The sequence below is a fragment of the Jaculus jaculus genome, chromosome 9 (genome assembly GCF_020740685.1).
Source record: "Jaculus jaculus isolate mJacJac1 chromosome 9, mJacJac1.mat.Y.cur, whole genome shotgun sequence".
In the NCBI taxonomy this organism is placed as follows: domain Eukaryota; kingdom Metazoa; phylum Chordata; class Mammalia; order Rodentia; family Dipodidae; genus Jaculus; species Jaculus jaculus.
In genome coordinates this window covers 112,340,675-112,403,672 of record NC_059110.1, presented here as the reverse complement: position 1 = coordinate 112,403,672, position 62,998 = coordinate 112,340,675, and the positions used below count along the sequence as shown (strand labels likewise).

Here is a 62,998-nt window from a genome sequence, read left to right as displayed (position 1 = left end):
GGGGACTATTGGGGCAAAGAGTTCCGCAGGAGCGGAAGGAGCAGATACTAAGTGATGAATATTCAAAACACATTAGCTATACGTATGAAATTGTCAAAATGGAGTTATCTACTTAAAGAGAAAAAAAGTGATAGGCCAGGCATGGTGGTGCACACCTTTAATCCCAGCACTTGGAAGGCAAAGGTAGGAGGAGTGCCATGAGTTCAGGGCCAGCCTGAGACTACGTAATGAATTCCAGGTCAGCCTGGGCTAGAGCAAGACCCTGTCTCAACAACCCAAAAAGGAAAAAAGCATTATACATGAATATCAACAAGAGCAGAAGACTGGCCGGGCGTGGTGGCGCACGCCTTTAATCCCAGCACTCGGGAGGCAGAGGTAGGAGGATCACCGTGAGTTCAAGGCCACCCTGAGACTACAGAGTTAATTCCAGGTCAGCCTGGACCAAAGTGAGACCCTACCTCGAAAAACCAAAAAAAAAAAAGAGCAGAAGACTGGCCAAGCGTTCAGCGGGAGACAGGCAGAGGTGGCACTGGTATGGGACATGCCATACTCATATCTTTGCTTTCCAGCCCCTTCGGCATTGATCTGGACTATCCCTTGTGCCTACACTGCTCCCGTCCACGTCGACTTGTGTCCAGGTCCTGACAGGGCATTCCCACAGTTGCCAGATGTGTGAAGTAAGCAGTAGCATAGCAAGTGTCTTCCTGACCACCAGGCCTCCATACTTGCAGAGACTCAATCGGGGTCTCCATAGAGACCTCACGGTGCAGAGTGTAGGTCTGTTCTAGCCCGGCTCCAGAATATAAAACCTAGGCCCTGGGCTGAAGAGATGGCTCAGCGGTTAAGATGCTTGCCTGTAAAGCCTAACGACCCTGGTTTGATTCTCCAGTGCCCATGTAAAACCAGATGCACAAAAGTGGTCCATGCATTTGGAGTTCGTCTGCAGAAGCTAGATGCCTGGTGCTCCCATTCTTCTCTGTCTGTCTCTTTTCTCTCTCTCACTCTCTCTGCTTGGACCTTCTTGAGGTCCAAGGTTTCCTAATGGCATGGCTTTCAACCCTCCAAGTTAAAAAAAAAAAAGAATAAGATAAAAAAAAAAAAAACCAAAGTGGAGAGCAATTGAAGGTGGCGCCCATTAACCTCTGGTCTCCACATGCACACACATATGTGCACCTGTATATACATTTGTGCCCACACACATACATACATGCACACCATACATGTATATACAAATCTATAAAAACTATCAGGTTTGACTTCCGGTTAAGATGGCGGCGTAGGTACCACGCCAAAGCTGCCTAGGGGGGAAAAAGACCAAAAAAATTCAGCAAAATACACACTTTTACTACAAAGTGAGGTGTATAGGAAATTGAGGCAGCAGCGGAGAAGTAGAAGAGTTATAGAGCATCCAGAGCCTGCACAGGCGGGAAAAGTGGCTCCGGCAGCTCGGCCAACCGCCACAGCCGCGGCGCAGCAGAAAGCCGCCAGACTCGGCTCCAGCCGCAGGACAAGCCAGGTGCGGGATTTTCCCCTCACACCGCGCTCTCCGCAACTCGGGAAACGTGAGGGGAGAGCGGCAGCGAGCAGCGGAGGAGCAGACCGCGAGTTAGAACACGTGGAGCAGCGAGACAACCAGAGCAGCCGCGGCTCCCTCCCCTCCCCCACCGCCTGAACCCAGCTCCAGCGAACACAGCAGCGGCCCGGGACCCGGCCACGCCAACTTGGGCTGACAGCGGGACCCAAGCAGGAGCAGAGTTCAGCAGCAACTTCAGCAGCTCCAGCACCGGTACCAGCGGCCCCAGCAGCAGCAGACCCAGGAGCGGCAGCGGCGGCAGATCCCGGAGCAGCGGCTTCGGGGGGAGCAGCGGCGGTGGACACGGCAGCGGTAGCTTCAGCAGCGGTGGTGGCTCCGGTGGTGGCAGCTACGGCAGCAGCAGAGGCAGCAGCAGCAGCTCGGTTTGCCCCGTAGGAAAAGCAAGTGCCCAGCTCCAGAAATCAGAACAGCAGCCCGACGACCCAGGCAGCAACTTGACTGAGACCAAAATCACCCAAGGTAACTGGGATTGCACCAGGGAAGGGTCTCACTTGGTCACAAGCTGACTTGGATCCCTCAACAGACCAGAAATCTAAACCTCTTTGTTGATAGAGGATCTGGTCATCATAATAACTACTCTTGCATACATACTCGGGCTGTTTTTGATTGAATGTGTACAGTGTTTAGTTAAATTTTAGAATCTACCTATATTTTATTCCACTCAGCCTGCTTGAATACTCCTATAGCAGGGAAACTCAACCCATAAGAACATCTTTGTAGATACTCTGAGAGTCTTAAGAGCCACACCTAATACCTTAAGGTCCTATCCTGAAAATATATTACATCAAATCAATTGATACAGCTAAGAATACACAGCTAGCTAGAAAATCCAAGCATTAACTTAATCCAAGATGCAAAAATATATACATTATAACACAAGAAACACTAAAAAGCAAGACGATATAAATCCACCTAAAAGTATTAATGCATCAGAAATGTCCTCCAGTGAGAAAGAGTTAGAGGAAATGCCTGAGAAAGAGTTCAAAAGAATAATTATAAATATGTTCAAAGAGGTCAAAGAACACATGAAAACAATCAAAGAGGAAATCAAAGAGGAAATCAAAGGAATCAAAGAAGAGGCAGGACACCAATTTAATGAAATAAAGAAGGCAATACAAGACATAAATAGGGAAATAGAAATAATAAAGAAAAACCAGTCAGAATTACTAGCAATGAAGAACACAGTTAATGAAATAAAAAACTCTGTAGAAAATCTCACCAGTAGGATGGATGAGGGAGAGGACAGAATATCTAAGCTAGAAGACCAGGTGGCAGACCTAATGCAGTCCAACAAAGAGAAAGACAAACTTATAGAAAAGTATGAGTGGGAATTTCAAGATATTCGGGACACTATGAAAAGATCCAATATAAGAATTCAGGGCATAGTAGAAGGAGAAGAACTCCACTCCAGAGGCATAGTAGGCATCTTCAACAAAATCATAGAGGAAAATTTCCCCCAAATTGGGAAAGAGGTGCCAATACAGTTACAGGAAGCCTTTAGAACCCCAGCCAGACAAAACCCAGAAAGAACCTCTCCTCGCCATATTATAATCAAACTTCCAAACACACAAACCAAAGAAAAAATATTGAAAGCAGTTAGAGAGAAAAATCAAGTTACCTACAAAAGCAAGCCCATCAGGATTACAGCAGATTATTCAACACAAACTTTTAAAGCCAGAAGGGCTTGGAGTGATATATTCCAAGTTCTGAAAGATAACAACTGTCAACCAAGGTTACTTTATCCTGCAAAATTATCCATTCAAATAGATGGAAAATAAAGACATTCCATGACAAAAGCAGGTTAAAGGAGTATTTGAAGACAAAACCAGCTCTACAGAAAATACTTGATAGAATCCTCCATGCTGAACAAAAGGAAAAGCACACATATAAGGAACCTAGAAAAAACAAGCTATACTCAAATACCAGTTAACAGAAGAGAGCACAGGTAGAACCAGTAACACACACACACACACAAAAATGGCAAACATAAATACACACCTTTCAATAATATCTCTTAATATCAACGGTCTCAATGCCCCAACCAACGAAAAGACATAGATTTGCAGACTGGGTTAAAAAGCAGGATCCTACAAATTGTTGTCTCCAAGAAACTCACCTTTCTACAAAGGATAGACATTATCTTAGGGTGAAAGGTTGGAAGACGGTGTTTCAAGCAAATGGGCCTAGAAAACAAGCAGGGGTTGCTATCCTAATATCAGACAGGGTAGACTTTAGTCCGACGTTAGTCAAGAAAGATAAGGAAGGTCACTTTATATTGATTAGGGGCACAATCCAACAGGAGGACATTACAATCCTAAACATATATGCACCTAACATGGGGGCTCCCAAATTCGTCAAACAAACACTATTAGAACTAAGGTCACAGATAACACCAAACACAGTGGTGGTGGGTGACTTTAACACCCCACTCTCATCAATTGACAGGTCATCCAGGGAAAGAATAAACAGAGAGGCATCTGGACTAAATGAGGTCATAGAAGGAATGGACCTAACAGATATATACAGGACATTTCATCCAAAAGCTGCAGAATATACATTCTTTTCAGCAGCACATGGAACATTCTCTAAGATAGACCATATATTAGGACACAAAGCAAATCTTAACAAATTCAGGAAAATTGAAATAATTCCTTGCATTCTATCTGACCACAATGGAATTAAACTACAAATCAGTAGCAAGAAAGGCTATAGAGCATACACAAAATCATGGAAACTAAACAATACACTACTAAATGATGAGTGGGTCAATGAAGAAATCAAAAAGGAAATCAAAAAATTTATAGAGTCAAATGATAATGAGAACACAACATACCCAAATCTCTGGGACACAATGAAGGCAGTTCTAAGAGGTAAATTTATAGCCTTAAGTGCCTATATTAAGAAATTAGAAAGGTCGCAAGTAAACGACCTAATGCTTCGCCTTAAAGCCTTGGAAAAAGAAGAACAAGGCAAACCAAAAATTAGTAGACGGGAAGAAATAATAAAGATTAGGGCAGAAATTAATGAAATAGAAACAAAAAGAACAATCCAAAGAATTAATGAAACAAAGAGTTGGTTCTTTGAAAGGATAAACAAGATTGATAAACCCTTAGCAAATCTGACCAAAAGAAAGAGAGAAGAGACACAAATTAATAAAATCAGAGATGAACAAGGTAACATCACAACAGATTCCAGAGAAATTCAAAAAATCATAGGGACATACAATAAAAGCATATACTCCACAAAGTATGAAAATCTGAAAGAAATGGATGATTTCCTTGATCTATATGGCCTACCTAAATTAAATCAACATGAGATTAATCACTTAAATAGACCTATAACAAACATGGAGATCCGAACAGTTATCAATAATCTCCCAACTAAAAAAAGCCCAGGCCCGGATGGATTCACTGCTGAATTTTACCAGACTTTTAAGGAAGAGCTAACACCATTGCTTCTTAAGCTTTTCCAGGAAATAGAAAAAGAAGGAATTCTACCAAACTTCTTCTATGAGGCCAGCATCACCCTGATACCAAAACCAGGCAAAGATAGAACAAAAAATGAAAATTACAGACCAATCTCCCTCATGAACATAGAAGCAAAAATTCTCAACAAAATATTGGCAAACAGAATACAAGAGTATATCAAAAAGATCATTCACCCTGACCAAGTAGGCTTTATCCCAGAGATGCAGGGATGGTTCAACATACGCAAATCTATAAATGTAATACATTACATAAACGGGTTGAAGGACAAAAATCACATGATCATCTCATTAGATGCAGAGAAAGCATTTGACAAAATCCAACATCCCTTCATGATAAAAGTCCTACAGAGACTGGGAATAGAAGGAACATATCTCAATCTAATAAAGGCTATTTATGACAAGCCTACAGCCAACATGTTACTAAATGGGGAAAAACTGGAAGCTTTTCCACTAAAATCAGGAACAAGACAAGGGTGTCCACTGTCCCCACTTTTATTTAATATAGTTTTGGAAGTCTTAGCCATAGCAATAAGGCAAGAGACACACATAAAAGGGATACAAATTGGAAAGGAAGAAATCAAGTTATCATTATTTGCAGATGACATGATTCTATACATAAAGGACCCTAGAGACTCTACTAGTAAGCTGTTAGAGCTGATCAAAACCTACAGCAATGTAGCAGGATACAAAATAAATACACAGAAATCAGTAGCCTTCATATATGCTAACAACAAACACACAGAGGATGAAATCAGACAATCACTCCCATTCACAATTGCATCAAAAAAAAAATAAAATACCTTGGAATAAACCTAACCAAGGAAGTAAAGAATCTATACAATGAGAACTTTAAAACACTCAAGCGAGAAATTGCAGAAGACACTAGAAAGTGGAGAAACATCCCTTGTTCCTGGATTGGAAGAATCAATATCGTGAAAATGGCAATCTTACCTAAAGCAATCTACACATTTAATGCAATCCCTATCAAAATTCCAAAGGCTTTCTTCATGGAAATAGAAAAAACAATCCAAAAATTCATTTGGAATCACAAAAAACCTCGAATATCTAAAATAATACTGAGCAACAAAAAAGAGACTGGTGGTATCACCATACCTGATTTTAACCTATACTACAGAGCCATAGTAACAAAAACAGCATGGTACTGGCACAAAAACAGACATGTAGATCAGTGGAACAGAATAGAGGACCCAGATGTAAGCCCAAGTAGCTATAGCCACCTGATATTCGATAAAAATGCCAAAAATACTCATTGGAGAAGAGACAGCCTCTTCAGCAAATGGTGTTTTGAAAACTGGATAAATATCTGCAGAAGGATGAAAATAGATTCTTCTCTCTCGCCATGCACAAGAATTAAGTCCAAATGGATTAAAGACCTTAACATCAGACCGGAAACTTTGAAACTGCTAGAGGAAAAAGTAGGGGAAACCCTTCAACATATTGGTCTTGGCAAAGACTTTCTGAATAAAACTCCAATTGCTCAGGCAATAAAACCACAGATTAACCACTGGGACCTAATGAAATTACAAAGATTTTGCACCGTAAAGGACACAGTGAAAAAAGCAAAGAGGCAACCACAGAATGGGAAAAAATCTTCGCCAGCTATATATCTGATAGAGGATTAATATCTAGGATATACAAAGAACTCAAAAAGTTAAATAATAAGGAATCAAACAAGCCAATCAAAAAATGGGCTATGGAGCTAAATAGAGAGTTCTCAAAGGAAGAAATACGAATGGCATATAAGCATCTAAAAAAATGTTCTACGTCACTAGTCATCAGGGAAATGCAGATTAAAACTACATTGAGATTCCATCTCACTCCTGTCAGATTGGCCACCATCATGAAAACAAATGATCATAAATGTTGGCGGGGATGTGGAAAAAAAGGAACCCTTCTGCACTGCTGGTGGGAATGCAATTTGGTCCAGCCATTGTGGAAAACAGTGTGGAGGTTCCTAAAGCAGCTAGAGATTGATCTACCATATGACCCAGCTATAGCGCTCCTAGGCATATATCCAAAGGACTCATCTCATTTCCTTAGAAGTACATGCTCAACCATGTTTATTGCTGCTCAATTTATAATAGCTGGGAAATGGAACCAGCCTAGATGTCCCTCAACAGATGAGTGGATAATGAAGATGTGGTACATTTATACAATGGAGTTCTACTCAGCGGTAAAGAAAAATGAAGTTATGAAATTTGCAGAAAAATGGATGGACCTGGAAAGTATTATACTAAGTCAGGTAACCCAGGCCCAGAAAGCCAAGCACCACATGTTCTCTCTCATATGTGGATCCTAGCTACAGATGACTGGGCTTCTGCGTGAGAATGAAAATACTTAGTAGCAGAGGCCAGAAATTGAAAAGGAGACATAAAGGGTGGAGAAAGGAAGGGAGGAGGATACTTAATAGGTTGATATTGTATATATGTAATTACAATGATTGTAATGGGGAGGTAATATGATGGAGAATGGAATTTCAAACGGTAAAGTGTGGGGGTGGGGAGGGAGGGAATTACCATGGGATATATTTTATAATCATGGAAAATGTTAATAAAAATTAAAAAAAAAACTATCAGGTTAGTTTTGACTTTTTTAATTTTAAGCCTTTTGATTAGGATATGATTCATGCATATTTTTGGACACAATAATAACATTTGAATATAGTTTATGAGTCGGAGAAATGGCTTAGTGGTTAAGGTGCTTGCCTGCAAAGCCTAAGGACCCAGGTTTCATTCCCCAGTACCCATGTAAGCCAGATGAGTAAGGTGGTGCATGTGTCTGGAGTTTTTTTGCAGTGGCTAGAGTCCCTAATGCACCCATTTTCTCTCTCTCAAATAAATAAAAAATGAAAATAAATGTAGCTTAGTATTTCACTACTGGCTATTTAAAATATGTTTTTTGAAACAGGGCCTCATTGGTGTCCAAAGCTGGCCTAGAACTTGCTATATAGTCAAGGATGACCTTAACCTTCTGACCCTCCTGCCTCTCCTTCCTGAGTGCTGGGAATACAGGCATGTGCCACTATGCCTGGTTTATGCAGTACTGAGACTAGAACCCAAGGTTTCATACATACTTTATTTATTTATTCATTTGCAAGCAGAGAAATAGAATGGGCACATCAGGGCCTCCAGCCACTGCAAACAGACTCCAAATGCATGCACCACCTTATACATCTGGCTTTATATAGGTACTGGGGAATTGAACTTGGGTCCTTAGGCTTTCCAGGCAAATGCCTTAACCACTGAGCAATCTCCCCAGTCCCATCTTATTCTTTCAGACAGAATCTCTCACTGAACCTAGAGCTCACCAATTTGGCCAGACTAGTAAATCCTAGGGATCCTTCTGCCTCTGTCTCCCAGGCGCTGTGTTTACAGGCACTCACTTCTATACCTGTCTTGTTTTTTTGTTTTGTTTTGTTTTTGTTTTTCAAGGTAGGGTCTCACTCTAGCCCAGGCTGACCTGGAATTCACTATGTAATCTCAGGGTGGCCTCGAATTCATGGAGATCCTCCTACCTCTGCTTTCCCAGTACTGGGATTAAAGGTGTGCGCCACCACGCCCAGCTCTTCATACCTGTCTTTTACATGTGTGCTGAGGATGTGAATCCAGGTCCTCATGCTTGCGGGTCAAGTACTGTACTGACTGAGCCATCTCCCTACCTCCTTCCCCAATGCAGTTGTTATGATGTTTTTGTTTTGTTATTTGGATTTTGTTTGTTTGTTTTGTTTTGTTTTGTGGTATTGTTGTTTTTTTTTAATTTTTCCTTCTTTACTTGACTGTTTTGTTTTGTTTTGGTTTTGTCTTTCTGAGGTAGGATCTCACTTTTGCCCAGGCTGACCTAGAATTCACTATGTAGTCTCAGGGTGGCCTCGAACCCACAGCAATTTTCCTACCTCTGCCTCCCAACAGCTGGGATTAGAAGCATGTGCTATCATACCTGGCCAGTTTTTATGTATTGTTTTGTTTTTTGTTTTGTTGGTGGTGGTGGTGGTAGTGGTGGTGGTTTATTTGTTTGGGGTTTTTTCAAGATAGGATCTCACTGTAGCCCAGGCTGAGCTGGAACTCACTTTGTAGTCCCAGGCTGGCTTCGAACTCATAGCTGGCCTCAGATTGAAGGCAGTCCTCCTACCTCTGCCTCCCAAGTGCTGAGATTAAAGGCATGTGCCACGACACCCAGCCCTTAAGATATTTTATTTATTTTATATTTATTTATTTATTAGAAAATGAGAATGAGTGCACCAGGGCCTCCAGTCACTGAAAACAAACTTCAGATGCATGCACCACCTTGTGCATCTGGCTTACATGGGTACTGATGAGTTGAACCTGGGTCCTTGGGCTTTGCAGGCAAGTGCCATCTTTTCCAGCCCAGTATGTACATTTTTGATAGATACAGGCCTGCCAGGCTGCCAAAAGACACTTCTCAGTAGATTTAAGGGCTAATCTCTCGTTTTGATTTGCTCCCTGTTGACTCTCCCTTACTCTCTTCCCAGGCCTGTGGCCTTCTACCTGCCTTTCCCACAGGCCACCCAGAGGCTAAAACTCTGTGGGAGATTCTGAGTTTTCTTGGCCTTGTCCAACCCAAGGCTGGTACCCTGGGTTAAAAAAAAAAAAAAAAAAAGTACTGGCTACCCTGCCAAGGGTCAGCCTCAAAACAAACAAGAGCCTCTCATCCCTGCCCTAACCACTTGAGTACTGTGGCGCCGGCCCAGCAACAACCAGGAATTTCCAGTGGGCTCCAGCTTGGCCACCTCCAAACCCCGAGAGATGTCCACCCCTTTCCATCGGTCAGTCGATAGGAGGGACCCTGCTTCTTCTCCAGGAGCTTTGCAGTGTGGGACGGTGAAAGAAAGTTGCGTGACCGGGCCAGGCATGCTAACAGCAGCCTAGGGTCTGGTTTGTGTGGCATAGTGCCGTGCCACCCACCGCTCCCATGCCATCTCGCGTCTCTTGGAGAGCCTTTTCCTCGTACCCTGTCCCGCTGCCTGCGCCACCACCTAGGCGGGCGCCCATTCTTCACCGGGACACAAACCGGCCACCCTTTCTTCCCATTCTTCACCGGGGGAGGGGAGGGCGGCTGGGGTTACATGATCATCCATCAGATACTTCACAGATGCCCTGGCCCTCAGGACTTCCCCATCCCTGCACTGAAACAGTGAGACCAGAAACACACAACACCCAGGAGAAACTATCCAAAGAGCCTTATAAAAGAAGCTCACGGAGGCCCGGCGTGGTGGCGCACGCCTTCAATCCCAGCATTCAGGAGGCAGAGGTACAAGGATCGCTGTGAGTTCGAGGCCACCATGAGCCTATAGTGAATTTCAGGTCAGCCTGGTGAGGCCGTACCTTGGGAAAAAAAAAAAAGAAAGAAAGAAAGAAAGAAAGAAAGAAAGAAAGAAAGAAAGAAAGAAAGAAAGAAAGAAAGAAAGAAAGAAAGAAAAAGCTAATGGGCCAGAGAGATGACTCAGAGGTTAAGGCACTTGCCTGCAAAGCCTAATGTTCTACTAGGGTTCAATTCCCCAGTACTCATGTAAAAGCCAGATGCACAAATATAGCACATGAATCTGGAGTTCATTTGCTAGAGGCTCTGGCAAAGCCCATTCTTATTCTCTCTTCCTCTCTCTCTCTCTCTTGTCTCTCTCTTTTTAATTTTTTTCATGTTTTTATTTGCAAGCAGAGAAAGAAAAGGAGAGAGTACGCAGCCAGGGCCTCTAGCAGCTGCAAATGAACTCCAGATGCATGTTCCACTTTGTGGTTTGGCTTTATGTTGGTACTGAAGAATTGAACCTGGATCCTTAGGCGAGCACCTTAACAGCGGAGCCATCCCCTTCTTTGTTGTTGTTGTTGTTGTTTTTGTTTTGTTTTTCAAAGTAGGGTCTCACTCTAGCCCAGGCTGACCTGGAATTCACTATGTAGTCTCAGGGTGGCCTCGAACTCACAGCAGGCCTCCTACCTCTGCCTCCCGAGTGCTGGGATTAAAAGCATGTGATCACGCCCGGCTCTCTCCAGCCCTTCAGTCTCTCTCCTTGCAAATAAATAAGTAAATAAATCAAGATTTTTTTTAAAAGAAGCTCATATACATATGCAAATATACTGCAAAAGAATTGAGTGGGCGTCAATCAAAAAGACTATCAGAGGGCTGGAAAGATTGCTCGGTGGTTAAGGCGCTTGCCTGCAAAGCCTAAAGTTCTGTGTTCAACACTCCAGAACACATGTTAGCCAGCTGCACAAAGGTGAGGGAAGCACATGATTGCACATGCTCACTAGGTTGTGCAAGTGTCTGGAGTTCGATTGTAGGGGGTAAGGCCCTGAAGCACCAATTCTCTCTCTCTCTCTCTCTCTCTCTCTCTCTCTCTCTCTCTCTCATTAAAAAAAAAAAAAAAAATCCAAAGCAGGGCTGGAGAGATGGCTTAGCGGTTAAGTGCTTCCCTGTGAAGCCTAAGGACCCTGGTTCAAGGCTTGATTCCTCAGGACCCATGTTACCAGATGCACAAGGGCGCACACGAGTCTGGAGCTCCTTTGCAGTGGCTGGAAGCCCTGGAGTGCCCATTCTCATTCTCTCTCTCTCCCTCTTTCTCTGTTTGTCGCTCTCAAACAAATAAAGAAAAATAAAGAAAAAAATTATTTAAAAAAATCCCAAAGCAAAAGTAATCATTGAAAAAGTGTTTTCAGCTCTTTTTCTTTTGAAGTAGGATCTCACTCTTTAGTCCAGGCTGCCATCATAGTCCTACCTCAGCCTCCCAGGTGCTGGGATTCCGCCCATACTCAGCACGTTATCTGTTGTTGTTACCCTGGGAGGAGGAGGAGGAGCTCTCATTACCCCTTCTTCAGAGGAATGTATGAAGCCATGGTAAGACTGACTGCCCAAGTTCACATACTAAGCAAGTAGTCAGCCGCATCTCTGCAGGTGGGGCAAGTTTGGGGGTAAAGTCCAGAAGCTAGTTTGAACCCCTGCAGCGTAGGGGGTTGGGAAGGATGGAAGCTTCCCCCTCCCCCATCACCACAGCCCCTCAGAGCTGAGTCCCAACTCCTGGCCTCCCCGGATTAGTATGCAGCAGGTCCTTGGAGTTTTTGTTTTGTGCACGATGTCTTCCGGTCCCAAAAGCCACAGGACACCCCCACTACCTAGTTCCTTCTTCACTGGAGCCCACAGATTTCACAGAATACCCTAAGATGGGCTCTAGGAGGGAAGAAGGGCTGACAGAGAAGGTTAATGCCCAGAAGAGAAAAGGGGGCCAGATCAAGAGCAAAATAAGGGCTGAAGAGATGTCTTGGTGGTTAAGGCACTTGCCTACAAAGCCTAAGGACCCAGGTTCAATTCCCCAGTACCCATGAAAGCCAGATGCACATGGTAGCATATGCACCTGGAGTTTGCAATGGCTGGAGGCCCTGGCATGCCTATTCTCTTTCTCTATCTACTTTTCTCTCTCTCTCTCTCTCAAATAAATAAATAAATAAATAAATAATTTTTTTAAAAAAGAGTAAGATGACTCTGTGCTAGAGGATAGGAAGATTGTCCTAAGATCTCCATATTTCATGTGTCCCTTTAACAAAGAATAATGACTTGGGGAAACAACTTGAAGCTTTGAGAGGATTCTAACTCAGGTATGTGTGACACAAGTTATTTTGACTCCATAGTTTGGCATTTAGGGTCTTAGAACAGATATTCAAAGGGTCAGGATCACATTAAACTGTGGAGAAGATTTTAAAGTTGGGTCCCAGACAAGGCCAGCCTGAGATGACAGAGTGAATTCCAGGTCAGCCTGGAGTTGAGCAAGACCCTACCTCAAAAACAAATTCCTGTTGTGGGGCTGGAGAGATGGCTCATGGGTTAAAAGGAGCTTGCTAGTGTAGGAAAAAACCCCCGCAGGGGGCCCCCACGCTCTGCCCGGATAAGGCGACACCCCAAATCACTCACGAGAAGCGGTCTTGATGCAAACTGCAAGAGGATTTTATTCCAAGCGCGCTGGGGCCCACAGTCGTACACCGCACAGGGGTAGAGGACTGCAGAGCCCCGAATGCAGGAACGGGACAGTTTTTATAGGGTTTCTAACAAAGCCTGTGCATTAGACCAATCATTTTCTAATATTAGGAGCCCCGCAGGGTGTTAGCCAGTCAGTTTGTGCCACCCCATAGTTTCTAAGCCAATTAGTTTATGACCTTGGTGGTCAGCATTTGCGCAGGTCCTTGGGTGGGGGTAGCAGAGTATGGTATCAGCCTCCTGTGACCTTGGTGGTCTGAGGCAGGCTGTTATAGCTTATGGTGCGAGCTACTAAGGCTAACAGTGTGGGCTATTAAGGCTTATAGTGTAAGGCTTATAGTGCAGGCTATTTACAGAAACCAAATAAGTGGTTCACTTCATTACTTATTTCCCATCCTCGAGGGCTATCTCATGCCCTTTTACCTAGTTTTATATTAGGAGCGGGCTCTGATATAATGAGAAGAGGGATTCTTTACTTGCTTCCAACAGAGAGTAAAGCCTGGAGTTTGAGGTATGCAGGGAGCCCGCTTAAGCTCCCCTTAGAGCGTGATAGTATTTCTGAGCTTCTGAATTCTTGGGCCTTTCACTAGCAAAGCCTGAAGGCCCAGGTTTGAGTCACTAATATCTGCATAAAGCCAAATGTACGAAGTAACACATGCCTGGGGAGTGTGTTTGCTATGGCAGGAGGATTTGGAGCACCCATATTCACTCATTCTCTGTTATTCTCTCTCAAATTAATTATTTAACTAACTAATTCATTCTTGTTGCCTCATCTCCGAGTGGATCTTGCAAGTTCTGTGGGATGAAATGAACTACAGAGAGGAGGGCAGGAGCAGATTTGCCATCCATGGGGTGACATGCCCACCCACCCCTACCACCCTGGGGTTGCCTCTGTGCTCCAAAGGGGAGAAGACAGTGCAGCTGCTTTTTGATCCACAGGGGAAGCCGCAGTGAAACACTGGCTGGGAGGCAGCCCACAGCCTGGGACAGAAGTCATAACCACTCTGTGAATCTGAACCCTAGGGGTCCTGTGCTCTGATGTTGTACTCTTTTTTGTCAACACACGGCAAGCAGAGGACCCCTGAAACACCTGAGGACAAGGGACCAGGGGACAAGGAAGGAGCAGAACATCCCCAAAGCTTTTCCACCCTAGGCTGTAGGATAGATACTTTCATCCTTGACTTTCTGCCACATCACATTTCTTCCCCCCTGGTCTGCATTTTGGCTTTGCCAGCAGGATGGACATTAAATATTTAGGATTGGGGGAGTTGTTTTGTTTTTCTTTTTAATATCTCTCTTTTTGTTATTATTTTTATTTATTTATTTATTGGTTTTTCGAGGTAGAGTTTCACTCTAGGCTGACCTGGAATTCACTGTGTAGTCTCAGGGTGACCTAGAACTTTCGGCTATCCTCCTACCTCTGCCTCCCCAGTGCTGGGATTAAAGGTGTGTGCCACCACCACGCCCAGCTATTATTTTTATTTTGAGAGAGAATGGGTGTGCCAGGACCTTCAGCCTGCTGCAAACAAACTCCAAATGTGTGCGCCGCTGTGTGCATGTGTGACATTGCATGCTTGTATCACTGTGCATCTGGCTATGTGGGACCTGGAGATTTGAACATAAGTTCTTAGGCTTCACAAGCAAGTGCCTTAACCACTAAGCCATCTCACCAGCCCTGTTTTTTTTTTTTTTTTTTTTTTTGGTAGGGTCTCACTCTAGCCCAGGCTGACCTGGAATCCACTATGAAGTCTTGGTGGCCTCAAACTCAGTGCTCCTCCTACCTCTGTCTCCCTAGTACTGAGATTAAAGGTGTTGAGCCGAGCGTGGTGGCGCACGCCTTTAATCCCAGCACTTGGGAGGCAGAGGTTGGAGGATCTCCAAGAGTTCGAAGCCACCCTGAGACTACATAGTGAATTCCAGGTCAGCCTGAGCCAGAGTGAGACCCTACCTCGAAAAACCAAAAAAAAAAGGTGTGTGCCACCATGCCTGGCTCTATTTAACATTTTAACAATGATTAACCTCAAGTTCCTTTTAGAAGAAAAAATAGTATATTCACAAAATTCCTGTTTCCTGGTAGACTCCTTTTGTTGTTTTTTCAAGATAGGGTCTCACTCTAGACCAGGTTGATATGGAACTCACTCTGTAGCCCCAGGCTGGCCTCAAACTCAAAATGACCCTCCTACCTCTGCCTCCTAAGACTCCTTTTTTATGGGGGTGAGGCAGAATTGGTGCACCAGGGCCTTAGCAACTGCCATCCAACTCCAGACGCATGTACCTCCTTGTGACCATGTGCATCTGGGTTTGGTGAATTTTGGGGAGTCAAACCTGGATCCTTAGGCTTCGGGTAAGGCCTTAACCCCTAAACCATCTCTCCAGCCCTCCTTTTAAAAAGTAAATACATTTGTTTATTTGCAAGAAGAGAGAGTATGGGCACACCAGGGCCTCCTGCCACTGCATACAAACTCTCAAGGCATGCGTCACTTTGTGCATCTAGCTTTATGTGGCTACTGGGGAATCAAACCCAGACCATCAAGCTTCGCAAGCAAGCACTAACTACTACTGAGCAATCTCTCCTGCCATCCTATTTTTCCCCTGGAATCCAGCGTCTCATGCTTACTAGGAAAGAACTCTTCCTCACCCATGACACCTCACACTTATTTCATGTAATCCTCAGACAATACTATTATTTTCATATTTTTATTATTTATTCATTAGAGAGAGAGAGAGAGAGAATGGGTGTGCCAGGGCCTCTAGCCGCGGCAAAGTCCAGACTCATTTGCCACCTTGTGCATCTGGCTTATGTGGGTCCTAGGGAATCGAACCTAGGTCCTTTGGCAAGTGCCTTAACCGCTAAGCCATCTCTTCAGCCTTTCTTTCTTTCTTTTTTTTTTTTCTTTTTTGATTTTTCAAGGTAGGGTCTCGCTCTAGTTCAAGCTGACCTCAAACTCATTGCGATCCTCCTACCTGTGCCTCCCTAGTGCGGGCACCAGCCTTTTTTTTAAATTTTTAATTAATTAATTAATTATTTTGATACAGAGGCTTACTCTGTAGTCTAGTCTAGCCTGGAACTCAAAGCAATCTTCCTGCCTCACCCTCTCAAGTTCTGGAATTACAGGCGTGAGCCAAATCCAGCTTTCGCGTCAAAATGGAACCAAGGGCTGGGAGAGATGCCTGCGAAGCCTTAAGGATCGGGTTTGATTCCCCACGACCCGCGTAAAGCCGGATGCACACGGTGGCGCATGCGCCTGGAGTTCGTTTGCAGAGGCCCTGGGGTCTGAAAGCAGAACCTGTCGGCTTAGCAGCCCCGCCGCCTCTACAGAAAGTAGCGCTGTTTCCTCAGAAGCATGGGGGAATCTCCCAGTCCTCTCTCTAATAACATCAAGTCTGAGAACACTTTTTTTTAATTATTTTATTTCAGGGAGTTCGAGATAACGTAGCAATTGTCGAGGGATAAACATCCTTTCCTCTCACTTTCAACGCGTGTGCACGCCTCAAGCCGGCCCTTCCCCCTTGCGTAGCTCCGCGTCTCTCCAGCGCATTCCTCACAGAAAGCGAACGGCCCTTCTTCATTGGCCAGACTTCCTGTCAATCTCTCCGCGGGGCCTGCGGAGTGGAGCGTTTCGAAAGCGCTCTGATTCCCGCCTTCCTTCATTTGAACCGGCCGGGTGGTACTAAAAGACCAACTCTGATTGGTTTTTCTGGACAGAGCCGGTGAGAGCGAGTCTGTGATTGGGTTACCCGGTTTGGGCGGGCTAGGTGAAGGTTCAAATGAGACGAGAGACGCGATCCTAACCGACGCACGTCTGTGGAGAAGCGTCCCGTCCCGCTGTGTCCTCGCGGCTCACTCCCGCGGGGCAAATTCGCTTTCGGGATTCTCGAGCAACCTCCCCGCTCACGCCCGTCACCATGGAGGTGTCACCATTGCAGGTACCACTCGCGTAAGGGGCCGCGTGCCTGAGCGCGGCCTTTGCACGTCCGGCTGCGGGTGTGGGCTTGAGGGCCGGTCGGCGACAGTCGGGGACCCGGGCGTTCCGTGTGGACCTCAGCTCCCGGGCCTGGAGGGGGACAGCGGACAGGGTGAAGCCCCGTGGGAGACGCGCAGTGAGAGAGGATGGTCGGATCGGGTGTTGTGTGTTGGGTGCTGTTTTTCTGCTTGTCGTGAGGGACGGGGTTCGATTCCGGCGGCGGTCCGTTTGTATTCCAGTGACCCGTATGTGACCCTGAGGAGGCACGTTGTCGAAGCCTCCCGGCCTTTCTTCCCCTGCGCTCGAATACCTCCTCTTCTTGGAAGGTGCGCAGCGTGGCGGTGTTCCCGTCTGAGGAACGGGGCCGACTTGAGTAGCTTCGAGAAGGTCCTCCCAGGGTTCACGATGATGACGTGTGTCGGTTGGTAGCCCAGGCTGCTGCCGCCGCTGCCGAGCATCATCCCTGCGTGCGCGTGTGCACACCTGGGACTCCATGGGCACTAGACGAATGTTCGTGCAGTAGGTGAAAGGAGTTGGGTGCATTTTTATCCGTGTCGTAAATAATTGTTCAAAGAAGTTAATATGTCAGATACATTTGGTGAGAGCTTAAAAAAAAAAAAATCTCAGGCTGGAGAGATGGCCTTTATGGTTAAGGCGCTTGCCTGCAGTCTAAGGACCCATGTTCTACTCTCCATCCAGATCCCACGTAAGCCAGATGCACAAAAGTGAGGCAAGCGCAAGGTCTCACATGTCCACTAGGTGGCGTCTGACTTTCGATTGCAGTGGCTGAGGCCCTGCCGCACCAATTCTCTGCCTGTCTCTCTTGCTCTCTCTAAAATAAAATTTAAAAATCCTGAGCTGGAGAGATGGCTTAACAGTTAAGGCACTTGCCTGCGCAAAGTCAAAGGACCTAGGTTTGATTTTTTTCAGTACAAACCTAAAGCCAGTCTCACAAGGTGGTGCGTGCATCTGGTGTCCATTTGCAACCACTGGCATGCCCATTCTCTCTCTCTCTCTCTCTCCCCTCATCTCTGCTTGCAAAACTATGTGTGTGTATGTATGTATCTATGTATGTATGTGTGTGTGTGTGTGTGTATATATATATATATATATATATATATATATAAATAGTATATATTAAAAGCATGCATGCTTTTAATTCCTATGTAGCCGTGCAGGTGGCACACACCTTTAATCCCAGCACTCAGAAAGCAGGAGGATTGCTTTGAGTTCAAGGCAACCCTGAGACTACATAGTGAATTCTGGTACAGCCTGGACTAGAGCAAGACCCTACCTTAAAAAACAACGAAAATGGTCACCTGGAGCTCGCGAGGTCCTGCAGGCCTGTCATTGCATCTGCTCAAGAAAACTGAGTCTGAAACATGAGTTCAAAGGAAGAAAACTTAGAAAACTAGTTAGGAGCTGTCTCCAAAAAAAAAAAAGTAGGGGGCTAGAGAGATGGCTTAACGGTTGAAGTGCATACCTGCAAAGCCTATGGACCCAGGTTTGATTCTGAGGTCCCTTGTAAGCCAGATGCACAAGGTGGCGCATGGGTCTGGAGTTCATTTGCAGTGGCTAGAGGCCCTGGTGTGCCCATTCTCTCAATCATTTTCTCCCTTTTGCTGTCTCAAATAAAACTAAATTTAAAAATAGATATTTATTTTTAAAAAAGAAGAAGAAGAAGCTGTGTCCAAAAGGGGGGAGGTCTGAAGAGATGGCTTGGTGGTTAAGGCTCTTGCCTTTGAAGCCTAAGGACCCTAGTTCGATTCCCCAATACCCATGTAAGCCAGGTGTACAAGTCGCACATGCAGAGTTTGTTTGCAGTGGTTGGAGGCCATGGTGTGCCTATGCATTCCTCCCCCCCCTTTTTTTTTTTTTTTTTTTTTTTTTTTTTTTTTTTGATTTTTGAGGTAGGGTCTCACTGTAGTTCAAGCTGACCTGGAATTCACTATGGAGTCTTAGGGTGGCCTTGAACTCACGATGAGCCTCCTACCCCTGCCTTCCGAGTGCTGGGACTAAAGACACGTGCCACCACACCTGGCCTCCATTTTTTTTCTCTCTCCAATAAATAAATTTTAAAGTGTTCAGTCAGTGGTAGAGCACTTGCCTACCATGTGCAAGGTCCTGGGTTCCATTCCTGGGGGGAAAAATAGGTACCTCAGAACCTGCCTGCAGGGAACTTAATTACAGTATTTGTTCAAAACTATCTAAACCCCACCAATACCTAAAACAGATTGCAAATTGTGAAATAGTATGTTAAAGTATATCATTATTGTGGCTAATTTGTTCATGTTTGATAAACTTATGATGATTAAAAATCCATTTTCTTTTTCCCAACTGCTAGCCTATTAATGAAAATATGCAAATGAACAAAAAGAAAAATGAAGATGCTAAGAAAAGATTGTCTATTGAAAGAATCTATCAAAAGAAAACACAATTGGAACATATTTTACTCCGTCCAGATACCTACATTGGCTCTGTGGAATTAGTAACCCAGGTAAAAATCAAGCTAAATGCAGTTAGATGGATTTTTTTTTCAGATTAATTTTCGGTACTATATACTGAAACTGGAATTGGCCTATCTTTCATCTACATACAAACATACATATATGCATATGTACATATTTCACCATTTAATTTATAAGACTTCATAGTAAAGATGACAAACAATAAACAGAATTACCATTTGGGCTAGGGAGATTGATGGTTCAGTAGGTAAAGTACTTACACCACAAGTCTCACAATCTAAGTTCAGATCCTCTAGAACCCAGGTATATTCAAATAGTGTTGTAAGCATCTTTAATCTCAGTGTGCCTACTGCAAGAAGGAAAATAGAAACAGGAGAATCTCAAACTCAGATGCTAGATGACTTGGCATATGCAGGAGTAGATGAGAGACCCTCCCTCAAAACGTAGTGGAAGAGAGCTGGAGAGACGGCTTAGCAGTTAAGGCGCTTGCCTGTGGAGCCTAAGGACCCAGGTGTGATTCTCCAGGTCCAACATTAGCCAGATGTACATTGTGGTGTATGCATCTGGAGTTTGCAGTGGCTAGAGGCCCTAGCTTACCCATTCTCTCTCTTTCTCCCTCCCTCCATCCATCTATCTCAAATAAATAAAACAATTTTTGAAAAAATAGTGGAGGAAAACTGAATGTGGTAGTGCATACCTAATCTCAGCAATCTGGAGTCCCAGGTAGTTGGCCTGTTGTGAGTTTGAGGCCAGCCTGGGACTATAGTGAATTCCAGGTCAGCTTGGTCTAGTGCAAGACCCTAAAAAAAAAAAAAAAAAGTGGAAGGGTTGAAGAGATGGCTTAGCTGTTAAGCGCTTGCCTGTGAAGCCTAAGGACCCCGGTTTGAGGCTCAATTCCCCAGGACCCACATTAGCCAGATGCACAAGGGGGCGCACGCGTCTGGAGTTCGTTTGCAGTGGCTGGAAGCCCTGGCGTGCCCATTCTCTTGCCCTCTCTCTATCTGCCTCTTTTTCTGTCTGTCGCTCTCAAATAAATACATAAAAATAAACAAAAAAATAGTCAAGAGTTCTTTAAAAAAAAAAAAGTAGAAGATGGGCTGGAGAGATGGCTTAGCAGTTAAGCACTTGTCTGTGAAGCCTAAGGACCCTGGTTCGAGGTTCGATTCCCTAGGACCCACATTAGCCAGATGCACAAGGGGGTGCATGCATCTGGAGTTCATTTGCAGTGGCTAGAAGCCCTGGTGTGCCCATTATTTCTCTCTCTCTCTTTTCCCCCCTCTTTCTCTCTTGTCTCTCTCAAATAAATAAACAAAAAATAAATTTTAAAAATGACAGTTAATTGCAAGATAGTATTTTTTTTTTTAAGTGGAAGATGGTCAAGACCAATACAGATGTCCTCTGACTTTTCACATGTGTGCTTTGTTGTGCACATGCCCCACATGAGCACATACATGAAAATTTTTAAAAGGTACTAGCTCAAAATAACTTTTCTTTCCTTTATTCTAGCAAATGTGGGTTTATGATGAAGATGTTGGCATGAACTATAGGGAGGTCACTTTTGTTCCTGGTTTGTACAAGATCTTCGATGAGATTCTAGGTGAGTAGTTTTTTTTTGTTTGTTTGTTTGTTTTGAGGTAGGGTCTCACTCTAGCCAAAGCTGACCTAGAATTTACTATGTAGTCTCAGAGTGGCCTCAAACTCACAGTGATCCTCCTACCTCTGCCTCCCAAGTGCTGGGATTAAAGGAGTGTGCCACCATGCCCAGCTGGTGAGTAAATTTCTTCATATAATTATCTCACTATTTCATTCAGGGTTGGGGAGATGGCTCATTATTTATTTATAGTAATGGTAGAGAAAAAGACACAGGGGGAGAAAGAGAGAGAGAATGGGCACACCAGGGCCTTCAGCCACTGCAAACAAATTCCAGATGCATGTGCCACCTTGTGTATCTGGTTTATGTGGGTCCTGGGGAATTGAACCAAGGTCCTTTGGCTTTGCAGGCAAACGCCTTAACTGCTGAAGAGAGAGTGCTTAGCAGTTAAGGTGCTTGCATACAAAACCTAAACACCCATATTCAACTCCCCAGATCCCACATAAGACAGACACACAAAGGAGCACATGTGTCTGGAGTTAATGTAGTGGCTAAGGCCTTGGTGTGCCAATTCTCTCTCATTAAAAAAAATGAAGTATCATTCAGGGTCAGGAGATAGGTCAGTCAGTAAAGTCCATACCACACAAGCATGAGGAACTATGTTTGGATCCCAAGAATAAATAAAAACCCAGGCAGTGGTGTATGCCTATAATCCCAGTGCTGGGGGAGGTGGGGCTGCAGAGATGGCTCAGTGGTTAAGGCACTTGCCTGTGAAGCCTAAGGACTCAAGTCTGTTTGCCCCAGGACCCACTTAAAGCCAGATGCACAAGGTGGCACATGTATCTGGAGTTCTTTTGCAGTGGCTGATGGCCCTGCCACGCCCATTCCCTCTCTCTATGTGTCTGCCTCTTTCTCTCAAATAAATATATATATAAAAAAATTTCTTTTTGTTTTTTTGAGGTAGGGTCTTCCTCTAGTCCTGGCTGACCTAGAATTGACTGTGTAATCTCAGGGTGACCTCAAACAATAGTCCTCCTGCCTTTTCCTCTCAAGTGCTGCAATTAAATACATGCACCACCATGCCTGGCTAAAAATTTTTGTTTGTTTTTGTTTTTCAAGGTAAGGTTTTGCTCTAGCCCAGGCTGACCTGGGGATTCACTATGTAGTCTCAGGATGGCCTCAAACTCACAGTGATCCTCCTACCTCTGTCTCCTGAGTGCTGGGATTAAAGGTGTGCGCCACCATGCTCAGTTTAAGATATATTTTTTTTTAATTGTTAAAGGCTGAAGAGATGACTTAGCCGTTAAGGTGTTTGCCTGCGAAGCCTAAAAGACCCAGGTTCAATTCCCCAGTACCCATGTAAGCCAGCTGCACATGGTGACACTCGCGTTGGAGTTTGTTTGCTATGGCTAGAGGCCCTGTTGTGCCCATTCTCTCTCTCCATCTGCTTCTTTATCTTTTTCTCTCTCAAATAAATAAATAAGATACATATTTTTAAAAATTGTTAAAATAGGGTTTGTAGAGATGGCTCGGTGATTAAAGGTGTTTGCTTGGCCTGAGTTCAGTTCCCCTGCACCCATGTAAAAATCTGTAATCCAAATGCATCTAGTCAATTGGATGCAGAGCCAGGAGAACAGGGAAGGCAGCTAGGCTGGTGTGTGTGCAGTGATAAAAAGCAGTGGGGAGGGGGCCCTGTCTCAAGATGGAAGGAGAGGACAAATACCCCGAGGCTGTCTTCAGATATCCACACATGCACTGTGGCATGCACACACAGATCATGCACATAATTTTTTAAAAATCGTTAAACCAGGCATGGTGGCACATTTCTATAATTCCAGCACTAGGGAGGTATAGGCAAGAGAATCAGAAGAAGTTCAAGATCATCCTGGACTACATAGCAAGTTCCAGGCCAGCCTAGAATACATGAGACCCTGTGTCACAAAACAAGATTGCTAAATTAATACCGTGGGGCTGGAGAGATGGATTAGTGGTTAAGAGATTTGCCTGCAAAGCCAAAGGACCCACGTAAGCCAGATGCACAAGATGTTGTATGCATCTGGAGTTTGTTTGCAGTGGCTGCACCCATTCATATTCTCTCTCTTTCTCTCTCTCTCTCTTTTCTCCTCCTCCTTTCTCCTGTCTCTCAAATAAATAAAAATATTTTTTAATACCATGCTAATGATACTGTTGATATTTGTGAATTTATTTTTGTGTGTTGTAGAATTAAAGAATGTGTTTTAGGGATCTCCAGTTCTGGAATCCCTTCCTGATGTGAAGATTTTGTTTCTCTCTGCCTCTTTAATTTCATTTTTAAAAAGACTTTACTGTGCTGTATCTTTAAAAAAAAATGCTGTTTTAAAGTACTTGAATTTCTTACAAATATGTATTTTATTTTCTTTCAGTTAATGCTGCGGACAACAAACAAAGGGATCCAAAAATGTCTTGTATTAGAGTCACAATTGACCCGTATGTGGTAGCTTTTTTGCTTCTTATAATGTATTGTTATTGTAAGTTACATTTACTTAGATTACTAGAGAAAATGGCTTTTAACAAATTTTTATTTAGCCGGACATGGTGGCACATCCCTTTAATCGCAGAACTCAGGAGGCAGAGGTAGGAGGATTGTCTTGTGTTTGAGGCCACCCTAATACTACATAGTGAATTCCAGGTCGGCCTGAGCTAGAATGAGGCCCTACCTCGAAAAACTAAAAATTTTAATAAAAAGGTTTTTTTTCCTGGATATCCATGACCTCACAGCACATGACACTACCTACATAAGACCATCATAATTGATAACTGATTGAGAGGAGGGGATATTATGATGAAGAGTAAAGTTTCAGAGGGGAAAGTGGGGGGGGGAGTGGGGAGAGGGAGGAAATTACCATGGGATATTATTTACAACCATGGAAGTTGTTCAATATAAAAAATTTTTTTGAAAATTTTATTTGCAAGCAGAGAGAGAATGGACATACCAAAGCCTCCAGCCATTGCAAATGAACTCTAGATGTATGTGCCACTTTGTGCATCTGACTTTACATGGGTACTGCGGAATTGAACCCAGGTCATTAGGCTTTGTAGGCAAGTTCCTTAACCACTGGGCCATCTTTACAGCCCCCTAAGATGGCTTTTTTTCAATGAAGGTTTGTAAAGCACAGAAAGGTAAAATGCTAAAATCAACAGTAGGACCCATTGACTAGATCTAACAGTTGTCAGCATTTATCTTGCTGGATATACTTGTGAAGGCCTATAATCTCAGCTACTTGGGAGACTTAAGATAAGACTTAGAATTTAAGACAAGTTCAAGAACTGCTCTAGGCTATATAAAGTGAGTTCAAGACCAGACTGGCCATTATAATGAGACCATGTCTCAAAATAATTTTTTCATTATTATTATTATTATTTTTTTTTTAGTTTAAGAAAGAGCTCAGGATGTAGTTAGTGGTAGAATGCTTGCCTAAAGTGAGGTTCTGGGTTCAAGCCTCAGAAATGAAAAAAAGAAACTTAAGCATTTTTTGATATTGGCTTCATCTACATATTTTTCTGAACAATTTCAAAATGCTTCACAGGGCTGGAGAGATGACTTAGCAGTTATGGCATTTACCTGCAATGCCTAAGGTCCCAGGTTCAATTCCCCAGTACCCATGTAAGCCAGGTGCACTAGGAGGTGCATGCATCTGGAGTTTGTTTGCGGTGCCTAGAGGACCTGGCATGCCCATTCTCTATCTGCCTCATTCTCTTTCTTTCTGAAAATAAATAAATAGAAAATTTTTTAAATGCTTCACAGACATTATGATACTTAGTCCCTAAATTATTCAATTATTTCCAATAATTACTCCTATCATTTTGTTTTGCTTTGTTGTTTTTTTTTTAACTTTTTCTCATGATGCTGTTCAAATACCAAACCAGCAGGTGGTGGTAGAGAATATCTGGTCTTATTTCTGGTTTTAGGTGCTGGTATTCCTTTGTGGATGGTCATGGTGCTTATTTTACTTTTTTTATTACCCCAAGCAGTTCTGACATAAACTATGCTTAAGATTCTTTGGGGGAGTGTGTTAATAGTTGACATATTTGGATGCTTCTAATGATTCTGTATATTCTTTTTAAAAATATGGGTTTTTTTCAAGGTAGGGTCTCACTCTGTTCTCAGGGTGGCCTGCAACTTACAGCAATCCTCCTACCTCTGCCTTCCAAATGCTGGGATTAAAGGTGTGCACCACCTTGCCCAGCTTTTTTTTTTTAAATAATGTTTTTAATTTTTATTTATTTACCCACTAGGGCCTCCAGCCACTGAAAATGAACTCAAGACACATGTGCCATTTTGTGCATCTGGCTAATGTGAGTCCTGGGGAATCGAACCTGGGTCTTTTGGCTTTGCAGGCAAATGCCTTAAATGCTAAGCCATCCTTCCAGCCCAGGTTTTGTTGTTGTTGTTTTGGTTTCTCTCCAGTCCAGGCTGCCCTGGAGTTCATTATGTATTCTTAGGGTGGCCTTGAACTCACAGCTATCCTCCTACCTCTGCCTCCCAAGTGCTGGGATTAAAGGCATGTGCTACCATGCCTGGATTTGTTTTGTATAGGCAATGTTAATTCACTGTTGAATTATCTAGAATAAGAACCAAGGCTGGAGAGATGGTTTAGTGGTTATGGCCCTTGCTTGCAAAGCCTAGGAACCTTGGTTTGATTCCCCAGGACCCACATAAGCCATGTGCACAAGGAGGCACATCTATCTGGAGTTTATTTGCAGTGGCTAGAGACCCTGATGTGCCCATTCTCTCTTTCTGTTTTACTCTCAAAAATAAATTTTAAAAGTAAAAAATGCCTAGAGTAAGAACCACAGTATAGGTATTACAACTAAAATATATTGCTTTCTGAAAAGTAAGTCCAAGTAACTTCAGCATTTTATTGGTAAATTGGGCACTTGATTATGGGTAATGTTTTCCCTTATATATTTTGCAGTGTACCTTGTTGGGTGGGAAAGGTAAAGTACTAAGGATATACAAATGATCTTCTTAAAAGTGGTATCATAGTCGGCGTGGTGGTGCACGTCTTTAATCCCAGCACTTAGGAGGCAGAGGTAGGAGGATGGCCATGAGGTTGAGGCCACCCTAAGAATACATAGTGAATTCCCGGTTAGTCTAGACTAGAGTGAGACCCTACCTCGCCCAAAAAAAAAAAAAAAAAAAGTGGTATAATAATATTGTTTCCAAATTTTGTTCTTTCCACTGGGAATATTTCACTTCCCTTATTTATCCCAGTGTTTTTAAATTTCATATTTTTCAACATTATCAGTGTCTACCCAGGTATTGGAAAAGGTTTCTTTCCCTACTCTCAGTTCCTATTTCAGGAGTGCCAGGAACTAAGCATGGTGGAAAACATTATTCATGTTCAGATTCAGAAGATACATATGTAAAAAGTTGTAATAAAATTGAGACTTTTTAATTTATGTTTTAGGAATAATAGTATTTAGGGCTGTGGAGATGACTCAGCAGTTAAAAGTGCTTGTTTGCAAAGGCTGCTGACTTGGTTTCAATTCCCCAGTACCCACATAAAGCCAGTTGCACATGCATCTGGAGTTAGTTTGCTATAAGAGGCCCTAGCCCACCTGTTCTATCACAAATAAAATTTAAAAAGAAAGAAAGAGGCTGGTGTGATGGTACATGTCTTTAATCCCAGCACTCCGGAGGCAGAAGTAGGAGAATCACTATGAGTTCGAGGCCAGCCTAAGACTACATAGTAAATTCCAGGGCAGCCTGGGCTAGGCAAGACCCTACATCAAAGGGGGGAGGGAGAGCTAGTATCTATATATTTTTAATTGTTACGCACTGGGCTGGAGGTAGGCTTAGTAGTTAATGTACTGTAAAGCCTAAGAACCCAGGTTCAGTTCCCCAGGATCCATGTAAGCCAGATGCACAAAGTGACATGTGTGTCTGGAATTTGTTTGCAGTGGCTAGAGGCCCTGGTGTGCCCATCTGTCTATCTGCTGCTTTCTATTCTCTCTTTCTGTCTCTCAAATAATAAATATAATATATAAATGTTACATATTGACATAACATTAAATATACACTAAAATTTTCAATCTTTTCTTAGAGAAAACAATTTAATTAGTATATGGAATAATGGAAAAGGAATTCCTGTTGTTGAACACAAAGTTGAGAAGATGTATGTCCCAGCTCTCATATTTGGACAGCTTTTAACTTCTAGTAACTATGATGATGATGAAAAGAAAGTAACAGGTAGAGTATTAAGGGAAAATAAAATAAAGAGAATATTTGTTGCTGGGGGGAAAAACACCCTTTAAATGGCTCTGTAGTAAGAGTTAAACATATGGGAGTAAATCTCTATAGTTGAGTACTTAATAAAGATGAGAGATATAGCTCAGTGCTTACTTAAATATAAAAGACCTGAACACCACAACAAAGCAAATAAAAAAGGGAGCTGGGGAGATCGCTCAGCAGTTAAAGGCCCTTGCTTGCAGTGCCTTCCAGTCTGGGTTCAGTTCTCCATTCACCAACACAAAAAGTGGCAAAAGCTTCTGTCTTTGATTTATAGCAGCAAGAGACATTGGTGTGCCCCTACATACATACACATTCAATTTGAGTGAATAATAAAATGAATTGTTGATAAAATAGTGTTATATACTTTTTTTACTTAGGTGGTCGAAATGGCTATGGAGCCAAATTGTGTAATATATTCAGTACCAAATTTACTGTGGAAACAGCCAGTACAGAATACAAGAAAATGTTCAAACAGGTAAGTAAATAGATATCTTATGTTTTGATTATAAGTTGTAGTATAACCAGTTATAATGGCATAACATAATTTATAAGCTATTAAATCATAGAATTTTGCTCTTGACATTTATAATTTTACAGAGCTTATGTACTTGTATTATTATTTGCTTCTAGTTTGTGAAACTTTAATATTTTCTGTCCTATCACTGCTGTAGACATGGATGGATAATATGGGGAAAGCTGGTGAGATGGAACTCAAGCCCTTTAGTGGAGACGACTATACATGCATTACCTTCCAGCCTGATTTATCTAAGTTTAAAATGCAAAGCCTGGATAAGGATATTGTTGCACTGATGGTTAGAAGAGCATATGATATTGCTGGATCCACTAAAGATGTCAAAGTCTTTCTTAATGGAAATAAGTTACCAGTGAGTATTTTTCTCAGTATGAAAGCTATAAGGGAATTTGTGATAATTGTTAAGTGCAAAATTGATTTTCCTCCCCATCAGTGTTTTTTCTATAATTCTCAGATATGTTCCTAAAGAGAGAATAGCACTTTTTCTTAATGTTCATTTGAAACTGAGCTTTTTTTTCTCAAAGAAAACTTAATATTTTTGTGCTTTTTTTTTTTTTTTTTTTTTGAGGCAGGGTTTCACTCTAACCCAGGCTGACCTGGAATTCACTAGGTAGTCTCAGGGTGGCCTTGAACTCACACAGCGATCCTCCTACCTCTGCCTCTTCAGCCTGCCTCCCAAGTGCTGGGGTTAAAGGCATGCAGCACCATGCCCAGCTATGTACCCTTATTTTTTCAGTGAACATCATTTTGAAAAAAAAAAATCCTCGGGTTCTCAGGGCTGAAGGGATGGCTTAACGGTTCAGGCATTTGCCTGCACAGCCAAAGGACCCAGGTTCAATTCCCCAGGACCCACATTAGCCACATGCACAAGGAGGCTCATGCTTCTAGAGTTTATTTGCAGTGGCTGGAGGCCCTGGTGTGCTCGCGCGCTCTCTCTCACTCTCTCTTTCTCTTCTGTCAAATTAATCAGTAAGTAAAATATTTTTTTTTAAATCCTCATAGCCTGTTAGTGATTCTATTTTTTTAATACTACTTATCACCTTTAATTCCTATATAGGTAAAAGGATTCCGTAGTTACGTGGATATGTACTTGAAGGATAAGTTAGATGAAACTGGTAACCCATTGAAAGTAATACATGAACAAGTAAACCAAAGGTGGGAAGTTTGTTTAACAATGAGTGAAAAAGGTTTTCAGCAAATTAGCTTCGTCAATAGCATTGCTACTTCCAAGGTAATTTTATGAGTGTTCTTATTTGTTTTATTATGTGAGATGTACTTAAGTATTTGGCTACTTCACTTAACCATAACTCAGTATACTTGTAATTCTTTTATTTCTGTCTACCATACCATATCTTCAGCTACATGAAGATATAGACATGGCTAATTTGTTTTAACTAATGTCTCTCCAACAAGTAGCTCAATATAAGTACACAGAAAATACTTAATGAATGAACCAAAAGAAGCCATCTCCCTCACTGGTGATAACCTAACATGGGATGATCCGGGAAATTATTGTACCATTCTTTATCTAGAAATTGTTGTTCTCCCTCTTGGCAATCTTCAAGTTATTTTTATTTTCCTAGGGGCTCATGTATTCTATATTTGAAAGAACTCTTCCCCAAAATTGAATTTTGTATTCTAATTTTGAAAACAATGTTTTAAAACTTGGTATATTTCCTTATTAGGGTGGCAGGCATGTTGATTATGTAGCTGATCAGATTGTAAGTAAACTCGCTGATGTAGTGAAGAAGAAGAACAAGGGTGGTGTTGCAGTAAAAGCACATCAGGTATGGTATTTTAGTAGTTTTCTAAAGTCGGGAAAGAAGAAGGGCTCCTGGTGTTTCTCAGCAGTGCAGCACTTTACTTGCTGTGCTCCAGCTTTAATCTCTGGCACTGACTAAAAGGGGAGTGAGGAGCAAGAAATGAAGACATTTAAAATTTTTTAAATAGTTATTTGAGGGAGAGAAAGGGAGAAGGTATGGGCATTCCAGGCAGGGCCTCTTGCTGCAACAAATAAATTCCAGATACAAGTGTCACTTCATACATCTCCCTTTATATGGGTTCTGGGGAATTGAATTTACGCTGTCAGGCTTTGCAAGCAAATAGCTGTAACCACTGAGCTATCTCCTCAGGCCCATGAAGACATTTCAGTAACTGTATACCAACTTCTTTTGTAGGTGAAAAATCACATGTGGATTTTTGTAAATGCCTTAATTGAAAACCCAACCTTTGACTCTCAGACAAAAGAAAATATGACTTTACAAGCCAAGAGCTTTGGATCCACATGCCTACTAAGTGAGAAGTTCATCAAAGCTGTGAGTATTAATATGAAATAAAAATCGAAGTTTGTATTGTCTGTGCAGAAACAAAAACTTCCTTCTACACTGTGCTTTGCCCAAGCCTTCCCAATGTATTCTTTTTTGTTTTTGTGACAGCCTAGCTTTGTAGACCTGGCTGGCCTTCAACCCAAGATCTGTCTTATCCCACTAAGTGCTGGGATTGCAGGGGTGTACCAACATGCCTGGCCCCAGTCTACTGAAAAGAAAGTCAAATATTTCTTTTTATTTAACATTAGCTTGCCCTTATTTCTCAATAGATAAAACAATTTATACAACCAACCACAAAATTGTATAATAAAGGTGGGGACCTCTTCTCTAATCTCTTCTCCTAACCAATAAGGGGTCTCTCAGTAGCCTCCCACTATTAACTGTTGGGTTCTAAACCTTCATATTGCTTCTTGTCTTTTTTTTTTTTTTTTTTTTTTTTGTGGTTTTTCGAGGTAGTGTCTCACTCTGGTCCAGGCTGACCTGGAATTAACTCTGTCATCTCAGGGCGGCCTTGAACTCATGGCGATCCTCCTACCTCTGCCTCCCGAGTGCTGGGATTAAAGGCGTGCGCCACCACGCCCGGCTTGCTTCTTGTCTTTTACAATGCTCTTAAAAGGCCTTTTTGTGTTAAGACATACATTTTTGTCACTATCTTGAAATCCTTTAATATCTTCCATTCAGGAAAAGTTCAGATTCCCTTTCCTCCTGAAAGACTTTACTTTTAAAAATTTATTTCCCTCAGTTAAGATGGTTCCACCAATATAGTATTGAACTTACATCATCATGATTATTATATAGCAAACTTTTTCACTTAGCTATAAGTCAGTAGTTTCTTTCTGCCTACCATGCTATATCCAGCTACATGAGGATATAGACATGGCTTATTTGTTTTAACTAGTGTCTTCAATAAGTAGCTCAATATAGGTACATAGAAAATACTTAATGAATGAACCAAAAGGATCCATCTCCCTCGTTGATGATAACCTGGGAAGACCCAGAAATTATTGCACCATTCTCTATCTAAAAATTAGTTTTACTTCTTAGCAATCTTCAAGTTGTTTTCATTTTCCTAGGGGCTCATGTATTCTATATTTGACAGAATTTCTCTTTCCAAATGTGAACTTTCCTGTTTTCAAGGCAATTGGCTGTGGTATTGTAGAAAGCATACTAAACTGGGTGAAATTTAAGGCCCAAGTCCAGTTAAACAAGAAGTGTTCAGCTGTAAAGCATAACAGAATCAAGGGAATTCCCAAACTTGATGATGCCAATGATGCAGGTAATTATTCAATATTTTATTCAATAACCATACATATTTTTTTCTTGACATTTAATGTTGAACAGAATAACTTTTGTAAAAAGCAACCAATTCCCTCTTGAACATCTAGTTCACTTCCAACTTGGAGCCATTATAAGTAATGATGATATGGGGAATGGGACTATAAAGCAAGAATATTTATACAGTGATCTGTTTATTACCTAATATATTTTCAGTACAAAGTGATCAAATGAATATAGTGGTAGATTCCAGGACCTTCAATGAAACCACAAATAATGCCAACCCCTAGTATAGAATGTGTTTCACATACATACATGCATACATACATACTTATATAAAACACAGTAAGATATTAACAAGAGTATCTAACAACAGAACAATTATAACAGTATATAAAGTAATAACTGCATCTTACTGTACTGTACTAACCCTTATATGAGATATTAGTGGGGTTTATGAATGAGCAATATAGGCATTGCAATATAGAATTTGGCTATTATATGGATTATTTGAATGCAAATACTGGGATGCCAAGACAGTCGGTCTGAGAAGTGAGAATGACTACTAAGTGACTAACAGATTAATAGGTTATGAAGCACACTAAACAAAGTAATGATTCATAGGTGGGCTTGCATTAGACCACTTGGGACAGTACACAATTCAAAACTCATGAATTGTTTATTTCTTGAACCTAAAATTTTTATTTATTTATTTATTTTGGAGATAGGGTCTCACTTTGTAGCTCAGGCTGGACTTGAACTCATAATCCTCTGTCTCAGCCTCCACTGAAGTACTGAGATTATAGGCGTGAGCAACCATGCCTATGCTTAAGATATTCCTTTTAGTATTTTCAGACTATTGTTAATTGAGAATAAATGAACATGTAGAAAGTTAGACCATAGATAAGGGAGAACTGCTATATTAATTTATTATGAACTTTAATAAATAATTAAGTGACCCATTTTATTCCTAAGCTAGTTTGTTATAAATCTTTTGTGCTTTGTGTATTTTTATTTTAGGGAGCCGAAACTCCACTGAGTGTACACTTATCCTGACTGAAGGAGATTCAGCCAAAACTTTGGCTGTTTCAGGCCTTGGTGTGGTTGGAAGAGACAAATACGGGGTTTTCCCTCTTAGAGGAAAATTACTCAATGTCCGAGAAGCTTCTCATAAACAGGTAGAGTATAATATTATTTTCAGAACCTTCTAGGGCTGAGGATGCAGCTCAGTGCTATAGCACTGCAAAAAATTAGATGGATCTACATCTAGTTGATCATGCAACACTCCATGCTTATATTTCTTCCCTTAATTGGGTGTTAATATATCTTAGACAGGTTACTACTATTTAACTGACTGAGTTTGCTTAGCATGCACAGAGGTCAATCCCTAACATTACACATATGCATACACAGAAATTGGGCACATTCTAGCATATCGTTCATTTTTTTTTAATTTTTCTTGTTCATTTAATTATTTATTTATTTGAGAGTGACAGAGACAGAAAGATGCAGATAGAGAGAGAGAGAGAGAGAGAGAGAGAATGGGCACACCAGGACTTCCAGCCACCGCAAACAAACTCCAGTTCTTAAATCCACTGAGGCATCTCCCTATTCCCGGTGGCATATCTTAATACACCTTTCTGAATTATGAAAGTTTAATAATTCAAAATACTCCAGTTCAAGAAAACGCAGGCAACAAATGATTATATTTATTTAAATTCTCAGGTTTATAAACAAAATGTTACTCATTTTAGACATGTAATGTGTGTGTTTCAGATTATGGAAAATGCTGAAATTAACAATATCATCAAGATTGTGGGTCTTCAGTACAAGAAAAACTATGAGGATGAAGATTCATTGAAGACTCTTCGTTATGGGAAGATAATGATTATGACTGACCAGGTCAGAGTTGTCAAATATTTTAGATTATATGTCTTTTTTATAATTGGATCCTAAGTATGTTGTCCAGGCTGGTCTTAAATCCATGGGCTCCTATAGCCTACAGAGTAGCTGGAACTACAGGCACATACTACTATATCTCAGTACACATGTCTTATTGTTAACATTGCTTTGATGCTGTGAAAAGAAATTACTGAACTAGGAACTTTTTTGTTTTTCAAGATAGGGTCTCTCTCTACCCCAGGCTGTCCTGGAATTTGCTATGTAGTCTCAGGATGGCCTTGAATTCACTGTGATCCTTCTACCTCTGCTTTCCAAATGCTGGAACTAAAGGTTTGTGCCACCATACCCAGCGGAACTTTTTTTTTTTCCAACAGAGAAAGAGGAAGAGAGAGAGAGAGAATGGGCGCACCAGGGCCTCCAGCCACTGTAAACGAACTCCAGATGCATGTGCCCCTTGTGCATGTGGGTCCTGGGGAATCGAACCAGGGTCCTTTGGCTTTGCAGGCAAACGCCTTAACTGCTAAGCCATCGCTCCAGGCTTCTGGTGGAACTTTTTGTTTTGTTTTGTTTTGTTTTTCAAGGTAGGGTCTCACTCTAGCCCAAGCTGACCTGGAATTCACTATGTAGTCTTAGGGTGGCCTAGAACTCATGGCTATTATCCTACCTCTGCCTCCCAAGTGCTGAGATTAAAGGTGTGTGTCACCATACCCAGCCAGAACTTTTCTTATTTGTGATCTTAAATCAACCTCCAATAAGATATGTTTTATCATAAATATATATATAGACTAATTTGTTTATTTTGTTTCTTCAAGGTAGGGTCTCTCTCTAGCCCAGGCTGACCTGGAACTCAATCTGTTTTCCCAGGCTGGCCTTGAACACATGATGATCCTCCTATCTCTGCCTCCCAGTGCTGGGATTAAAGGCGTTGGACACCATGCTGAATGTTTTTTGTTTTAGTGATCATAGAAAATACTTGAGAAATTGCCAGGTCAGTCAAATGTAGTTTCTAAACACTTTCTGCTTTGACCATTCAAAATTTCTAGGATCAAGATGGATCCCATATCAAAGGCTTACTAATTAATTTCATTCATCACAACTGGCCATCTCTTCTACGACATCGTTTTCTAGAGGAATTTATCACTCCTATTGTGAAGGTATACTAATTTCTAATTGGATCCTAAAATAGATAATCTGCGGCCCAACTGCTCAATCCTGGATATACCTGTAGTTTCAGTGAATGTGATATGCAGGAGAGCCCACAGTGTACAAAGCCATAGTGATGTATTCTTTACCATAGGTCTCTAAAAACAAGCAAGAAATAGCATTCTATAGTCTTCCTGAATTTGAAGAATGGAAGAGTTCTACTCAAAATCATAAAAAATGGAAAGTCAAATATTACAAAGGTTTGTGATGAAACTCACATGGAAATTCTCAACTTTTTATATATCATTGTATGTGATTAAATGGAATTAACAATATTTTTGATTTTTTTTTTAAAGGTTTGGGCACCAGCACATCAAAGGAAGCTAAGGAATATTTTGCAGATATGAAAAGACATCGTATTCAATTCAAATATTCTGGGCCTGAAGATGATGCTGCAATCAGCTTGGTAAGTTTGAGTTGTACTTTATATATATATTCTGATTTCAGAATTCACTGCTTAAGTTAATCATAGAAGAATGTTTTATGAACTAGGATGTTTCTGATAAGCATATCCCAGAGCAAGAACCAGATATTTTAGAAAACAAAGTTTTGTTGCTTTTTATAGAGAAGCTATTTTGGAACCTGTTAGTATCCATGACATCTTTTTAATTTTCTAATTTTAGGCCTTTAGTAAAAAACAGGTAGATGATCGAAAGGAATGGCTAACTAATTTCATGGAAGATAGAAGGCAACGGAAGTTACTTGGCCTTCCTGAGGTAAAAATTTTAAATGTACTCCACAAAATATGCTATTTGACTTTAGGGTTGATATTATGTTATATTATATTATATTGTATTGTATTGTATTGTATTGTATTATATTGTATTATATTATATTATATTATATATATATAATATTATATTATTTCAATAAAAAGTTCAATATTGTAGTTGTATACCACAGAACAATGCAGTAGTAAGTGATGTATCACTTATATAACAGTGGTCATATAAGGTTGTAAAAGAGCTAAAAAATGTATTATCGGGCTGGAGAGATGGCTTAGCGGTTAAGCAGTTGCCTGTGAAGCCTAAGGACCCCAGTTCGAGGCTCGGTTCCCCAGGTCCCACGTTAGCCAGATGCACAAGGGGGTGCACGCAGAGGCTGGAAGCCCTGGCGTGTCCATTCTCTCTCTCCCTCTATGTCTTTCTCTCTGTGTCTGTCGCTCTCAAATAAATAAATAAAATGTTAAAAAAAAATATTTTTAAAAAAAGCATTACCTGGTAATATAGTCATAGAGTTATATGGCAAGACATAACTCATGTGTTTGTGAGGACACTGATATAAATAAAGCTATATTACTATATGCCAGTCATAAAGGCATAGCATGAAATACATGGCTCTTCATAACTGACTGAGTAGCTGGGCTCATAACTTTGATCCCAGCACTTGGAAGGCTAGAGCAAAAAGGATTTCTCCAAGTTTGAGACTAACATTTTATATGGTAGTTAGTTGTAGGCTAGGCCAGTCTATAGAGTGAGACCATGTCTCAAAAGAGAAAGGAAAGGCTGGAGAGATGGCTTAGTGGTTAAGCTCTTGCCTATGAAGTCTAAGGACCCCGGTGCGAGCCTCAATTCCCCAGAACCCACATTAGCCAGGTGCACAAGGGGGCGCATGCGTGTGGAGTCCGTTTGCAGGGGCTAGATGCCCTGATGCGCCCATTCTCTCTCTCTCTCTCTGTCTCTCTCTCTCTCTCTCTCTCTCTCTCTCTCTCTGTCTCTCTCTGCCTCTGCCTCTTTCTCTGTCACTCCCAAATAAGTAAAAATAAACAAAATTTTTTTTAAAAAAAGAAAGGAAAAAAATTTGGTTTCCAATTCATGTATTTACTGGTTTTTGTTTGTTTGTTTCTTTGTTTGTTTGGTTTGAGGGGGAATGATTTGAGGTAGGGTCTTGATCTAACCTAGCAGTACTGGGAATTCCAGATACTGGTGTGTATATATGTATTCTAAGTTGATATAAATACACTATACAGCTGAGCATGGTGGCACATGCCTTTAGTCCCAGCAATTGGGAGGCAGTGGTAGGGCTTTGAACTCATGACAATACTCCTACCTCTGCCTCCCGAGTGCTGGGGTTAAAGATTCTTTTAAAAATTGATATGCAAATGTATTGTTCATAAAGAAAATTACAAAGGCAGGCCAGGTGTGGTGGTGCATGATTGCTATGAGTTCGAGGCTATCCTGAGGCTACATAGTGAGTTCCAGATCAGCCTGGGCTAGAGTGAGGCCCTACCTCAAAATACCACAAAAAAAAATTACAAAGACATTGTACTCTTTTTCCCTAACTATATAACAGTTAAGTTTGCTTTTTCTATGAAAATAAAAATCATTTGTTATATTTATTATACATATTTAGGTATATATTAATTAAAGTAATTCTGCTTATATTTTTAAAGTACTTAAAATTTTTCACAGAAAGGAAAATTCTGAGTGGTTTCCATTATTTTTGTGTTAAGCATTGTTAAGACAAGTATTTGATTTGGAACCAAATAAATCATCAATTACTGTCTTTGGTCTCTTAGGATTATTTGTATGGGCAAACTACCACTTACTTGACATACAATGATTTCATAAACAAGGAACTTATCCTGTTCTCAAATTCTGATAATGAAAGATCTATCCCATCTATGGTGGATGGTGAGTTCCAATTTGTTAGTCTGTTTTTATCAGAAAATGGTGATTTATGCCCAGAAATGGTTAAATTGAGAATGCTAATGATTGCCCTTCGTTTATCTTAAAGGTTTGAAACCAGGTCAGAGAAAGGTTTTGTTTACTTGTTTCAAAAGGAATGACAAGCGAGAAGTGAAGGTTGCCCAGTTAGCTGGATCAGTGGCAGAAATGTCCTCTTATCACCATGGTGAGGTAAAATCACAGTTTGTAATGTTTCAGAAAGCATATGGTAGACATAATGCAAAGTTATTCTCCAACATGTTTCATGCAAATATAAGGTACAATATCCATAGTAAAGAACAGTCTGGTAAGATTAAATCAAATTATAAAATATGGTTGACGAAGCCGGGCGTCCTTTAATCCCAGCACTTGGGAGGCAGAGGTAGGAGGACTGCCTTGAGTTCAAGGCCACCCTGAGACTACATAGTGAATTCCAGCTTGGGCTATAGTAAGACCCTACCTTGAAAAACCAAAATATATGTAGGGGTGGGGGGAATAGAGTTAAAGTTGACCCTTTAACCTAATGGTTGTATTTCTAGAAATGATATTCCTATTTGAATACTTATAAATGTTCAAGATTGTGTGTTCATAGATATTTAGTGAGATTGAGTATAATGTAAGATCAATATTTAGACATCAAAAATGAACATTCTTTTTTACAAGTTGAGACACATATGTACTTGGTCTCAGTGAAAGTACTTAAGGAAAATTGTGTACACTAACCTAAAGAATATACAAGGTCTGTTAACTAATGGGGGGGAGGAGATAATACCCCAAATTGTTCACTATACCTAACCCTGGGAAATGGAAAAGATAGCATTCACTTTTTCTTTTATATTTATTTATTTATTTTGAGAGAAGTGACAGAGAGTAAGTGCACCAGGGCCTCCAGCTACTGCAAATGAACTCTAGACAAATATGCCACCTTGTGCATATAGCTTACATGGGTGCTGGGGAATCAAACCTGAGTTCCTACGCTTTGCAGGCAAGCACCTTAACTGCTAAGGCATCTCTCCAGCCCATATTTTGATTTTTTGAGACTTTTTTTTCTTTTCAAGTAGGGTCTCCCTGTAGCCCAGGCTGACCTGGAATTCACTATGTAGTCTCAAGGTGACCTTGAGCTCATGGTGATGATCCTCTTCCCTTTGCCTTTCAAATGCTGGGATTAAAGGCATGAGCTACCACACCTGGCTCACTTTTTATATATGTTTGAATTGTTTTGGTTAATAACAACATATATTTTTAATTTTATGGTTGAATTAGATTGCCTATAAGTTTCTAAAAAATTAAAGGTTATCTTAGTGTGTTTTTTTAAATCATAGTGAGGACTAAATAAATACTCACTTAGCAAACACTGAAATGCTGACCCTGTACCAGACATATAAAAATTAACATAAAGTATGTTCCATATCTTCAATTTGTCCATAAAGCCAATTCACACACTATAGAATCAAGTTATATGTGCTAGAATAAAAATAAAATGAGGCTGTGGGTATAGCTCATTCATACAGGCTATCATATGTAAGGCTCTTGGTTTGATCCCTAGCAAAGGGAGGTTGGGAGGAAGAGGCAAAGTGTTGTGATCAAGATAAAAAGTGGAAATAATTTCAGTTTGCTGAATGAAAGTCCAGGAACTATCCCTTCAAAGTTGAGTAGGACTTAATAGATTTTAAAAATGCTGGAAGGCATCAGCCCTGAACTCGGATGGTCAAGAAATCTCAGGCACAGGTACTATTCTTTATATTTATCTGGGAAAAAACACTTGGTACATCTAAACTTTACAAAGTCACAGTGTCATAATAATAGGCACATATTAAAACACCTTTGGAGTGGGCTGGAGAGATGGTTCAGTGGTTAAAGATGCTTGACAGCCTGGGGTTCAGTTCCCCAGTACCCACATAATGCCAGATTCATAAAATGGTTGCGTACATTTGGAGTTACTTTGCAGGAGCAAGAAGCCCTAGCTTACCCTCTCCTCTCTATCTCTGCTTGCTAATTAGTAATAAATAAAATATAAAAAGAAACCCTTTGGATTTAATTACTGAATCATTTCTCCCCTCCAGATGTCACTAATGATGACCATTATCAATTTGGCTCAGAATTTTGTGGGCAGCAATAACTTGAACCTTTTGCAGCCCATTGGTCAGTTTGGAACTAGGCTGCATGGTGGCAAGGATTCTGCTAGCCCTCGATACATCTTTACAATGCTTAGGTGAGTTCTTTACAATGCTTAGGTGAGTTTGCTTTCAGTTTCTCATGATTTGCCACTTTCAGTTCTGAACCAATGTGAAACCCAAATATAAAAATTCAGTATTAATGAATAGTAAGTTTTCAACTCTCATCTTCAACCTTTCAGCGGCATTCAATATAGTGATTAATAACTGCCCTCCTTGAAATTCTTAAATTTGGCCTCTATCATAATTGCCTCTGGTGTTTCTCTTCCTTATTAGCCTCTTTGTGCCTTTCTCTTTCCCACCTCTAAGTACTCACCTAAGCAAGGGCTTCTTTATCTGATATTTTTGGTTATTCACACTCTCTCAACTATGGAGTCTCATAGCTTCAAAGCTCCAGTTCTGACCTCACTTTTGAGTTCTGAACTTGTGTGACTGCCCTTCTATCATTCTCACTTGGATATCTAATAAGTGTCTCAAGCACAACGCCAACCAGACATGGTGGTGCAAGCCTATAATCCTAGTACTTATGAGGCATAGGCAGGAATATCATGATTTGAAACCAGCCTGACTCACAGTAAGATTCTGTCTCAAAAAAGCCATTCCCACACACACAGAAATATATATATTCTTAAACCAAATGCTGCTTAAAGTACAGAATTCTATCTTTTTAATTGGTTAGACTAAAAATCGTGAAATCATCCTTGAATTTTGGTTTTGCTTTGTTTTATTTGTTTGTTTTTCATGGTAGGGTCTTGCTCTAGCCCAGGCTGACCTGGAATTCACTACACAATCTCAGGGCGGCCTTGTACCCAGAGCAATCCTCCTACTTCTGCCTCCCAAGTGCTTGGACTAAAGGCGTGCTTCACCACGCCCGGCTCATCCTTGGCTTCTTTTCTTGACGCTTTCTATACAGATACTAATCCACTTATTTCATTGTATCATTTCTTTTTTTTTTTTAAGTTAAATTATATACATTTTTGATTAAAAATAAATAATTACTCAAGTAGTAGAATCAGCACATACTCAATGATCACATTCCTATCTTAGAGAAGAGTCATTAAACATGAAGTCATTAGTTTATTTACAAGCATATCTTGTAGCAGTTTAAGAGTCTGATTCATTTCTGGGATTGTACCCCTTAAATATTCTTCATATCTGCTAAATAAATGGATGAATTAAATATAACATTAAGCCAGGTTTGGTGGCTGCTGCAAACAAACTCCAGAAGCATGTGCCACCTTGTGCATCTGCCTTATGTGGTTCCTGGGGAATCAAACCTGGGTCCTTTAGCTTTCCAGGCTAAGTGCCTTAACTGCTAAGTCATCCCTCCCGCCCATTTTTGTTGTTGGTTTTTTAAGGTAGTATTTCATTCTAGCCCAAGCTGACCTGGAATTCACTATACTACGTAGTCTCAGAGTGGCCTTCAACTCACAGCAATCCTTCTACTTCTGCCTCTTGAGTGTTGAGATTAAAGAAATGTGCTACCACACCTGGCTACACCCTTATTTCTTAAGCAATTGGTGTCTTACTATGAGAAGGTGCTGCAAATCCAGATCCAAAGTGAACAGTCATCGTGGCCAGTAACCATCACTTGTTTTCCACTGAAAATGGCAAGGTCTTCCCCAGACATTCCTTGTAGTGGTCTTGGCACACCACAGGGGTCATAAACCTGGATGCACTGGTCTAACATGGCACTGCTAGAAGATCTGCAAAGGGTGCAGAGACCAGATGTGGAAGAAATGGCTGTACCACACCAGTCTTCTCATTATATCATGTCTTTTTTTTTCTTTTAATATTTTATTTATTTATTTGAGAGAGAGAGACAGAGGAACAGGCAGAGAGAGAGAGTGAGAGAGAATGGTTGCGCCAGGGCCTCCAGCCACTGCAAATGAACTCCAGATGCATGTGCCCCTTTGTGCATCTGGCTTACATAGGTCCTGAGGAATCAAACCGGGGTCCTTAGGCTTTGAAGGCAAACACCTTAACTGCTAAGCCATTTCCCCAGCCCTCAGTGTATCATTTTTAATAGCACAAATTAATTCTGAAGCACTCTGGTTCAGAACCTTGTACCTGCCCACTCAGTAAATTTAGCTAATCACACCTTACATGATCTGTATGTACCCTTATTCCCTATATCTTTTTATTCTCATACTGTCTCTGTTCATCAATTCTGGCTTCTACCTATACCCAAACATTCCCCAATGCATATTTAACCTCTTCAGACTGCCTATAACATACACAAGGTTCATTCCCTCTGTTTTTCTCTCTGTTTAAATGTAATCCTATTAGAAAGGGTCTACCTAATTCTTGTAATTTTTTTCTCTCAATTTTTATTAACATTTTCCATGATTATAAACAATATCCTGGGCTAGAGAGATGGCTTAGCGGTTAAGCGCTTGTCTGTGAAGCCTAAGGACCCCGATTCAAGGCTCAGTTCCCCAGGACCCACGTTAGCCAGATGCTCAAGGGGGCGCACACATCTGGAATTCATCTGCAGTGGCTGGAAGCCCTGGCATGCCCATTCTCTCTCTCTCTCTGCCTCCTTCTCTGTCTGTCACTCTCAAATAAATAAATAAAAATAAACCAAAAAAAAATTTTTTTAAATATACCATGGTAATACCCTCCCTTCCCCCATGTAATTATTTTTTTAGGAGATGGAATGTCAGGGCTAGAAGGATGGCGGAGCTGTCAAAGCACTTGCCTGTAAAGCTAAGGACCTCAGTTCTATTCCCCAGGACCCACGTAAGCCAGATGCAAACGTGGTACATGTGTTTGCAGTGGCTGGAGGCTCTGGCAGTGCCCATTTTCTCTTTTCTCTTTCTCCCTCTTGCTCTCTGTCAAATAAAGAAAAATTTTAAAAAATCAATGAATAAAATAAACATTTTAAAAAGCAAAAAGAGATGGAGGGGAGCAGAGAGATTGCTTAGCAGTTAAGGTGCTTGCCTTCAAAGCCAAAGGACCTCGGTTTGATTCCCCAGGACCCACATAAGCCAGATGCACAAGGTGGCACCTGTGTCCGGAGTTTGCAGTTGCTGGAGGCCCTGGTGCACCCATTCTCTCTTGCTCTCTCTCTGCCTCTTTCCCTCTCTCAAATAAATAAATAAAATAAAAAATTATTTTAATATTTTATTTATTTGACAGAGAAAAAGGGAGAGAGAGAATGGGCACGCCAAGGTCTCCAGCCACTGCAAATGAACTCCAGACGCCTTAACAACTAAGCCATCCTCCAGCCCAAAATAAAATATTTTTTAAAAAAGATGGGATTTCATTGTGTTGCCCAAGTCATCTTCAATCTTTTGGGTTCAAATGATCCTCCTGCCTGAACCTCCCAAGTAGCTGAGAGTATAGTTGCATGCCTCATACCTGGCTGCTGCTGTTTTTTTTTTTTTAATGTTTTTATTTTTATTTACTTATTTGAGAGTGACAGACAGAGAGAAAGAGGCAGAGAGTGAGAGAATGGGCGCACGAGGGCCTCCAGCCACTGCAAACAAACTACAGACGTGTGCGCCCTTTGTGCATATGGCTAACGTGGGTCCTGGGGAATCAAGCCTTGAACCAGGGTCCTCAGGCTTCACAGGCAAGTGCTTAACCACTAAGCCATCTCTCCAGCCCCCTGGCTTCTTTATTTTGTTTTTTTGAAGTAGGGTCTTTCTCTAGCCTAGGCTGACTTTGAACTTGCAGCAATCTTACTCCCTCTCTGCCTCTGGAGGGCTGGGATTAAAAGGATGCATGCATCACCATGCTTGGCTATTCCTGGCTTCTTTTGTTGTTCTTGTTGTTTGATTTGATTTGGATTTTTGAATTTGTGTAGCCCAGGTAGATCTCAAACTTGAAATTCTACTATTTCTGCCTCTCCAGGTGCTGGGATTATGGATGCATTGCTACCACAGTCAGTTCCTAGCACCCTTGTAATCTTTCCTATTTTGATTTTCCTTCTTAGCATTTAGCCTCCCAACCTACAAAATATATGTTCATTGTCATATCTCTATACTAGATTTGAGTCCCTTGAAGGCTAAGACTTTATGTCCCCAATATCTGACACATAGGACATGTTTAATGACTATTGATAATATATATTTCTCAGTAAATAAAGGTAAGGAAATTTTCATGTGTAGGTACGTGGTAACCCATGTCTGTCTTAAAAAATTGTCAAAGCCACTATTTATGTAAAATGACTTCTTTGTTTTCTTTAGCCCTTTGGCTCGGTTAGTATTTCCACCAAAAGATGATCACACATTAAAGTTCTTATATGATGACAACCAACGTGTTGAACCTGAATGGTATATTCCTATTATACCCATGGTGTTGATAAATGGAGCTGAAGGTATTGGAACTGGGTGGTCTTGCAAAATACCCAACTTTGATGTTCGTGAGGTTGTAAATAACATCAGGCGTTTGATGGATGGAGAAGAACCTTTGCCAATGGTAACTATTCTGTATGCTATGAACTCTTTTTCCTAACATTTCAGTAGAGTATTCTATATGATTCAAGAGCATGAAAATATAACTTTTATTTAATACTTTAGACTTATTGTTGAATACCTTATTTCTATCTTTTGAGTATCACATTTAGAAAATATTCCCTTTTTAATGGCAATATAGCTTCCAAGTTACAAGAACTTTAAGGGAACTATTGAAGAACTGGCTTCAAATCAATATGTGATTAATGGTGAAGTAGCTATTCTTAATTCAACAACCATTGAAATCTCAGAGCTTCCCATCCGAACATGGACCCAGGTAGGTAATTGTGGGTGGGAGTGGACAGTATCTTCATGAGAAAGACTAATCTTGCTGTTAACTATTTAGAAGACTCTGAAAAACAGGGTTTATTTTCCTTTAGACCTACAAAGAACAGGTTCTGGAGCCCATGTTGAATGGCACTGAGAAGACACCACCTCTTATAACAGACTATAGGGAATACCATACAGATACCACTGTGAAGTTTGTTGTCAAGATGACTGAAGAAAAACTGGCAGAGGCAGAGAGAGTTGGACTACATAAAGTCTTCAAGCTCCAAACTAGTCTCACTTGCAACTCTATGGTATGTCTTGTTTTATAAGAGATGATTATGTTTCAAGGTTAATATCACTGGGCATGTTAATACACACCTGTAATCCCGGTGCTCAAGATCAAGCAGGAGGATCAATGAGTTCAAGGCCAGCCTGGGCTACATAGTGACGTCTTGTCCACACCCCCTGAAAAAAAAATGAAGGAAAAAGTGAGGTAAACCAGGCCCAGAAAGCCAAGCGCCACATGTTCTCTCTCATATGTGGATCCTAGCTACAGATGATTGGGCTTCTGCGTGAGAAGGAAAATACTTAGTAGCAGAGGCCAGCAAGGGAAAAGGGAGACATAAAGGGTAAAGAAAGGAAGGGAAGAGGATACTTAATAGGTTGATGTTGTATATATGTAATTACAATGATTGTAATGGGGAGGTAATATGATGGAGAATGGAATTTCAAATGGGAAAGTGTGAGGGTGGGGAAGGAGGGAATTACCATGGGATATATTTTATAATCATGGAAAATGTTAATAAAAAATAAAAAAAAATAAAAGAGATGAAGAACTTTTTTGTTTATCTTGGTCATCTAGCTCAGGCTGACCTATGTAGTCTCAGGGTGGCCTTGAACTCACAATGATTCTCCGACCTCTGCCTCCCACGTGCTGGGATAAAAGGTGTATGCCACTACACCTGGCTTTTGTTTTTGTGTCTTTTTTAATATTTTTACTTATTTATTTGAGAGAGATACAGACATAGGCAGGTAGAGAAAGAATGGGCACCAGGTCCTCCAGCCATTGCAAATGAACTCCAGATGTGTGCTACCCTTTGTGCATCGAGCTTAGGTGGGTCCTGGGGAGTCAGACCTGGGTCCTTTAGCCATCTCTCCAGCCCCTTGTTTTTGTTTTTAGAGGTAGGGTCTCACTCTACCCCAGGCTGACCTATATAATTCATTATATATCTCAGGGTGGCCTCCAACTCATCACAATCCTCCTACCTCTGCCTCCTGAGTGCTGGGATTAAAGGTGTGCATCACTACACCCCAGCTGAGAATCAATTTTTATTTGTTTGTTTTTGTTTTTGTTTTTTTCCAGGTAGGGTCTCACTCTAGCTCAGGCTGACCTAGAATTCACTATGTAGACTCAGGATGGCCTTGAACTCACAGTGATCCTCCTACCTGTGCCTCCCGAGTGCTGGGATTAAAGGCATGCACTACCACGCCCTGCTAAGAATCAATTTTAAAGGACTTCTTAGGCTATTTTATAATTGTTTCTTGGTTCTAATCTTTTCCAGGTACTTTTTGACCATGTAGGCTGTTTAAAGAAATATGACACTGTGTTGGATATTCTAAGAGACTTCTTTGAACTCAGGCTTAAATATTACGGATTAAGAAAAGAATGGCTTCTAGGCATGCTTGGTGCAGAATCTGCTAAACTGAACAATCAGGCTCGTTTCATATTAGAGAAAATAGATGGAAAAATAGTCATTGGTATGTAGACATCTGATTAAGTATGTAACATTTGAAAAGATAGCTTTTCCTGGAATTGTTTTGTTAGTTTTTGTGGTAGTGGAGATTAAATCCAGGGTTCTATGCATGCTAACAACTATACCCTGTCATGGAGATATACCTTCAACTTCCTAGATTGAGCACTTTTTTTCAAGATTTATTTAGTTGTTGTCTATACAAGAAGAAAATAGAGAACTAAAAGACCTTGTATAGGGTTAGGTATGTAACATGGTAGGGTTTTAATCTTACCCAGGCTGACCTGAAACTCACTCTGTAGTCCTCGGTTGACATCAAACTTACAGTGATCCTCCTACCTCTGCCTACTGAATGTTAGGATTAAAGGCATGTGCTACAACGGCTAGCTAGATCATGATTTTGAAGCCAGACTGAGATATATAAGACCCTCTTTCTCTCAAAAAAAAAAAAAAAAAAAGAGCTTGTATAAACTGATGGATCACAAAAAGGGACAGGAAATCTGATAGAAAACAAAAGAAAGTTACAGATGGCTTGTAAGTAAATAACTATAAGACTGAAAGCATTGTCTTAGAGAAGTTTTGTTTTCTAGAAAGCTCATAAGCAATTAACTCAAAAGTTTTAAGTGACTAGGAAGGAAAAGAATCTTAACTAAAGCCATAATATAAGGAAGATTAGAGATGAGAGATATATGACTCAGTGGCTAAGACTGCCCTGCAAGTGAAAGGCCTGAAACCACTGAGTGTGAATTCTCCCGTACCTACACAAAGCTAAGGATGGTCATGCTTGGCTGTAACCACAACTCTATGGGGAGCACAGACCAGAGAATCACTGGGGCTGGCAAAAACTAGCTGTGGGACACCTCTGGCCTCTGCATGTGAGCATCTGTACACATAACATACCATACATGCTTTGCAAATACACACTAAAAGATTGAAAGAAATAGTATAACTCTGACAGGTCCAACTAGAAAAGCCAGTTAATTTTAATGAGTCAGAGTAGCAAATCCCAAAACATGATAGTATAAGTTAGGCTAATTTTTTTATAACACAATGTTAAACAAATGTTTAACTTTATAGTAATGAGTTGGTTTTTTTTTTTTTTCATATATCCAAAAATCACTAACGAGCTGGAGAGATGGTGCAGCAGTTATAGGTGCTTACTTGCAAAGCCTGACAGCCCAGGTTAATTGCCCCAATACCCACATAAAGCCACTTGTACAAATCAGATGTTATTACTTAAGGCAAGGCTAAAATATCCAGTTTTCATGAGGAATGAATAATCAGAGTCTAAATGTGTAAGTTATAGTTAAGTTAATTGATGCAAGTTGAAACTCCAAAACTGTGTTGTTATTGATCATTTTTACTTTCTTTCAAACTATAATAAATTGATTGCAACAGGTATTGAGAGGGATGAGGGGAACAAATGTATTATGCAGCACCATAACTGAGAGAAATCAGTCTTTGGGTAGTGGCAATAAAAACATCCCTTTATGGTAACTGAACCCAGTTCTGCCACCAATTTACTGGGTGAACTTGGAGTCTGAACCTAACCATAAAATGGAAGGAGATCACCACCAGCCATCCCACCTTCTTGAAGCTCTTTTTGTGATACAGTGGACCAAGAGGGAGAGTTCTGGGCTGGCAAGATGCCTTAGTGGTTACAGCACTTACTTGCAATGCCTGAGGACCCAGGTTCAATTTCCCAGTACTCACATAAAGCCAAATGTACAAGATGATACATGTGTCTATTTGCAATGGCTAGAGGCCCTGATGCACCCAATTCATTCTCTCATAAAATAAATAGAAATATATTTTAAACTTGCCCAGTAAAGTATTGAAGTAAAAAACCAGAGATTGTAATTGAGGTAAAGCCTTGTCAGAAATAAAGGTTTGATTCTCTTCCATTCTTGAATTATGAGTAGAATCCAACCTTATATATTATTTGACTTCCCCAGTAATTTACATTTGTCAATGTTATACAGAGAAAATGTCTGTATATCAAAATATAGAAATGTATAAAAGAAACCAGGTGTGGTGGCATATGCTTGTAATCTCAGCTTTGGAAGGCCGACGTGGGAGGATTGCCAAGAGTTTGAGGCCAGTCTAGGACCAGACTGAGACCCTGCCTTGAAAATAACATAGAAAGAGAAAGAAGAAAAGGGAGAGAGAGGAAGGAATGTACAAGACAGACAATTGAATTTCCAGTTATAGTCCTGACAATGTGGAAAGACCCTGTTGTTGTTTTTCAATATTGCTCAAAGCCATTATCTGTTTATATATTTTTTTAATAGAAAATAAACCTAAAAAAGAATTAATAAAAGTTCTGATTCAGAGAGGATATGATTCAGATCCTGTGAAAGCCTGGAAAGAAGCTCAGCAAAAGGTAATTTCTTGGTCTGAACTTTTGTTAAACTCCATGTTTATTTATTGACTTAAAACAGCATAAGTGTATTCCCTTATGTCTCGAGATCAGAAGTTCAAAACTGAGAACCATATATACTTAAGTCTCACATTTTCTAGTCTACATATTAATTCATCCTTTAGATTCCAGAAGAAGAAGAAAATGAAGACAGTGACAATGAAAACAGTGAAAAGAGTGACTCTGTAACAGATTCTGGACCAACCTTTAATTACCTTCTTGATATGCCTCTATGGTATCTAACCAAGGAAAAGAAAGATGAACTGTGCAAACAAAGAAATGAAAAGGTAAGGTATAGATGGGGTGGTACATTCTACTTTACATTGTTTTAACAGTACCTAGAAATTACAGCTGTGTGCTATATGAAAATGCTATTTGGCCAGGTGTAATGATGCGCACCTTTAATCCCAACACTTGGGAGGCAGAGGTAGGAGGACTCATCATGAGTTCAAGGCCACCCTGAGATTACATAGTGAATTCCAGGTCAGCCTGGGCTAGAGTGAGACCCTACCTCAAAAAATAAAAATAAAAATGCTAGTTGTACACATATTAACTCAGCTTTTTTATAATCTTTAAAGGAACAAGAACTGGATACATTAAAGAGAAAGAGCCCATCTGACTTGTGGAAGGAAGACTTAGCTGCTTTTATTGACGAACTAGAGGTTTGTATTTTATAATGCTTATGCCACAGGTTCTATTAATGAAGTAGTATATTATATCAACATACCTGTTTTATCAAGAAACTTCACAATTAACAATAGAAGGAATATAGTGGGCATAAAGGTACATTCCAAAATAGTGAAAAAAGGTTGATGTGGCAATGTACACTTCTTGGGTTCACAAAGTTGAGGTCAGCCTGGGCAACACAGGGAGTTCAAGGCCAGCCTGAACTATGTATATAACAAGATACTGTCTCAAGAAATCGAGAGCCCTTTAATCCCAGCACTCAGGAGGCAGAGATGTGAGTTCGAGGCTACCCTGAGGCCACATAGTTAATTCCAGGTCAGCCTGGACCAGAGTGAGACCCTACCTCGAAAAACCAAAAAGAAAAAGAAAAAAAGAAATCAAGGGCTATAAACTGCGTGTGGTGGTGCATGCCTTTAATCCTAGCACTTGGGAGGTAGAGTTAGAGGTAGGAGGATCACCATGAATTTGATGCCACCCTGAGACTACATAGTGAATTCCAGGTCAGCCTGAGCTAGAGTGAGACCCTACCTCAAAAAAAGATGGGGGGGGCTGGAGAGATGGTTTAGCAGTTAAGCACTTGCCTGTGAAGCCTAAGGACACCGGTTCAAGGCTCAATTCCCCAGGACCCACGTTAGCCAAATGCGCAATGGGGCGCACGTGTCTGGAGTTCTTTTGCAGTGGCTGGAGGCCCTGGAGCACCCATTCTCTCTCTCAGTCTCTTTCTGTCTGTCGCTCTTTAATAAATAAATAAATAATTTTTAAAAAGGCTGGAGGAATGCTTAGCAGTTAAGGCATTTGCCTGCAAAGCCAAAGGATCCAGGTTCAGTTCCCCAGCACCCACATAAGCCAGATGCACAAGGGGGTACATGCATCTGGAGTTCATTTGCAGTGGCTGGAAGCCCTAGGGCTCCCATTCTCTTTTACTCAAATAAACAAAATAGATTTTAAAAAAGAAGAAAGGGAGTGTTGGAAGTGATGACTCGGCAGTTCAAGGCACTTATTTGCAAAGCCTAACAGCCCAGGTTCAGTTCTCTCGTGCATGCATCTGGAGTGTTTGCAGTGACAGGAGGCCCTGACATACCTGTTCTCTCTTTCTCCCCACGCCCTTAGTAAATAAATTAATAAAGTTTTTTTTTTTTAAGAAAGAAAGAAAAGCTAAGTATGATGGGTATGCCTTTAGTCCCAGTACTCAACAGGCAGAGGTAGGATCACTCTGAGTTCAAGGCCACCCTGAGGGTACATAGTGAATTCCAGAAAAGCCTAGACATGGAGCAAGACCTACCTTTGGGGATGGGGGCAAGGAAAAGGAAAGAAAGGTATGTCAGGGCCTTCAGCAGCTGCAAATGAACTCCAGATGCGTGCGCACCCTTGTGTGCATACTTAACATTGCACACTTGAATCACTGTGTCTGGCTTATTTGGGACCTGGAGATTCACAAGTGAGTTCTTAGGCTTTATAAGCAAGCGCCTTAACCACTTAGCCATCTCGCCACAAGCCCCATGAGTTACTTTTTTGATAAAAATCAAATAGAAGCAGGGTGTAATGGCACATGCCTTTAATCCCAGCACTTGGGAAGCACCATGAGTTTGAGGCCACCCTGAGACTACATAGTGAATTCCAGGTCAGCCTGGGCTAGAGTGAGACCCTACTTCAAAAAACAACACAAACAAACAAACAAACAAAAAAGAAAATTTGGGCTGGTATGCAAAGCCAAAGGACCCAGGTTTGACTCCCCAAGACCCACATACATCAGATGCACAAGAGGGCATACATGTCTGGAGTTCATTTGCAGTGGATAGAGGCCCTGGCATGCCCATTCTCTATCTCTCTCTCTCTGTCTCTCCCTGCCTATTTCTGTATCTCTCAAACAGATAAAAATAAAATATTTTTTACAAAATCAAATAGAGCCGGGCGTGGTGGCGCACACCTTTAATCCCAGCACTCGGGAGGCAGAGGTAGGAGGATTGCAGTGAGTTCAAGGCCACCCTGAGACTACAGAGTTAAGTCCAGGTCAGCCTGGACCAGAGTGAGACCCTCCCTCAAAAAAAAAAAACACCCAAAAAAAAAAAAATCAAATAGAAAAGAACCTCTAGGACTGAGAAAATAGAGCTTGAATGTGGAGAAGACCAACCCAATCTCCTAAATTAGCTTATAAAAACAAAACCAATTTACTTTTAGTGCTAACCACTCAAATAATTCCAGAAGATCCTTTGTTACTTAAATCTTTTGAATAATACTTTACTTTTCAATATTGTTTTAACATTGGAAAAAGCCTTTCTTAAATAGATTATATAAATTCATACTACTGCACTTCCAGTATAGATATCCAGTTCAGCTGGGCATGGTGGCACACGCCTTTAATTCCAGCACTCAGGAGGCAGAGATAGGAAGATTGTCGTGAGTTCAGGTCAGCCTGGGCTAGAGTAGACCCTTCCTCAAAAAAACAAAAAATATAAAAAAGATATCCAATTCATTGGAATCAGTTAATGTATGATTTTGTGTGAGTTTACAAATTTATATGTATCTGCTGTCTTTTATCCTTTAACACTGTTTCCTCTTCACAACAGTTATGTAATAGGGTTATATATAAAACAGTCTCTGCTGGGCATGGTGGCACATGCTTTTGGTGCCATCAGCTGGGAGGCAGAGGTAGGGAGAATGCCTTAAATTCAAGGCCACCCTGAAACTACAGAGTGAATTCCAGGTGAGCCTGGTCTAGAATGAGACCCTCCAAAAAAGGGGTCCAGGTGTGGAGGCACACACCTTCAATTCCAGCATTTGGGAGGCAGAGGTAGGAGGATCACATTGAATTCAAGGCCACCCTGAAACTACATAGTGAAAGACCCTACTTCAAAAAACATAAATAAATACATAAACTTGCTTTCTTATGTCCCTTATGTAGGCTGTTGAAGCCAAGGAAAAACAAGATCAACAAGTAGGACTTTCTGGAAAAGGAGGGAAAGCAAAGGGGAAAAAAATGCAGATGGCTGAAGCTCTGCCTTCTCCCCAAGGAAAAAGAGTCATTCCTCAAGTGACCATGGAAATGAAAGCAGGAGCAGAAAAGAAAATTAAAAAGAAAATTAAGGTAAATTATCTTAAAAACATTGTACATGAAATACTAAAGTAAATTCTACTTAAAGCTGGCCATGGTTGTGCACACTTTATTCTCAGCATTCTGGAGGCAGAGGTAGGAGGATTGCCGTGAGCTCAAGGCTAGCCTAAGACTATATAATGCAGTGTAAATGAGCCTGGGCCACAGTGAGATCCTACCTCAAAAAAAAAATCTACTTAAAACTTAACAAATGGGGCTGGAGAGATGGCTTAGCGGTTAAACGCTTGCCTGTGAAGCCTAAGGACCTAGGTTCGAGGCTCGATTCCCCAGGACCCACGTAAGCCAGATGCACAAGGGGGCACACGCGTCTGGAGTTCGTTTGCAGTGGCTGGAGGCCCTGATGTGTCCAAATACTTAAATATCTTGAAAAAGTCATACCTTTGTCCAGAGCTCTTAAAACAAAGAGTGTTGTTACTTTCCACATATGTATATATGTATACATATTTGAATATTTTACTTTACCTCATTCCAAACGCTGATGTGACACAAGCATTTTGTCTTCCTACATTTTTTTGTTTTGTGGCTTTTTTGTTTTTTATAGAGTGAAAATACTGAGGGAATGTCTAATGAGGATGGTATGGAACTAGAAGGCCTAAAACAAAGAATACAGAAGAAACAGAAAAAAGAACCAGGTATTATAACATTTTAGGGAATGTGATACATACTTGAGATTAAATTGTTAGTACATTCTACATAAATGTTCAATGTGCTTTCAAGGAGTTGCACTAAATAACATAAAAGAGGACTATGTCTGAATTATATTTAAATTTTTAATTGTCCTTTATATTTTATGAGTTATTTTGTATTAATAACAAATTCCTTAATTGAGCCAGGTGTGGTTGTGTGCACCTTTAATACCAGCACTTGGGAAACTGAGGTAGGAGGATCACTTGTGAGTTTTAGGCCAGCCTGAGACTAATTTCAGGTCAGCTTGGGCCTAGAGCAAGACCCTACCTCAAAAAGAAAAATTCCTTAATTGGGATCAAAGAAAATAACCAAATAATGTATTAGATTTCACTATGGAGCTAGAGACATGGTCTAGTGGTTAAGGTACCTGCCTGCAAACCTTAAGGATCCATGTTCAACTCTCCAGATGCTACCTAAGCCAGACACACAAAGGTGAGGCAAGTGCAAGGTTGTACATGCCCACTAAGTGGCACAAGTGTTTGGAGTTCAATTGCAGTGGGTGAGGCCCTGGCACACCAGTTCTCCACCCCACCCACCCACCTGCCCCTAGATAAAATTAAATAATAAAATTTTTAAAAATGGATTTCAGCCAGGCATGGTGGCACATGCCTTTTAATCCCAGCAATCAGGAGGCAGAGGTGGTAAGATTGCCATGAGTTCAAGGTCACCCTGAGACTATACAGTAAATAAGTGAATTCCAGGTCAGCCTGAGCTAGAGTGAGACCCTACCTTGAAACCCCTCCCCCTCAAAAATAAATAAATAAATAAAAGGTTTCACTTTGTAGCTAATACAAGGTTCTAGTGCATAAACCTTTTTTTTTAATGCTTTTTTGGATTGTTTTGTTTTATTTATGTTTTTCAAGTTAGAATTTTGCCCTAGACCAAGCTGGCCTAGAACTTACTATGTAGTCTCAGGGTGATCTTGAACTCACAGCATTCCTACCTCTGCCTTCCAAGTGCTGGGAATAAAGGCATGTGCCACCACGCCCAGCTGATATTTTCTTAGATCTATGATCTACTTCGAGTTTATTTTTGTATATAATATAAAGAAGGAATCTAACTTCATTTTTTTTATGTGGCTATCCAAGTGTCCTTGTACCATATATTGAAAAATAACTTTCCCATTAAATTAAATTAATTTTCACCTTTGTGAAAATATAATTGACTTGGTCTGGGTACATAGCTGAATTGGTAGGGTATTTGCCTAGCATGCACAAAGCCCTAAGTTTGGTTTCCCAGTAACATACAACCTGAAGTTGGTAGTGCACACTTGTAATCTCAGCACTTAAGAGTCATCCTTAACTACATACCAAGTTGAGGCCACTAAGTACAGGTGGTGGTGCACACCTGCAATTCCACAGTTCCACTACTGTGGAATATAAATTGAACAGAGTTTAGGAGGGCTTAGAGAGTTAGCTCAGCAGTTAAGGCACTTGCCTGCAAAGCCTAATGACCTGGATTCAGTTCCCCCATACTCACAGAAAACCAGATACACAAAGTGGCACATGCATCTTGACTTCATTCTCTCTTTCTGTGCAAGTAAATAAATAAAATATTTTAAAGAGAAGAATTTAGGAGTCCCTGCTTCCAAATTTTATGGGCTCAGTGGTTTAAGGTACTTGCCTGCTAAGCCTAAGGACCCAGGTTCAGTTCCCCAGTACCCACATAAAGCCAGATGAACAAGGTGGTGTATACGTCTGGAGTTCATTTGCAGTGGAAAATGTTAAAATTTACTTGTAGGTTCTCAACAATTCTATTCCATTAAGCTATATGTAGAATTGATGAAGCTAAGGAAATAGCTCAACAGTTCAACATGCTCACTTGCAAAGCCTGCTGGCCCAGGTTCAATTCCCCAGTAGCATAAAGCCACATACACAAATGACACATGCCTCTGGAGTTCTTTTGCACTGGCAAGGGGCTCTGGCATGCCCTCTGCTCTCAAGATAGCCTTGATTATCTTACTAGTATTTCTTAGGTTGGGCACACATATACAAGAACAGAAGACAATGATTGAGATGGGGTGGTAATATGATGGAGAATGGAATTTCAAAGGGGAAAGTGTGTGGGGGGATTTCCATGGGATATTTTTTTATAATCATGGAAAATGCTAATAAAAATTAAAAAAAAAAAAAAAAGAAGCTTCTCCACTCGTCATTGTATTCCTAGCATTATCTCAGTGCTCAACGATATTTGAAGGTCAGGTGAATGATGTGAAGAAATCTAAGTATATACAGATCTGGTTAATTTATCTCCCTTGTAGGTGCCATGGCAAAGAAACAAACTACATTGCCTTTTAAAACTATCAAAAAAGGAAAAAGCCGAAACCCATGGTCTGATTCTGAATCAGATGTGAGCAATACTGAAAGTGATTTTGCTGTCCCTCCACGAGAAGTAGAGCCACGGAGAGCTTCAAGTAAGGAAAACTGAAGAACATCTTAGATATTTTGTAAGATTTGAATGGCCATAACTTCAGGTTATTAATCCCAGGAATTGTCCCTTAGAGCAGCAGCAAGTTAAATTTTTTAAAAAGTGAAATATTTTGCAGGAGATTAAACTGAACCTTATTCTGTTTTGTCTTTGGTGGGTTGTTTTTTTTTTTTTTTTTTTTTTTTTTGGAGGAGGGTTCCAAGATACAGTCTCTAGTCCGGGCTGACCTGGAATTCACTATGCAATCTCAGGGTGGCCTCGAGGTCAGAGGTAGCAATACTCTTATCTCTGCCTCCCAAGTGCTGGGATTAAAGGCGTGCCCTACCACTCCGGTTTATTCTGCTTTATCTATTGTTTTTTGAGGTAAGGTCTTGCTATAGCCCAGGCTGACTTGGAATTCATTATGTAGTCTCTGGCTAGCCTCAAACTCACAGCAATCCTCCTTCCTCTCTGCCTTCCAAGTGCTGGAATTAAAAGGTTGTACCACCACACCCAGCTAAACTGTATTCGTATTCCCTAAATGTTACATCAGTCTACACTTAAATGTTCTGATTTATTGCTCTCTTTTATATGTTTGTAACAGCAAAAACAAAATACACAATGGATTTGGATTCTGATAAAGAATTCTCAGATTTTAGTGAAAAAGATCAAGATAAAGATTTTTTGCCATCAGATCCTAGTCCACCTAAGACTGAAACTCCCCAAAAGTAAGTATTTTATCTAATACGGATTTTATTTCATAATCTTAAAAGTTTTTAACCATTTCATACATGTATCTGATATATTTTATATAATGTATTTTGAAAATATTTACCCCCTACTACCTTCTCTTGTCCCCTCCCCACTCTTAGTGAGTCCCTTCTTCCTAGCTAAATCCACTTCTATTTGGATGGGTTTTGGAGAAGTGGTTGTGTGTGTGGTCCATTGAGTAGTTTTGCTTGCATGAACATGGGTCAGGGGTTATTTACCAGAGCATGGACAACTTATGAGGGCTACACCACTGAAGAAAATGTCTCCTCACTTCCCCAAAAACCATTTATGATGAAATGTTGATGGACCCAATCTTGTGCAGGTGTTATACTAGTAATTACAGCTGCTGTGAGCTCAAGAATGCAGTGGCTATAACAGCCATGTTATGTCCAAAAGTCAGCATGCCACAGCACTTCTCCCCATTCTTTTGGCTCCTGTATTCTTTCTACCCCTTATTCTGCAATGTTTTCTGAGCCTTGGAGAAGATGATATAGATGTCCCTTTTAGGACTTAGTACTCAACATTCACTTTTTCTCAGCACTTTGACTAGTTTTTTCAAGGTAGGGTCTCATTCTAATCCAGGCTGACCTGGAATTCACTATGTAGTCTCAGAATGGCCTCAAACTCATGGTGATCCTCCTACCTCTGCCTCCCGAGTGCTGGGACTGAAGGTGTGCCTAAGTCTGCATTAACTGCTGTCCACTACAAAAAGAAGCTTCTCTGAAAACTGAGAGCAACATTACTTTATGGCATAGACATTAACATTTAGAAGGTGGCAGTTTGATGAGCATAGCATGTCCATTTAGCAAAACAAATAGTACTATCTTCCTTCCTAGAGGCCATGATTGCCCTAGCTACTTGCTTCTGAGTAGTTTACAGTACCAGATGTGAATTCCCTCACATGTATCAAGATTGGTTTTTGACACATTCAGAACTGGTTATCAGAATGTTTTTTTTTTTAATTCTAGAAATATTAAAAAAGTGAAACCACAGAAAAGCACCATGTCAGGTATGTATTAAGTAAGCATATTAAGACATCGTCCCTCATGGGACACTCAAGTCCATGTAGATTTTAATCTTGAATGCATTATCCAAGAACTTCATTGGAAAATAAACTTGAGGGGCTGGAGAGATCACTTAGCGGCTAAAGTGTTTGCCTGCAAAGCTAAAGGACCTTGGTTTGATTCCCCAGGACCCATGTTAGCCATGTGCACAAGGAGGCTTACACATCTGGAGTTCATTTACAGTGACTGGAGGCCCTGGCACACCCATTCTTTCACTTTCTCCCTCTTTCTCTGTCAAATAAATAAATAATTAAAAATATTTTAAAAATAAACCTGAGGTGGATATGGTAGCTCTCACCTATAATCTCAACACTTGGGAGGCTGAGATAAGAGGTTCACCATGGGTTAGAGCCTAGGCAACAGAGTTACAGATCAGCCTGAGCTAAAGTGAGACCCTGCCTCTAAACAGATAAACTTGAGTTCCTATTAATATTCTATTGCTATTGTTCATTGTGTTTGGTTTTGCACATAAGAGAGATTCCACATTTAATATGCCAAAAGTATTCATAGTGCATTCTCTCTCGCTCTCTCATAAAATAAAAAAAATTTAAAAACCATGGCTTGGGCACAAGGAGATGATTCAGCCAATAAATGCACTTGCTTGCAAAGCCTGGATGCCTGGGTTCAATTCCTCGGCCACCCACATAAAGCCAGGCAGACATGTGATTGCAGTGGCAAGAGACCCTGGTGCACCTATACACACACATAATCTGGACATTCCCCATTCTCTTTCTCTCAAATAAATACATCATATATATGTATATATGTGTATGTGTGTATATATATATTATATCATATATTTATACACACACACTTTTTTTTGTTTTGTGTTTCAAGGTAGAGTTTCACTCTAGTCCAGGCTGACCTGGAATTCACTATGTAGTCTCAGGGTGGCCTCGAACTCATGGTGATCCTCCTACCTCTGCCTCCCGAGTGCTGGGATTAAAGACATGCACCACCACACCCGGCATATATATATAGTTTTTAATGTGTCTGGGAGATGGGTCACACAACTTAAGTACCTGATTTCAGATCCCGAGACCCCACATAAAAGCTGAAAACCAATGGGCTTCTATATTCCTAATGCGCTTATAGCAATAAGGGAGGTAGAAACAAGAGAATTTCCTAAAAGCTCACAAAGGAAAAGGTGAACATGGAGAAACCCAGCTTCAAATGAGATGGAAGGCAAGGACAAACCCAAAAGCTGTTCTCTGAATTCCACTTGTACACTAACCCTCACATACACTACATAAATGAATTTTAATCATATTATTGCTGATGAAGAATCCAGAAATTACAAACAACTATAAAATAGAGTTGTAAGGGCTGGGGAAATGACTTAGCAGTTAAAGCGTTTGCCTATGAAGCCTAAGGACCTTGGTTCGATTCCCCAGGACCCACAGTAAGCCAGATGCACAAGGGGGCGCATCATCTGGAGTTCATTTGCAATGGCTAGAGAAGAGGCCTTTGCGTGCCCATTCTCTCTCTATCTGCCACTTTCTGTCTTTCACACACACATAAATAAATAGAGTTCTAAGAGTGTTTAAAATACTTCACAAGGGAGCCAGGTGTGGTGGCACATGCCTTTGATTCCAGTACTCGGGAAGCAGAGGTAGGAGGATTGTTATTTGAGGTCAGCCTGGACTAGAGCAAGACCCTGCCTCAAAAAAAAAAAATTTATACATATATATATATATATATATATGTATAAATTTTATAAGAGCTGGAGAGATGGCTTAGTATTTATGGCACTTGCTTACAAAGCCAGGTACAATCTCCCAATACCCACATAAAGCCAGATGCACAAAGTGGGCCATGTTGTTGGGGGTTTGTTTACAGTGGCTGGAGGCCCTGGAACACCTATTCTCTCTATCTGCCTCTTTCACACTCTCTCTCAAATAAGTTAAAAGAAAAATTTTTTTTTTTTTTAATTCACAAAAGATAAATTAGGGCTGGGCATGGTGGTGCATGCGTTTAACCCCAGCACTTGTGAAGCAAGGGTAAGAGGAACTGAGTTGGAGGCCAGCCTGGGACTACAGAGTGAATTCCAGGTCGGCCTCAGCTAGAGTGAAAGAACAAAGATAAATTAGTAATACATATCAGGGACAAAACAAAACAAATTTTCCTGTGTTGCTTATATGTGCAATTTTCCTTTCTTTTTGTAGTAGTTAACCTTGAAACTGATAATGTTAAGGACAATGAACCACCTTCTCTAAACCTTCCTGCTGCTGACTTCGCAGCTGAAGCTGAAATTTCAAAGCCACCTTCTAAAAAGAATGTGACAGTGAAGAAGACAGCAACAAAAAGTAAGGCTAGGGGCTGGAGAGATGGCTTAGTGGTTAAAGGTGCTTTCTTGCAAAGTATGATACCCCCGTTTGATTCCCAGTACCCACATAAAACCAGATGTACTAGGTGATGCATACATCTGGAGTTTGTTTGCAATGGCAGGATGCCCTGGCCCACCAATACTTACTCTCTGTCTGCCTCTTTCTCGTTGTCTCTTTCTCAAATAAATAAATATACAAAATAACTTTAAAAAAATAAAAACTTCAAGGTGACCCTTAGCTACATAGTGAGTTCCAGGCTAGCCAAGCTACATGAGATGTCTCTAAAAGAAATTATTCCCAGTGTAGCAATAAACTCCTTTAATTCCAGCACTCAGGAGGCAGAGGTAGAGGGTTGCTGTGAGTTCAAGGTCAACCTGGGCTAAAGTGAGACCCTACCTCAAAAAAGGGAAGGAAAGGGAAAGAGAGGTTGGGTTAGAGATGTCTAGTGATCAGCTACCTTAAACCAGGCCAAGCCAGAGTAAGTTCCAGATCAGATTGGGCTAGATTGAGAACCTACCTTGGGTGGGAGGGGTGGGTAGAAAAGAAATTAAGTGCTCAGATTTGCTAACATATTTTGACTCCGTTGGATTATTTTTTCCTCTGTCATCAAGTTACTAAAGATGTTCACAGTGTGATAAGGATAACCATGATGAACACCTACGCTGACTTTTACAGGCCAGTCTTCCACTTCCACTGCTGTTACCAAAAAAAGGGCTGAACCAAAAGGAGTCAAATCACAATCAACCTTGAAGTCTGATGTCCCACAAAAGCCTAATCCTGCCAAACCCAAAAATCAACGCAAAAGGAAGCCATCTACTTCTGATGATTCTGACTCTAATTTTGAGAAACTTGTTTCTAAAGCTCATACGAGCAAGGTATGCATCCCTGTTTTTTTTTTTTTTTTTTTTTGAGAAAGATGTTGCCAATGCCTTTATTGATCTACCAACAGGTATAAATCAAATATACTGTTAGCTGAACATACATTTCTGCTGACAGCTGGCCTTTTGTGCTTCCTCTGAAGTTTCTTCCTGAAAAGTGACATCGACCTAAGCTTTTGCTCCTAATTTCATATACTCTTAAGAAAATAAATTTAGCAGCTAAGGATGCTTGCCTAACATACATGATACCCTGGGTTCAATCCCTAGCACTTCAAGAACAAGGCATGGTGACACACACCTCTAATCCCAGCAGTTGAGAGGCAGAGCTAGGCAGATCACCGGGAGTTTGAGGCCACCCTAAGACTACATACTGAATTCCAGGTCAGCCTGGGCCACCTACCTTAACCAACCCCTCCCCCCCAGGAAAAAAAAAAAAAACAGGCATGTTGGTATACCCCTGTAATCCCAATACTAGAGAGGTTGAGACAGAAAGATTAGGAGTTCAAGGTCATGCTCAGCTACATAGTGAGTTCCAGGCCAACTAGGCTACATACATGAGACCCTATCTTGAAAAGAAAAAAAGGAAATTCCATAATTCATTTGTTTTTTTGATGTTGTTATTTTGGTTTTTCAAGGTAGGGTTTCACTCTAGTCCAGGCTGACCTTGAATTCATTATGTAATCTCAGGGTGGCCTTGAACTCACAGTGATCCTCCTGCCTCTGCCTCCCGAGTGCTGGGATTAAAGGTGTGCATCACCATGCCCCACTCATTTTATCATATATAGTTGTAACAGATTTAAATATATCAGTCAAAAAGATAAATGCTTTGGGCTGATTATTACTTAGAAGATGGAACATTCTTTGAGATGACACTATGCAAATTACTTGGATTTTTTTTTTTTTCTTTAGAAACCCAAGGGAGAGAGTGAAGATTTCCATCTGGATGTGGACCCATCTGTGGCTCCTCGAGCAAAGTCCGTGCGAGCAAAGAAACCTATTAAGTACCTGGAAGAGTCAGATGAGGATGATCTATTTTAAAAAGAAGTCATTTTAAGGAATGATTTTTACAGAGCCTGACTGGTTTTAAAGTTACTTGAAGTTCATTTCCTCCCCTCTAAATTTAGTTTGGGGAAATATTTTACGAAACAATGAATTAGTGACTAGCGTCTATGTGGCATTTAGTTTTTTATACAGCGTGCTGTCAAAATGGTGACTTCTTGTGGACACTGTTTTCTTCTCACTTTATCTGTTTTTATGTGTATTTTCTTTGGTCTTTAAAATCTGGTTTTTAAATCCTCCAGAGGTTATTATATCGTTGCTTCAGCATAAAAATTTCTTGATCATTCATTAACCTAAAACTGGGACACTTAAAAGTCACTCTGCCTTCTTCCCTATTTTCACTAAATATGAGATAGTATGATTTCTTGTATGTAGTTTTAGTTTTATAGGTAGTATTCCAACACATAGAACATAGTACAAATATTCTGCTCACTCTATTATGCGATGCATTTTGTTCAAGCAATGAGAAGTTACTCATATCCTTTTGAATGTTATCAGAAGCTGGAGAAAATCACCATGGCTATGTCTGTGTGACCTCAACAGTGAGTAGGATGAAGAAAATTGGGCCAAATATATGCCTGCCTCAACTTTTCTCCCCACACTCCCTTATGCAGAATCTCAAAAGAACAAATGTCTTGGGAGCATGAGGTTATGGGAGGGGGGATGTTTGCTCAGAGATCTGAGCTGTTGTATGAATACCATGCTCAGCTATGGGCCATTAGGTTCATTTTAGGGAGGCTCCATAATAAACATTTGTAAACCCTATTAAGTCCTTTCTGTGTTGTTATGTGTGTTATCAATGTTTTTGTAAATATTTATTATGTTTTCCTGTATAGCTGAATTCTAACACTTTTGTACTTTAATAAATGTTATAAACATTTCAATCTATTGATAACTCTTTTTTCTATACCCACATTACACCCTCTTCCTTACTTTCAAGTACCTGCCTCTACTAGGTCACATGGTGACTAAAGTTTTCCAGTTTTGCTCTAAATTCAAGGTAGCAGCCTAATGAATGGGAGGCAGAGGGGGTCAAACAGGAAAAGCTGTTAAAATGCTGAATATGGGGCTGGAGAGATGGTTCAGCAGTTAAGGCGCTTGCCTGCGACGCCTAAGGGCTCAGGTTTGATTCTCTGATACCCCACATAAGCCAGATATACAAGGTGGCACACACATGTAGAATTAGTTTGCAGTGGCTAGAGGCTCTAGTGTGCCCATTCTTTCTCTATTTCTCTCACTCACTCTCTCAAATAAATATAAAAATACTAAAGGTGAAGCCAGGCATGGTGGCACATGCCTTTAGTCCCAGCACTTGGGAGGCAGAGGTAGGAGGATCACCATGAGTTCCAAGCCACCCTGAGACTACATAATGAATTCCAGGTCAGCTTGGCCTAGAGTGAGACCTTACCTCAAAAACCTTTTTTTTTTTTTTTTTTTTTTTTTTTTAAGTCAGGACTAGAGAGATGGCTTAGCAGTTAAGACATGTAGGTGCTACCACACACCGCCTTTTTTTTTTTTTTTTTTTTAATGTGGCCTCTGGGAATCAAACCCAAGTCCTCAACACTTTACCCACTGAACTTCTATCCCCAGCCCACATGAATGGTTTTATAGTTAATCCCAGTACTTGCAGGAGTCATTTGTTCATTTGGGA

The 62,998-nt window shown here is 40.8% G+C and overlaps 1 protein-coding gene across 1 annotated transcript; it reads left to right on the top strand.

The window, feature by feature from the left end:
• Positions 1-16,851: 16,851 nt before the first annotated feature.
• Top2a (DNA topoisomerase II alpha) lies at positions 16,852-62,231 on the top strand. Its single transcript, XM_045158260.1, has 35 exons — positions 16,852-17,006; positions 19,389-19,541; positions 21,019-21,109; positions 23,506-23,569; positions 27,190-27,335; positions 27,755-27,852; positions 28,049-28,261; positions 28,967-29,140; positions 29,595-29,696; positions 30,087-30,224; positions 31,374-31,512; positions 32,532-32,689; positions 33,288-33,413; positions 34,457-34,567; positions 34,711-34,816; positions 34,913-35,022; positions 35,240-35,332; positions 37,135-37,249; positions 37,353-37,474; positions 39,346-39,494; positions 43,650-43,881; positions 44,059-44,193; positions 44,297-44,497; positions 45,749-45,944; positions 48,229-48,320; positions 48,482-48,643; positions 48,935-49,018; positions 51,946-52,128; positions 52,697-52,787; positions 55,103-55,255; positions 55,853-55,976; positions 56,988-57,028; positions 59,249-59,389; positions 60,086-60,285; positions 61,198-62,231. The coding sequence occupies exons 1-35, from the start codon at positions 16,986-16,988 to the stop codon at positions 61,324-61,326; spliced, it is 4,593 nt and encodes a 1,530-aa protein (XP_045014195.1). The 5' UTR covers positions 16,852-16,985; the 3' UTR covers positions 61,327-62,231.
• Positions 62,232-62,998: the final 767 nt, after the last annotated feature.

Coding starts and splice junctions, on each gene's coding strand:
- Top2a (XM_045158260.1), top strand. CDS start 16,986: ATGGAGGTGTCACCATTGCAG. Junction 30,225..31,373: donor GTGAGAAGTTCATCAAAGCT/GTGAGTATTAAT, acceptor CCTGTTTTCAAG/GCAATTGGCTGTGGTATTGT. Junction 55,256..55,852: donor AGAGCCACGGAGAGCTTCAA/GTAAGGAAAACT, acceptor TGTTTGTAACAG/CAAAAACAAAATACACAATG.